At 33.8% G+C, this 60,948-nt stretch overlaps 7 protein-coding genes and 2 non-coding genes across 13 annotated transcripts in view; 4 read left to right on the top strand and 5 right to left on the bottom strand.

The window, feature by feature from the left end:
• The window catches only part of LOC129903961 (aluminum-activated malate transporter 2-like), a 3,864-nt gene extending 930 nt beyond the window's left edge, over positions 1-2,934 (bottom strand). Inside the window, exons 1-5 of the mRNA XM_055979483.1 lie at positions 2,657-2,934; positions 1,906-2,049; positions 1,544-1,816; positions 716-831; positions 439-582 (exon numbers count right to left, since the gene is read on the bottom strand). Of these exons, the coding sequence (XP_055835458.1) occupies positions 439-582; positions 716-831; positions 1,544-1,816; positions 1,906-2,049; positions 2,657-2,918 (939 nt within the window). The 5' untranslated portion in view covers positions 2,919-2,934. The remainder of the gene's footprint in view (positions 1-438; positions 583-715; positions 832-1,543; positions 1,817-1,905; positions 2,050-2,656) is intronic.
• Positions 2,935-11,914: 8,980 nt separating this feature from the next.
• On the top strand, positions 11,915-18,436 carry LOC129903283 (FRIGIDA-like protein 4a). 2 transcript variants are annotated; one of them, XR_008770240.1, is made up of 5 exons: positions 11,915-12,479; positions 14,379-14,755; positions 15,778-15,953; positions 16,874-17,568; positions 18,218-18,436. XR_008770240.1 is itself a non-coding variant. In XM_055978794.1 (4 exons), the coding sequence occupies exons 1-4, from the start codon at positions 12,004-12,006 to the stop codon at positions 17,501-17,503; spliced, it is 1,659 nt and encodes a 552-aa protein (XP_055834769.1). In that variant the 5' UTR covers positions 11,915-12,003; the 3' UTR covers positions 17,504-17,695. The 2 variants fall into 2 exon arrangements, 1 of the variants encoding a protein (XP_055834769.1); XM_055978794.1 differs by lacking the exon at positions 18,218-18,436 and having other exon boundaries at positions 16,874-17,695.
• Positions 17,611-17,740, top strand: LOC129904858 (small nucleolar RNA snoR136). Its single transcript, XR_008770524.1, has one exon. It is a non-coding gene; the product is annotated as a small nucleolar RNA snoR136 (small nucleolar RNA).
• A 720-nt stretch (positions 18,437-19,156) lies between the features above and the next one.
• On the bottom strand, positions 19,157-26,714 carry LOC129903960 (uncharacterized). The gene is made up of 3 exons (XM_055979482.1): positions 26,331-26,714; positions 21,258-21,349; positions 19,157-19,823 (listed from the first exon to the last, which is right to left on the bottom strand). Exons 1-3 carry the CDS (start codon positions 26,481-26,483, stop codon positions 19,415-19,417), a joined length of 654 nt encoding a protein of 217 aa, XP_055835457.1. The 5' UTR covers positions 26,484-26,714; the 3' UTR covers positions 19,157-19,414.
• LOC129904829 (U6 spliceosomal RNA) lies at positions 23,046-23,147 on the bottom strand. Its single transcript, XR_008770500.1, has one exon. It is a non-coding gene; the product is annotated as a U6 spliceosomal RNA (small nuclear RNA).
• Positions 26,715-29,454: 2,740 nt separating the features above from the next.
• LOC129902807 (uncharacterized) lies at positions 29,455-33,471 on the bottom strand. Its single transcript, XM_055978214.1, has 4 exons — positions 33,361-33,471; positions 30,603-30,707; positions 30,121-30,245; positions 29,455-29,971 (listed from the first exon to the last, which is right to left on the bottom strand). The coding sequence occupies exons 2-4, from the start codon at positions 30,682-30,684 to the stop codon at positions 29,738-29,740; spliced, it is 441 nt and encodes a 146-aa protein (XP_055834189.1). The 5' UTR covers positions 30,685-30,707; positions 33,361-33,471; the 3' UTR covers positions 29,455-29,737.
• Positions 33,472-34,806: 1,335 nt separating this feature from the next.
• Positions 34,807-39,942, top strand: LOC129902047 (sulfite exporter TauE/SafE family protein 3-like). The gene is made up of 12 exons (XM_055977063.1): positions 34,807-35,221; positions 36,405-36,564; positions 36,719-36,919; positions 37,002-37,066; positions 37,303-37,333; positions 37,446-37,537; positions 37,616-37,702; positions 37,822-37,872; positions 37,967-38,188; positions 39,031-39,124; positions 39,219-39,359; positions 39,514-39,942. Exons 1-12 carry the CDS (start codon positions 35,006-35,008, stop codon positions 39,597-39,599), a joined length of 1,446 nt encoding a protein of 481 aa, XP_055833038.1. The 5' UTR covers positions 34,807-35,005; the 3' UTR covers positions 39,600-39,942.
• Positions 39,943-43,014: 3,072 nt separating this feature from the next.
• LOC129903280 (transcription factor MYB3R-1-like) lies at positions 43,015-55,855 on the top strand. Of its 4 annotated transcripts, XM_055978791.1 has the most exons (13): positions 43,015-43,300; positions 47,006-47,203; positions 48,086-48,134; positions 49,114-49,171; positions 49,895-49,989; positions 50,282-50,385; positions 50,944-51,072; positions 51,200-52,892; positions 53,829-54,148; positions 54,330-54,444; positions 54,584-54,787; positions 55,383-55,550; positions 55,670-55,855. In XM_055978791.1, exons 2-12 carry the CDS (start codon positions 47,091-47,093, stop codon positions 55,509-55,511), a joined length of 3,009 nt encoding a protein of 1,002 aa, XP_055834766.1. In that variant the 5' UTR covers positions 43,015-43,300; positions 47,006-47,090; the 3' UTR covers positions 55,512-55,550; positions 55,670-55,855. The 4 variants fall into 4 exon arrangements, with proteins under 4 accessions (XP_055834766.1, XP_055834763.1, XP_055834762.1 ...); XM_055978788.1 differs by having other exon boundaries at positions 46,988-47,203; positions 55,383-55,855; XM_055978787.1 differs by having other exon boundaries at positions 55,383-55,855.
• A 268-nt stretch (positions 55,856-56,123) lies between these two features.
• LOC129903281 (8-hydroxygeraniol oxidoreductase-like) lies at positions 56,124-59,972 on the bottom strand. The gene is made up of 7 exons (XM_055978792.1): positions 59,826-59,972; positions 59,593-59,735; positions 59,407-59,444; positions 57,811-58,213; positions 56,971-57,204; positions 56,678-56,836; positions 56,124-56,400 (listed from the first exon to the last, which is right to left on the bottom strand). The coding sequence occupies exons 1-7, from the start codon at positions 59,860-59,862 to the stop codon at positions 56,290-56,292; spliced, it is 1,125 nt and encodes a 374-aa protein (XP_055834767.1). The 5' UTR covers positions 59,863-59,972; the 3' UTR covers positions 56,124-56,289.
• Between the last annotated feature and the right edge of the window lie 976 nt (positions 59,973-60,948).

The raw sequence follows: 60,948 nt of genomic DNA on the forward strand, positions 1-60,948 counted from the left end.
CAAAAAAAAATTATTTTCCTATCTACATACGGTAATTTTTAAAACGAAGGGGGTTCAATTGACCCTCCTTGCACCCCTCTGGCTCCACCCCTGAATGCAATGACTCGAATTATAGGTCACATTGAGAAAACCTTACCATTATTCCAAGACTTCCTTTCACACATACATAAATTAACTTAACATTCCGTTTATGTGAAGCACATTGTTAGTGTATATAAGAAGGGGAGCCTTGGATCAATAAGTTGGCTTTGTGTGACTTATAGATAGCTATAGTTCGAATCATAGAATGAACAATTGATGTTTGTATTAGGATAAGGAGCCTACAGAATACTCTGGCCCCTTGGGGTGTGACTTTTTCTGAACCTTAAATAAATGTGGAATGCTTTGTGCATCGAACTGTTTTTCTTTTATATCGATGTATTAATTTAGTATAATTACCATATTGCAGGAGGTAAGATCTGAGTTTAATGCATTGATGTTAATGGCACATTCACGAACAAGATCTCCAATTTTCAAGTATTGTCCCCATGGATGTCTGTATCTGAATTTTCCATGATGTGGCTCCCATTTTGCAAAATTGACCTATTAAGGACAAAACTGTAATTGTAATTTGCCCTCGAAAATCTAAGTCAAACACTCAATATAACTCTCTAAAATAAGCATTTTTTTAAAATTTGGCCAAATAGTCTATTAGTTTAATTTGTTTCAAACTAACCAGATTTTCTTCACTAGCTTTTGAGTAGATAACACATTTGTATTCCTCTAGAGATATTCTCTCTAGTTCTTCTTCAGACTTGGCATTTAATTTTTTGAAGTATTGAGTTCCATATCCTACAAATTAAGGCAAAAAAAAATCAATAAATAACATATTTAATATAATTTTATAAGTGTTAGAATTACATTATTATATAAAATCATATAACATATAGTATTAGTTACGTTTCGTTGACTCATACACTAACATAGGTAGCTATTGGTACACATAACATTGATTTGATCAACTTCTAACAAGTTTTTAGTACACTCTAAGTGATTATTTTATATATATTAAAAAACTTTAGTCATGTCATTTTGATTTTGACAGGAAGACAACATTTTGGTATTTACCTAGAATGTCACACATCAATTGAGGAAATAAGTTGTTATATCAAATGATGGTTGACTATATTAACTATCGAACTTTGAAATTGATGAGTTAAATTTAAAGTTCATTTTTTTAGATTTATACTAAGGGGTCATTTAATAATTGGTTTAGATGTGAGTTATGTAGATATTAAATTATGTATAAGTAATATTATATTTGACAGCTGATTAAAAGGTAAAATATTCATATATAAAATTAATATGATATTTTGGTTTGTAATTTAAAAACTCGCATAAATAATACATAGATGCTCTCATACCTAATCTCTACAATAGATACACTTGCATAAATCTAATAAGCTACCAAACGACTTCATATTATTGGTTTATGTTAAATCCGTTGTTATACTATATATATGCAGTAGATGTTCAACTCTCAGTGCGTAGGAAAGTAATGTACCTTCAAGGGAAATTCCAAGATCTTCAATATTTGTGGCAATCAAATTGTGAAGATCTTCACCAGCCCAAACTGGATATATGACCACATTAAACACGATCGCGGCCGCGCCTCCGATGAGTATCGTTGTCACTCGGGTAATCGCCTTATCGAGCACCACACGGTCTCGATATCCCGAGACGGAGATCATAGAGAATGTCAGGATGAAAATGAGAATGCCATAGTCATATCTTGCCTTCAATTTTGGTATGAATCTCATAAATGTCGCGATCGCAGCTGTTTTAAGCCCATCGCAAAATTAATATATCGAATTTATATATAAGTTATATATATCGTCAGTAATAATAAAAGGTCAATTTAATTACCTACGGAAAAAACAGATAATCCAAGTATTATTGGTTGCAATTTGTCTGACCCTGAAAAAGTAGCAAGTCTATGAGCTGCAACACCTAATGAACCAGCTAAAAATGTTGCAAGTCCTCTATTAACTCCTTTTCCAAGTGTTGCTCCTACAATAAAATAAAAAAATAAAAAAATAAGACAAAAGTTGAATGATTAATTTATAACCTCTTAAGACAAAAGAAGATATGCATGATAACAATTTTTTCCCACAAAAAGCAAAAAGTTCAATGGTAATTCTATACTACCAGAAAAACAACACTGGAATTAATGACGAACAAATTTTGTAATTAAATAATAAATTTAATGATAGATTAGAGATGGATTATAAAAAAAGTTTTGTTAACTATAGGAGCAATATAGCATCAATTTAATGACGAAGATCATAATTAATTTCAATTTTTTTTATAGTGTATAAACCTACTAACATGAAAGAACACAACCCTTCAAATCATCTTCTATGTATTATTACTATAGCAATAATTCAACGATGAAGTTGATAACTAACTTCAGTCTTTCTATAGTATAACCTACTAACATGAAGGAACAGAAGTAACCTTCAAATCATCTCCCATCTATTATTACTATTATTAAAATATTCAATTATCATACGTGAAATTAATTAATTCGTATGATTCAAATATTAAAAACTTACCAACAGAAAAATCAATCATACTGAAATTAATTAACTCTTATGACTCAGATATAAAAACTTACCAACAGAAAATTCGAAGACGACAACAACAGTCAAAACAGCCCACATTGAAGAAACACCAAATCCTTCGTAATCAAACAATGGTTCAAAATAATAAAACAATGAAACCAATGCAATTGCCAATCCAACTTTTATTGAATGGACTAATTTTCTTGGATCTTCTTTAGCTATTTTCTTCACATTGCTCCCAAATGAACACACTTTATTAGAAGCTTTTGGCAATTTCTTCAAAATCCCAACATTATCTTGATTTTTCATTGCCATTTCTTGAAATTCTCTAAAAAAAATATTGTTTTTTTTTTGGCTCTTCTAATTTGATATTGAAGGTTTTATCATATAGGAAAATGAAGTTGATTTTATTTTGATATATAGAGAGGAAAAGGATAAAATTGGAAATTAATTTTATTTCTATCACTATCAATCAAGCTATTTATTAATGTGTACAACAGAGAAATCACCTGTAAATAGATTGACACGTTTTCACATGAGACCACTTAATAGGTGACAACTTTTAGTACACTTTTTAATTTTGTATTTAGTAAACCATTATTGTTAAGACTATATTTATTATTGTTGTAACTAATCTTATAAAATTATTTCTGGATCTTTCTTGAAACATAATGTTGGATCTTGTATTTGATATTTATTGGTTAAATTAATTCAGATTCATATTATATAAAATTCTTATATAAATTTTTTTATTTTCAATACTCAAATTTGAGATATTTAGCAAATAACTCACTCTTTATTATTATTATTATTATTATTATTATTATTATTATTATTGTTATTATTATTTTGTTTGTTTGTTGGTAAGTTGCAAGTAAGTAAAAAAAAAATAAGTTGTAGTTTACTTGGATTCTTTACTGTACAACTGTGTCTTGGTTGTTTGACTAGGAAGTTGCTTGTTATAACACGATTCTTTTCTTAAAAATAAAATTAAAAAATTAGTTATTTTATATTAATAATTAAGAATCAAAAGAAGATTCAATTAGAAAAGTCTCTATTTTTCATATATTTTTTTTCTACTCAATAATGGTGTATGTTTGATGAAAAAAAGTATTTTTTTATATTTGATGGCTGCAAGTGGGAAATAATATAATTCACAATAATACAAAGTTTTAGGTACTTTTTAGGTACCCTTGTCTTATAAGGTATTTGAGAATATAAGGTATATCACTAGAATTAACTAGGATTTTTAATATAAAAAAAATCTCACTTACAATTTCAATAGAAGAATAATATGTTCAGGAAAAAAAATTGCTGAAGTGTTTAGGATTAGACCAGGAGGGTCTTGAAATGTTTTTTTTCTTCTTATTGAAGTTATTTCACACAAAAAAAAATACTAGCGTAAGAAAGAAGGGAGAGTGTAGTATAAGAGAGTTGTATATTGCATTCAAGAAGGATGAATCACTTCCGAAAAGGAATTATTGATTTTCTCCGAGTCAATTTTGAATCGTAAGTAAGATAATTTTGTACATGACCAAGGTCTCTAGTTCAAGTTCAAGTAAAGATTCAAAATATGAAAAAATAAATACGCACAAAAAAAATAAAAGAAAAATTAACATCCACAATATTATTACATATAAAAATAATGAACTTTTGGTTAAAGGTACCTTTCTTTAATGAATCTTTACACAAAAAGTTGGTTGGTTTCACCATTTTACCTTTTTTTTCTTAATCGGTACATATATATTATTCACAAATTATACACATTTGAATTCAGTGCTTAGTATTCATAGTCGATATACATAGATTATACATTGATTACATACGATTATATATGTTACACATAAGTCATACATATATTATGCATTCACTAAATTTTTTTAATTTAAGTGATTCAGTAATAACTGCTTAGATTAATTTTTCTTTTTTAAAATGATTTGGTATACTTGATTAGTATATTACATATTCTCTTCGTTCCTCCACGGTCAAAAGAACGAGTTCTTAAATTTGAAACATATATTTTCCACATATTTTTTCGATAAAATTTATAGCACGTTTGAAATTGCATAATATAATTTACCTTTTTATTGTGATTTATAAATTATTAAATTAAAGTGAGATTTACTCATTGGGCATCCGAAAAGTAATGATCATGAATTTTCATTTTCAACAAAAAAGGACATAAAAGCTAATTTTCACCAATTAAACAACCACATGGTCCCAAATGTTTTTGTTGTCATCTTGTTCAACGTAGTGAAGAACAAATTGTTTTCTCCTTCTCCTTAGAAAATAAATATCTAAGGATTAATTAGTAGTACTTATATTGTTATTATTATAAAATATTGATGATTATGCATACAACTATAAACTCATCGTCATATAAATTGATTGATTGATTAATTAATTAACGGCGTAATAAGTAATGTGATAAGGAGAATTATAAACTAAGTGTAGCTTATATAAAGTAATGTCACTTCATACAAATTGTTGCAATTTGAAAGTGAAGTATGTGAGTTAGACAGCTTAATATCAATAATGTGGTAGAACGATAAACATTTTTTCTATTATCTCAAGTTCGAATTCTAAAAATAAACAGTAATAAAAATCGATTATATCTGAAGTCTAATTATTCTAATTTATAATATGAATTTGAATTAATCGTGATAATAAACTTGGACATGATTTTAAAAAAAAAAGAGTTGGGAAACTAAAAGCTGATGACAATAGTTGACACTTTTGTCTTTATATTGTTGTATTATATTAAATTTTTGGCAGTCTTAAAAAGTAATTGGACTCTCAATATCTACTAACCATATTTTTCCTGTTCTTTACACAATTTTGTTAGTATTTCTTTTCATTTTGTGTTGTTGAACAATTTCGATTATGTTTATGTGTCTGTATTTATCGTTTTACCAATAAGATTGTGATGATGATATATATGATTTTTTATTTTATTTTTAATTAGAGGTTTTAGATTTGAATTCAGGTTTTTGAGTATGGAAAAAACCCTATTAAGGAGTGTGTTCTCCTTAAATAGCTCTTATGCATGCAACGTGAATTTTTATTAGTCTAATTTTAATGTGGATAACGAATACTAAGTAGAAAAATCAAAAGAAAAAATGTACTTATCATGTCACTTGCATCTCAATACAGTTCTTAAACGTATTTTTTTTTTCTTTTCTTTGTTTAAGCTTTGAAAAATGATAATATGACATGATTTGTGAGTGATCCAACAAAATATTTAAGTTAAATATAACATGAAATCATAATCGATCTATAGACTTGCATGCCAATGTCACAGTTTGAAATACTATTGTTTATAACTTGAAATCATGACGAACCAACATGATATATGAGTAATCTAACAAGACAATCATGTTGATATAACATAAAGTCATAATTGATAGATATGACTTAAAGTCATATTGTTCTATTATGACTTGTGCATGCCATAATTTAATGATCATATTGCTCTATTATGATGGCCACTGATAGATGGCCTTTGACTCTTCGGACGGAGCCGAACACCTACCTTTTCAATTAAGTTCAAGGCGAGGACTCTTTAATTGATGATGCGTTCTGTCGTTAGCAAGCGGTGGCCGACAAAGCCCCTTTCAGGGAAGGAAATGTTGTGGCAGATAGCCTGGCTAATTATGCCATTGATGAGGAGATTTCTGACACTTTTGAGGAGTTCCACCAGCTGCCTGCATGAATGAGGGATTCTTTTCTAACCTAGTTCTTCCACATGAATACGGGCAAGACAAAACCCACTCTGCTGAGTTCGGCTTTCGCGGCTACCTGTTGGAGCAAATGGAAGGAGACGTCGTGCAAGTCGAAGACTTTGACGGGGGAATCCTCAGTAGTGGTGACTCTTTCACTCTTCCACGGACTGTAGGCCCCAAGTAATGTACTAAACTAGGACCCGAGTAGGCGGGTCGAGGTCCCCACTACTCGGAGTATCCTCCACCCAATCGGGTTGCTTTCCTAGATCTCGTCAGTGTTGCCTGTAGGTCATGATGTGCCTTGAGATGGTCGTCTTCTGTCCCCCTTCTTTTTTTATTATATTAGTATTTTCTATTATATTAAATATATTAGTCATTACAGGCATCGGGGTGATCCGCTTCGGGACAACCTCGACCACATGGGGCACTGGTAGTGAATTGATAGCTTGTTGATGCAAGAAATAAGGGCTACTAGTATTTTCGAAAACTGCTGCTAAGATCCAAAGTTACATAGATTTCTAGGCTCCGAGTTCTTTTTGGGGGGGATGGTCTACTGAATTGCTGAAGAAAGAAATGCCCTAGCGCACTCTTTCAAGGGTAGCTGCTTCTAGGCAAACCTCTTGACTGTCTCTGCACCCCTACCTCCTTTATCAATGAGCGGTCATTTAAGGGATAGCCTCAAACTCCATTTATATTCTATTGTCAGTTCCTTGAGAAAGGGTTGTCCCTCTTCTCAATCAATACATTCCAGGCGAAGGTCATAATTTCCAGGAACATTCTATGGTTGCAGGAGCCCGCAGCGGTATATTTTCCCCCTGAAGTCGAGAAAGGCAGGCAAGTCTAGTAAAGTAATCTTAAAATCGGGTTTCACTCCAAAATGAGCTATCATTAATTAGTGATAGGGATGCTCCCTCCAGCATGAGCGAACCCTTTCGAAACTGGTTAAGAATGGGCGTCTAGCGCACAATGGCTTTCTCTCATAGGGGCAAAAAATTTAGAAAATGATAGATTTCCAAAAAAAATTATTAACGACTTGGAGGAGAAGCCGCAATGCTTAGCTTACTAAACTAGCAACAACGGAATTTTGAAACTTGGCACTATTTAAATCAAAAATAACCAGTTTTCAAGAAGGAATCGCCATCACCAGCGGAAGTTGAACCCGGCGATCTCTTCCTCCTGAAGGTGGAAATTCTCGTATTCCCTATGTACATGTTCATGCTGCTCGGATGAGTATTCTCGCCTGTGATGTTAGATCAGAAAGGTGACCACATATCTCTAGATCCGAATCTTTGACTTTGAAATGGGAATAGTCACTTGTGCTTGTAATAATTTAATAAATTTGATTCTCCTTGTTGGCATCTCTTTACCATATAACTTGAAAAAAGATATTTAATTCAGAACATTTTCATTAAATTTAGTCAATTCTACACATATATATCGGCCGCATAAGTATGGGCCTCCTATCTACAACTGGGCTAAAGCCCATTTCTATTAATTTGGTTTGGTTTGATTAGATTTGATTTTAAATTTTAAAAATTGATAATATTTGATTTGATTTAGATTTTACTAAAAATAATCAAATTGAATCGAAAAATTATATATATAAATTTCATAATTATTTATATATTATTCATAAATAAAATATAAATATTTTATAAATTTTTAATTAACTTAAGTCTTTAACTTTATCATTTTCTAATGCCCTTTTTATTAGCACTTAAGAAAACAATTAGTTTTTGGTGTACTCCCAATGTCGTCAATCCAAAGAATGTTTTTGGTGATTCTTCAAGCTTATAAAATGTGATGGAAAAAAAAAAACAGCTAAAAATTCTCTAATTTCTTAAGGAAATCTCCTATGGAGGTTTTTGACAGAATTCACCAAATTTGATTTGTTGATCAATAACATTTTCAATGGGAAAATCCTTTACTGACAAGATAAACACTAAAGGTAAATTCATAGGAAATTAAAATTTTCTGATAGTGAAAAGAGACAAAATCAGTCGAGGAACAACAACATACTCAATATAATCTGACAAAGTGAAGTATTAAAAGAATAATGTGTATGCAACTTTACCTTTTTAATGATGTCGTTGAAGTGATTCTTCCTCTTTCATTAAAAAGGAGAGAACATTTAGATTCCAACTGAGGAAGGATTTAGATGAACTTCTGAATTGACAACTCAAAATTCTACTCAACAATGGTCTTGCAAACAAAGAAAATAGTGTGAAATCACATTTTTTCACACTATTTTCTTTGTCATTTGACATGATTAACTAGTATTGCAAGTTTGATTTTAATTTGCTCTCAAACAAATAATTATTAAAAGAAAAAAATTATCTAATTTGATAAACATTCTTATCATATCTACTAAATCTCATTATACTTTAAAATAGTTACATAATCACTCCTCACATAATAGCTTCCTACCAGATTTTCTCCCATTTCTCTCATTCTCTCTCCTCTATTTTCTCTCATTGGCACCTCTACTCCCTTTTTCTCTCGCTCATATCTTTCCTTCCTCTTTCTCACTCTCTCTCTCCCCTCTTTCTGTTCGGTGGGTATTCACTTTGAGACAATTAATGAATGTATCAATGCATATTTGATATTGTATACATATATTTATGCACGAATACACTAGATATATTGCTTGAGTTTGCTCCAAATACATTATATCTAATACGAAACATTAGGTATTTAATACCATATACACTAGATAAAATTGATTTTATATGCACAGATACATGAAATTGATACCATATTCGCAGATACATGAAATTATGAAACTCAGATACATTGTGAAATACAGATACAAAGAAGAAGAGAGAGGCGAGCAAGAGGGTCAATCTATTTCAAATGCATGTGAATCACATTTTAGATACAACATGTCTAAAACAAATTACACCTAATCTAACTCGTGATTATATAAGATACATGTATCTAAGTCATCATATACACGTATAATCCAAAACAATTAACTGACAGAAAATATAATTTCTAAAACTATTATTTGAGCGAGTAATTAGCACCGGAAAAAGTCCGAAGTCGAAAGAGCAACTTCTTTTTGCAAAAATTTCAAAACGACGATTAATTTTGGTGTGAAACTAAAAGAGCAAAAATGCATTGTGTGGTGCGACTTCTCCTCTGTCAGATAACAGACGTCAGTCCACCGTTTAAAGGATGTCGCACCCTGTGGTGTGACTTATAAGTCGCACCACAGAATGCGATTTCCTTTAAATGGTGGGCCCACACTCCTCTTCCCACTCCCACCATCCCCAACCCCCCAACCCGTTGCCCACCCCAACTATATTAAAATATTTTATAAATATACAATATTGGACAAACTATATAATTAAGTATGTGCATTTATTTGTTACTTATAATAAAGTTAGTAATTAACTCCACATTTGTGGAGGTTTTTAAAATCAATTTGTGACTGTTTACAACCTTCATGATATTATTTTATATTTTTAAAAATTAATTTTTATGAATTTAAAATTGCAACGACAATGATATCAATACTTACATCCTCAAACCTCCGTGACGATCGCCACAAATTTACTTTTCAATTTGTGGAGGTTTTTAAAATCAATTTGTGACTGTTTACAACCTCCATAATATCATTTTTATATTTTAAAAAAATAATTTTTATGAATTTAAAATTGCAACAATAATGATATCAATACTTACATAATCTTATCTATGGAGGCTTATGACCGCCACAAATTATTAATTTTTTTATCAAAAATATAGATATTTAATTTACACCAAGCCTTGTAATAATACTAATTCATTTTAATTTTATTTAAACACGTTTTTACTTAATGCATCCTGCATGTTCTCCTAATGAAAAGTGAAGTTAATTACTAACTTTATAAGTAACAAATAAATGCACATACTTAATCAATATATTTTGTCCAATATTATATATTTGTAAAATATTTTAATATAATTGGGGAGTGGGCAACGGGTGGGGGTTGGGGATGGGGTGGGGGTGGGGGTGTGAGTGGGAAGAGGCGTGTGTGCCCACCGTTTAAAGAAAGTCACACCCTATGGTGCAACTTCCTTTAAATGGTGGATTGACGTCCGTTATCTGACAGAGGAGAAGTCGCACCACAGGGTGCGTTTTTGCTCCTTTAGTTTCATACCAAAATTAATCATTTTTTTAGAATTTTATAAGAAAATAATTGCCCTTTCAGCTCTAGACTCAGTGATTATGGGCCTTATTTCAATTAAACATAGGAAAAATTATTGAACTAGGCAAAATTATTAACTTATTTATATAGAATAACTATAGTTTAAAAATATTATATATAAAAAAACTATATGTTGTTTTTATAGCAAAATATTTGATTTTAATTATAATCCTAAAATACATCATATTTTTCCTCCCCCTCAACTACACTCTCTCTCCTCAACCCCATCCGTGTTTCTACATCAAATTAAATTTATCATCATTCCAAGTTATACTAATATATTTATATTCCAAACTTAATTGCATTTAATAAAGTCATTTTGTATTACAAACCAATTTATATTCTAATTTTTTTTCTTGTATTACAACCTTACGTGTATTCATAATACATTTTTTTATATTCCAGCTTTACACTTTATATTTCAAAATAGCTTGTATAAAAAGTTCATTTGCGTTACAAACTAATCTATATCCTCAACTAACTTGTATTATAAGATTATTTGTATTATAAATACCTTATTTGTATCAAAGATTTATTTGTATCCCAAATTTACTTGTATTCTAAAATTATTTTGTATCCCAAATTTATTTATATTATATATATATATATATATATATATATATTAATTTTGTCTCAATTTGTATTCTATTCTTATTTTGCATTACATTCTTAGTTCAATTACAGAAGTGTATTCACCACCAAAGCATTAAAATTATATCCAAATTCAACTTTATATAATGTACAATTTTGTATCCGAATTTTTGAACATACCTATTAACAAGGAATCCCAATTAAAAAAATTCAATATACAATTCGAATGATATACCAAAATTGTATTCACAACTTATTCGACATATAAATCTCACAATTTTGTATTCAAAATTATTTCTATTTACACAAATAAATGATGAATAACAAAGATCTAACTATGATTGAAATACAAATTAGACTATTTTTGGAGGGGAAGCAGGGAGTCATTTTCTGAATAATTTTGGTTTGTATAACAACTGTGATATCTCCAAACGAGCCTCATTTTGTAAGAGTATGGTGGAAGAGCGATGATGAACTACTCCAATTTTTCTTATTAGATGTATCCATGTTTTTTAATTTTTTAGAAAAATAAAAGAAGAAAATTGATGAATTTTTGAATTTTATGGAGGATGGGAGATAATAAAGAATCTAGAGTCCTATATAATGAGAGGGAGTAAATTAAGGAAGATTATTAAATATAATTCTTAATTTACTAGTATTTTTTTCGAGAAAAATACAAAATTTAAAGACATACCAAATAAAAGTATAATTATATTTTACGAATATTGAAAGTATAGCTGAGGAATTGCTAAAGTTTTAATATTTATAAAAATTTGCCTTAAAACATATTTGAAGGTCCAATAACCAGAAGAACTCTTGTGTTGGCTCACTGAAATCTTAATCTTCTTTCTCCCAGAAAGTGTCAGTGCAAAACCTCCATTTTTGTAATTGTCAATGGCGGCAGATACTGCAACGAACCTTGAACCAATACGTACCTTCTTCAACAACCTCGAAGCTCGACAAACCCTACTGACCACCGTAACCGACCTCAACAAAACCCTAACCACTCACTTCACCAACATAGACAACGCCCTCTGTTTGAAATCGGAAACACTCGACAATCATGTAAAAAATTTGAAGGAGAAGACGGAAGATGCCTTACTGAAGATTCAGAATCGAGAGAATGGCCTTCCCGAACGGGAATCGAGCATGGCTGCTCGAATCGTGGAGATGAAGGATGATGCTATCTCTGAGATTGAGAGTTTGAGGGATTTAGACGAGAAAAAAAGTTTGTCTGAAGTGTTGAAGAGTTACTGTAAGAGAATGGATGCTAGAGGCCTTGTTAGATTTATTCAGACAAAGAGAAAGGAACCGGCGGGTTTGAGGATGGAGATTGCTACTGCACTCGAAAGCTCTGTGGATCCAATGAGGTTTGTTTCTTTTACATGATTCTATGATGTATTTTGCTTAACATTCTGTTTGGAGGGTTGTATTGTATTGTATTGTATCTTATCCTAGTGTATTGCTTCAATGAATACAATGTTTGGATAGATTGTATCATTCTTAGTCGTTACCTAATGTCACACATCTATAATTTGAACGTTAAAACCTATTAGAAAAAACAGATTATTGGGTAGAGTTACCTTAAAAGGTAGGTTTAAACGATAAAAGATTATTCTTAAATATAATAAGTAAAGACAAAATGAGAAAAAAAAAATTAAGCTAATGACGCGATAACACCAAATTGGTTGTTACACAAAATGAGATTTTTTGTCGTTACCTAACGATAGATTTAACGATACAATACAATAATTTAAATAACAACTAAAAGAAATATTGTATTTAAACTAACAATACAATACAATGGGTAACAACCATCCAAACAAGGCGTAAGGGGATAATATTTCAAACTAATACTCTTTAAATCAAAGATCAATAAAAAGTTGGTAAGTAATGGGAGATATTTTCAGCAACCTATAATGCCCATGATTTTTTTTTTAAAAAAAGTGTAACCATTTCATTCTAGAATCTAACAGTGATTCTTGCTTCAGATTTTGGTTTAGCCTTTCCATTCTTGTACCGAGCTAAGCAGTGAAATGGCATTTAAAGAACTAAAGGGATCAACCACTTTATTACATAATGGTAACATGTCTCATAAATCATAAACCAAAAAGATTGTAATTTTTAACTTTCAAAGTGCTTGACATAAATTTTAAGCCCATCCTACTGTATTCCAAGACATAAAGCGGAAGCTTATATTCCTGTCAGCACATTTACATAAGCTTCTCCACTCCATCTAAGGTATCAGGAAAAAGGCTAATGCATATGTATCAAATAGAATTGTCAAATGGTCACTTTAAGGTTATTCCCTATTGTTTCCATATTAATCCTAGGGACTTAATTGAGCCTATAATCAGGGTTGGGTTGTCTTTGAATTTTTGGGCCCACATACATATAGACTATGCCTGAAAGATTGCACCGACTACTTATATGATGAATTAGCATCTGCATTCACACACTTATTTTCAGTACTAGCAGTTACTTTTTTATGATGTGGTCAAAAAAGTGGCAGTAGGACAAAGGCAATTGTTAATAGCAATTTTCAATTAAATATCAAGAAAGGAATTATGGCGGTGAATAAAAATCACTAGACTGTGAAAGGAGTTCTATTAAATAAAGAGTAATAGTTTGTCGTACACTCATTTGCCAAAAAAAAGAAGAAGTTTGTTGTAGACTCTCTAGATATGGGTGTGCCTCAAGAAGGAGCTCCAGATACAAAAAGGTAGAAATAAACCAATTCACAGTTCTAAAATTATGTTGCATCTTCAACACAAACATGTTCCCCACAAGGCAATGCAATTTTTGCAAATGAGCCAATGAATGTGTTTAACATAAAGGGATGAGCTAAACAACAGTGATCTGGATTAATAGCTTTTGGTTGCTCGACTCTCAGTTGTTGGAATAGTCTATGGAAGTCATCCATTTGTCTTTTTGTCTAATAGAAGTCTTGAGGAACTTTCCTCTTTATCCTTTGACGTAAAATATTTATTTTCTTGGAGAAGTAATTAAAACCAAACACCTAGAAGACTTTCTCCCTACTGTATTAACTCTTTCCTTGGCTTTCACAGTTATGCATCTTTATAGGGTTTATATGTTTGTTTTTTTGTTCTTTTTTGGGGGTTGGATGACGGGGACGGAAACAGGTTTGGTCAGAATCAGAGTTATCACTGCATATGTCAAAGCAAAGTAGAGACTTCGAAGCTCATATTGTATGTGAGGTGTTTTTGGTCATCTTATTATTATCATTCTTTTTGCTGGCTTTCCTTCAGGTTGATCTTGGATGCAGCAGAGGAGTTTGTGGGGATGAAGGTAGAGAAGAAGGCGATACTGGCAGATAGGAGGTGGGCTTGTGATATGTTAATTCAGTCATTTGTGCCAGTTGTGGAAGGGGGTTATGGTGCAGGGAGGAGTTTGAAGGAGAGGGCGGCAAGGGTGTTGGAGAAATGGAAGGGAGTTTTGGGTGGTGGGGACAGGAGCAGTGGAGTTTGCGCTGCTGAAGCAACAATGTTTTTGCAGTTGGTTATAGCATTTGCGCTAAAAGAGAGGTTTGAGGAGGATTTCCTAAGGAAGCTGGTGGTGGAGTTTGCTAACAGAAAAGATATGCCAAAGCTTGCGGTTTCCTTTGGATTTGGAAACAAAATAGGAGGTGGGTTCTCTAATGAACTACTTAAGTTGCTATTTATCTGTGGAATTGATGTCATGGAAAACTTTGATTTCCAATATCCGCCATATAGGCATTGCAAAATTTGGATATAGTTGGCTAGATAAACTTAAACTGGATTGCTGCTGTAAGATGTAATATTTGGTTTAAGATATTTTTCTTACCTTGCTCTGGAAAATATTCAAATTGGAAACGGATCTGTGAAGTGTTCTGCTAGCAAATGGAATATATAATGCGGATGTTTTACCCTATATTTTAAGGTTTTCTACTGTTTGGTATAGTTCTTGTATTCGGGCTTTTTTGTGTCCAAATATAAATCAAATTACTGCTTTATAAAAAATATATGTGTTGCCTGACACTTGCAATTTACTTTTAAACTATGCTGTGCTTGAAGATTTTCTTGATTCTAATCTGCAGTTGTCGGCATAAAATATGAGCACAGAAAGTGAATTCTACTCCAATTGACTTTCTGTTTGCATTAGTGTTGTTGACAGAAAATACTGAATTAGAAAAAAAATTAGAATATGATTAGATCTGAATTTCATCACTTTGAATCTGTAAATTATTAAACAGTGTCTGAATTTGTGTGGTGGAAAAGATGTACTCCGTCTGTCCCAATTTATATGGCATACTTTCCTTTTTTTAGTCAGTGCCAAAAAGAATGACACATTTCCTTATTTGGCAAATATTTAATAACATTATCAACATTTTACCCATGTTGGGTCCCACTTATTTGGCAAGAAGTCTGCAAAAGTGTCCTCTTCTGTTTAAAAACTCATTTATTTCAAGGGTGGTTTTGTAACATTGCAAAGTCTTTCCATATTTCTTAAACTCCATGCTCAGTCAAACTACATCAAACAAATTAGACGGAGAGAGTAATATTTTTTAGGACCTGTGTAAGGTTGAAATCAGAAGTTGGCTGATCCAGCTATTTGCTTGGGCCATGAGCATATTTAACTTGCATTCGTTACAATAGGGAATGACTATGTTTTCTTATCTTTGATCAGATATTATTGAAGAGCTTGTGAAGATCGGCAAAGAGGTTGAAGCAGTTTATTTTGCTACAGAGTCTGGATTATCAGAGAGATACCCTCCACTCTCACTTCTTAAGTTATCTCTCAGGAACTGCCGAAGAAATGCTAATAACATATCAAAGAAGGGAAAATTTAGTTCAGCTGCAGTGGTGCGTATATTTCTCTGTCCAGCCCCTCTTTTCTTTGTCACTGTGGTTGCCTGTCTGTTTTCATTTTTTTAATTCTTTTTTTGCCTGGATGACAAATCGTTATACAAACATATTATTGTTCTTCGTAGATCAGAGAGGAGTGAATCCCCTGCATTCAAGGAAAGGAGAAAGAATTCTCTGTTCATTTCCTTTCTCTGTATTTTTTATTCCTTCTTAATTTTAAACTAAATCAGTTGCTGGAAGATTACATATTAATTTGATGACTTATAGAAGTAACTAATGTCATTCTTTTAATCGTTATGGAGGACATAATGTGTAGGTTATGGATGTCCAATTGAACGGGGGACGAACTTAAGGGGATAGGGGGGACGAAACACTAGGGGGACAAAAACAGCCGTTGACAACACCTACTTTTTTAACTTTGGGGACTAGGCTGGCACCGTGATTGGACCGGTCCGGACACATGGCCCAAATGATGACCTGTCCCATCCGCTAAACCCGTCAAACCCTATCGAACTGGTACCGGGCCAGTCCGGAACATCCCCGGCACACTGAACACACCCTTAGTGTAGGTGTTGCATAAACATTTTTTAAAAGCGAACCTGCCTGTGTTATTTTAGAGCGAAGTATGGGGAAAGACAGTCATCTATGACAGACTATAATTTCCATAAAAAATAAAACAGTATATTTTGTCGGCAAATCTTAAAAGGAGGAGGGCGTGCAGATTAAAAACCCGTAGACTTTAAGCACCACCTCAAAATTGTCCAAGTACGTTCTGCTGTAAATCCTTTGTGAGATACTCAGTTATTCCTGCACCTACTTTATGAATCTGTTCTAGTGTTCTTTATTGCTATTGTAAATGTTCCCTCTATTTTTTATATATTTGTTTCAGTATTCGATAAGAGTGACTTGTTTCTCAGGACAAAGCTAACAGCATAGAGTTGGAAGCTACTAAGGCTTTAATAAAATGTGTGGAAGATCATAAGCTTGAATCAGAATTTTCTTTGGAAGGACTGAAAAAACGGGTGACTGAGTTGGAGCAGGCCAAAGCAAAAAAGAAAATGGGCACAACTTCTATGAACAAGCCTTCAAAAAAGCGAGGTCGTGGAGGTGGCACTGGCAAGGCCAGTGACCCGTCCACCTCTCGGCTTAAATCTGGAAGATTGTCAAATGCCTCTCCTTCTTTCCGCTCCAGGAATCCTCCTCAATCACATCAGGTTCCACCAGCTAGATATACAGAAGCGAGTGTATATGAGGCACCTGGCACGTTCTCATATGCTCCAGCTTATAGTGGGACTCGCACCAAAAGTTCGGTTGCACTTCCTACACAATATGGATATGCACTTCAAGAAGCTGGAGCTTATAGCGGTACTCACACCCAAAGTCCAAGTATACTTGCTCCACAATATGGATATGCACTTCAAGAAGCTGGAGTTAGTGGTGTGCGGAGTTATCATGGATCATATGGAGGGGAAACTGGTTATAGTGCATATGATTATACTGTCGCTGCTACGGCGCCTTCATACCCACCTTCATACCCCCCACAGTAGTACTGATTACTCAAAAAGAATCCAGATGACATTTGTAGCTGCAGTTTCTGTTTCATACATGGAAGGTATAATTTAACATGTGTGTCCACAGTTTTTGACTTTCTGCTATGCTTTGCGTAATTGTCTTTTGCGCCACACTTTTTGTTCTGCATCTTTACAAGTAAAGCTATAAAGATTGTTCCTCTCGCTATCCTTTGCTCCTTTTGTGGTGTATTTGGACGTTGGGGAACTATATTATTAACTTCATTTTGCAGAAGTAGGTTTATGTCAGTTGCCTTGTTAATTGGTAAGTAGGTGTTAATAAGCAGATTTTTGTACTCAGTTTACTTCTCTGATGTCATGAACAAAAAGATATCGGTTTTGAACATGAATAAATTAAACAATAGTGTAATGCAACAAAAATGATATTTTCTTCCAAATGTGTTTTAAAACATGATGGTCTCTGCGTTAGATTATGATGCTTCACTATCTGGTTGGTAAATTCATTTGTTTTTGAGTGACACCTTCCGTTGAAGCCAGAGCGAGTGTGATGCTCTCTCTCACTCTATCTATCTATCTATCTATCTATCTATATATATATATATATATATATCTGTCCATTTACCCTTTAACTTTGTTGGTTGTGGAGAACTTTGGGGCGTCTACATATTATAGTTTTCTTTTCTGTATAAAGTTTGTTACTGCAATTCTTTATGAAGTAAATTATCCCTGCAGGTGCAAGTTCTGAAAATTTTGGTGAGCGGAAGGAAGTGTTACAGATGGATGTCGATTCACTTTTTTCTGTAGCATGTTTTAGGGTGTACCTTTAATGTGAAAACTATGTATAGTTTAGTGAGTATTGTAGTGATTCATTTCAACTTTTAAGTCTGTAAAACCGTCTTACTTTGTTATTCTACATTATGAAGAAAATGAAATCAGTAAAAGTTTTTTCAATTTGCAATGTCTCAAATATAATTGAGAAGCGGTTTTACAAAGGTTGATTGTTGAATGTTCAAATTATTTTCTATGTTCAAATTAATAGTAGTAGTAGTACATTTCTAAATGTTAATTTAATAAATGTACTACGACTACTTATGATCTCCTTATTTTTCGTCCTTCAGTTTAAGTTTCTCTACTTTAAATTTAATTGAATAATACCAATTCAGAATTGTACTATTGAATTGAACTACGGAATTAGTTTTTATGATTAGTAATAGAAACGATACAATAACAATTACTTAGGAAATTGTTACTTGCAATTTGTATATGAATTTCTGGCCAATGTTTGTGTTAATGTTGGATGTTGACATGAAGTAGAACTAAATATGTTGAAAAGAGTATTTCGATTGAAAGAGCACAAGCATTATTTATGTAGACACAGACACAATTGAATAGAAATCTGACAACACATTTTGGAAAAAAGAATACAACCCCCCTTATGGGTTCCCTTATCTTTTTCTTTGCCATTAAAAGACCAAAGAAGCCATGGTCTGTATTCAGCCATGCAAATATAACATTAACAAAGTCAAAAGACAACAGATTTCAGTGCTTGATAGCAATCGAATTCAATTTCTCAATAAAAAGGAAATTTGTCATCACAATTCAATTGTCTTTCTCAAAATTAACCCCAAATGTCAAATATGAGGCAGGAGCAAAGGGGGTGGGGGTGGGGGGAACTATGGAAAACAGTATCAATCAAAATGTGCAGTGGATACAGATCGGTCCATCATAGCTATGTTAAGCTTCAATCGATAATAGTGTAGCTTGACAAAGTGCTATCACTTTTACTGAATCAAACTACCAATTTCCAAATTGACTCTCTCCAAGATTCCTGTAAATACTTCGCATGTCTTTTAACATGTCTCTATACCTAATATCACTATTCCCAATTATCAAAGAGAAGGGAATGCATATTCCTAGTTTAATAAGGAATCATCTACCTTGTTCCTTTTGTTCCTTAAAGCGCACAATGCTTTTCAACCATTGCTTCCATGCAGCATCTTCCTGCTGCTCAATCCAAGAAAGGAAGGAGCTATCCAGCAAGCAGAAGAAATTGACATAAAGGAGCTGATATCTAACTGGTATATAGCGGAAGTTGGCCACCTGGACAATAGGCCATATACCTCCCTCTAGTATTAAGGCCGGAAGAAAGTCTCTCTTCACACCTTCCATAACTTGAGCAGTATTTTTGCCAGTGGAGTAGCCCATATATGTGAAAAAGACAAGTAAATCCAGGGGCCCAAAGATTATACCATCAATTGCTACTTTGGTAGCAACAAACCGCAGGGATTTAGGTTGCATTTGAAGTCGCAGTCTTATGAAGCGATCCAACCCTTCATACCTAAACAGATAATATAGTGAGATCCATTCACCCCAAACATTACAGAAGTAAAAATTATCTGCAGTCTTTTCAATTATAACTCAAGAATGTTACTTTCACTTGTCACAACATAACAGTAATCTATTGAAAACAAAAAATGCTCTAGCACATCAAAAATGTAGTTCCTAGTGCACATCGTAACAAAGCATAACAGCACTCTCCAGCGATATAATTCCAATAAATCCTCTTTATTCAGTTAGTGTATTGTCAGTAAAGCTTTTATCACCACAAGTTCAAGTGCTTACGCCTGTATGTTCTACTACTAACAAACCAGTGAAATTTTACTTGGCAGGAAATCCGATATCAGGAAAACAATGTGTCTCAGTCTGACCCTAATTTAACAAACTAATGACATTTTATTTGGCAGGAGAATCCAAAAACAGGAAAAGATTTAGTCTCAGTCTGACTCTGATTTGGATTATGTTATGCCAAGTCTTCAAATAAATTAAGTCAGACACACTAAAGGCCTCACTTAATAAAGGGAAGAACAGGGCACAAGTCTGAGTACTTGTTAAATCTATGAGCATCCAGAGATTAAGATAGAATTCAATCCTCAAGGACTGCATAGATTGAGAGCACTTTAAACAAAAACTTCAGTATTTATCCATTTAATGTTCAAACTGGATCCAAATCCACTACATTCTACTTCAATGAAGTGACATAAATCAATAGATTAGACATTTCAATCATGGTCCTTAAAGAGAGGAAATGAAGATATATCCAACAAGCCACAATAACAACAATACCCAGTGAAATCCAACAAGTGAGGTCTGGGGAGGGTAGAATGTACGCAAACCTTAGCACTACCTCGTGGAGGTAGAAAGGTTGTTTCCGAACATTTTATCAGATGCCAAGATAAGAAATCTATCCAACATTCTTATTTAAAATAAGGTTCAATCGTAGCAACACATATAAGATCCAAAATAAGAATACATCCCCCTGTGGCATTACTAACTACATTTGAAAGGTAATGCGGATTTAGCAAGAACAACAACAAATTGTTGAACAAAATATAAAGCAGCAAGTATGAAATTGACCTCACAATTACTAGTTAGTTACTGAGGTTCCAATATATAAAGATTCTAGATTGATATTGATTCACCATTTCACATCAATGCTCCATTTTGAGAAATCCCAAGAGGAAAGTTGTGAAAGCCAAAAGGTCCAGTAAATTTTCAGACTACATTAATTACTTATTTGATAAAGGAAACAAGTATATTCTTATTACAGAGAACATTTTGATAACTGTGACATAACAATGCCAGTATGCCTGACAGCCCCTTGAAAAGAAATGAATCCCAAGAAGTAAGTCATCAAAGACAAAAACAAGGTCACTCCGTGAAGTGTGGCAAACCAATGACCTAAGCAGAAGCAAATGAATAAAGAAAGGTCTACCAGAAGTGGCCAACGGGTCCAACAAATGCAAAGCCGAACAAGCTTGTTGTGGCAACTCGTCTCCAATTGATTGCAAATTCTTTATGCTCACCCTGCAGTTAAGAAGAATTAACATTTCCCAAAAAATAATATCATAGGCAGTCCAAAAGGGCTAACACAGCTATTACATGAAATCAGACTGCCTAAATTTTTAAAGAGGAGATTCATGCAAACAACTTCAGTACAACTAAAATAGAAAGGAATCAGGTTTGTCCAGAGTTCAGCAATCACAAGAACTAACAAAGATTGTAGCAAAAGACAAAAAGAGCGTATTGAAGGCAAGCCTTCCCTCTTTGACTTTGACAAGCAAAAAAAAAAAGGGGCAGCCCGGTGCACTAAAGCTCCCGCTATGCGCGGGGTCCGGGGAAGGGCCTGACCACAAGGGTCTATTGTACGCAGCCTTGCCTTGCATTTCTGCCAGAGGCTGTTTCCAAGGCTTGAACCCGTGACCTCCTGGTCACATGGCAGCAACTTTACCAGTTATTATACTCCCTCTGTTTCATATGTCTTAGTTACTATTTGGATAATCAAAGGATATTTTCTTTGACCATAAATTTTTTCATATACTTACTAAATACTTTTGAATAGTTAACTATTGTGACTTATAGAACTTTTTATGTAATTTCTAAATATGTAAGTTTTATTTCAGAAAAGTTGAAGATTCTACGTCCGAATTCTCACCGAACATTAGTTAATTTGACCCTCGTACTCCGAATCAAGCCAAACAAATTGATACAGAGGGAGTAGTTGTGTATCAGTAACACAAGAAAAAACACTCGGTCCTTCTTTTTGTTCCTTTTCTGTTAATGGAAACAGAAACACTCAAACCACTTAACTAACGTACATAATAAGCTAATTCTGAATCAGCATTGCACTCCTCAGCAAAACTCAGAGTTGTAAAGTGGGATTGAGCCCTTGAAGATAGGTGTTATTTATACTAGCTGCTTTGTCTTGCTAAGGCGGAGCTCCAGTGCACACGCCAAAAGATAAGGTGTGCGTCGCAACAAAAATCATCCCATTATTGCTTTTTTACAAAAGAAAATTAGGTTAAATCACGAAGCTTGTACGCCCTGTTTTGAAAACGGCAAAACCAAACAACAAAATATAGCAGCAAAGTGTTTTATTGTTACATAAATAAAACACTCTTGAGTGTTTGGCTTGGACATCCCCAGAAGGGACAACAAAACTAATAGTAAACTCTAAATTAGAAACTTAAAATTGTATCGTTGTATGTGAATCCAAGTTTACAATGGTTTCAAGTTTAGTTAACATGGGTTCACCTTATATATAGTTAAACTTAGAATTGTATCGTTGTATGTGAATCCGAATTTACAAAGGTTTTAAGTTTATTGACATCGGTTTCACCTTATATATATATTTAACTTAATTGTAGTTTTTCAATCCACTGAATGTTGTTTGTTTTACAGTTATATTCTGTAAATTCTTCCAAAACCGTTGTTCTTCAGTAAAGCTGACGATCAAGAAGTACCCTTATAAACATTCTTTATGGGAGGGCCAAAAACAATGAATGTGGATACCACCAGTTTTTTTTTATTTACGAGTTGAACAACAATGAAGTTCTCCTGAATAATACCTTTGACAAATTAAACTTCAGAAATTCCTATCAATAATTCACATACATTTCCACTCAATAAAACAAGGAACATAGAAGAAATTAAATGTTTTGCCTCGTCAATATTTATCCTGAAGGGGACCTAGTCAATATTTTCTTTTGAACTTTTTTTGAAGAGAAATGTATCTATGAGCAAAATTTGGACCGAGAACTTGTGAAGGGGTTATCTTAATCTTCTCTATATAGTTCCAATTTTATCAGATGTCCCCGGAGGGAATTTCCTTCTGAACTTTCTCAAAAGTATTTTTTGTCGTTCTTTATTAGATAATGAGAGTGACAGCTCACGGTTGATATCCATTTGATTTTGAAGGTTCTAAATCCAGTGAGGAGCCTTAGCTTAAGGAAGAAAAGTTACCGAGAGAAAAAAGAACAGGTAATAGCAAGTTCCTGAGTTTGAATTTGAAGCTAGAAAATGTGGTCAAATTTGAAGTTTGAGTATTGAGGTTTGTTGAGAACCATTTGAACACTTCACTTGAATCATTTGGTGTTGAAAGACAATCCAAATTTGAGTTTAAAATTTGAATTCTGTTGAAGAACATTGAGGAACTTGAGCTGAACCTTGAAATTCAAATCTTAATTTCATTGATTGTAAGTGTTCGGGTGTGATTGAAACTATTTTCTAAATACCTGAGGGAACTTGAATCTTAAGTTTGAGCTTGATCGGAGTTGGTTACAGTTATTTGAGTTCGAAGATTTGTTTCTGGATAAAAGAACTTGAAATAAGTTCCTTGATTTAGATTCAAAAGTAGTGTAAGAATTGAGTCAGTGTTGAAGAAACTCATGATATTGATTGGGATTAACTAAATCTAGAGTTTGGAAGTGCTTGGAGTTGATTTGAACAAGTTTGGATCAAATTTTAATCGATTCGAGACGAAGAAGACAAGTTGAAATTCCCAGGTTCGTGCCTTTGTGGAGCAAATCAACTCCACGTTTAAATGTTAGAGCCAAACAGAATTTTGATCCAATTGGTGAGTCATATGATGAAACTCGAAATAGTGATAGAGCGTAGACTTTGGAACACAGCAAGAGTGAAAGAGAACCAATTAGTGATAGAGCAGACTTAGGAACACAGCAAGAGTGAGAGAACCAATTTGGATTTAAGTTTGGTAGATCAACAATGGAGGCTATTCGTACTAAGAAGAATGAAGGAAATCTATCGCTAAGTTTATTGATCTAGAGAAAGCATATGATAGAGTACCACGCAAGGTCCTTTTGGTGGGTAATGAAGAAGAAAGGAATCCATATTAGTACATAAATGTCATAAAGGACATGTATGAAGGAGCTGCCACTAGTGTGAAAATAATGGTAGGTGATACAGAGGAGTTTCCCATAGTAGTGGGCTTACACCAGGAATTGGCATTGAGTCCATACTTGTTTACCCTAATTATGGACGAACTAACCAACAAAATACAAGAGGAGGTCCCATTATATATGCTATTTGCTGATGATATTGTGCTAATTGACGAAACTAGCAAGGGTGTCAACCAAAAGATTGAACTATGGAGAAGCACGTTAGAGAGTAAGAAATTTTGGGTAAGTAGAAATCTGATTGAATACATGCATTGCAGCTTTAGTTAGCATGAGAGGAGAGAAGTGGAGATGGGATTGCAATGTCAAAAAGCAAATAGTTTAGATATCAAGGCTCGTTTCAAGAGAATGGAATGATAGATGAAGATGTTACTCATACGATTAAAATTGGACTGTTGAAATGGAGAAGTACTACCGAGGTGTTATATGATAGAAGGATACCTACCAAAGTGAAAGATAAGTTTTATAGAATAACTATAAAACCGGCTATGTTATATGGTAGTGAATGCTGAGTTGTTAAAGTCCAACATATCCACAAGATGAGTGTTGCAGAGAATAAGATCTGGATGCTAAGATTGATGTACGGTCATATCATATCAGATTAGATAAGATTATAAATGACCATATTCGCCTTAAGGTGCAAGTGGCACAAATTGAGGATAAAATGCAAGAAGGTTGCTTGAGATGGTTTGGACATGTTTTGAGTCAACCTATAGACACACCGGTCCATAGGTGTGAAACTATGATGCATGAAGCTGTTAAAAGGGGGTGGGGTGGACCTGAAATTACATGGAAGAAAGTGGTCTCAAGACTTGCAATTGCTTGGTATCAATACAAACTAAAAGCTAAAGCACAATGAAAATAAAAAGATCCATATAGGTGATAACTACTAGTTGAGGATAGGTTTTAGACTCGTATGGAACTTTTATTATTATAATTCTTATTATTAGAATTATCTATATATATTTTTAATGTATTATTTCTATTTTATTTCTTTTACTATGATGATGATGATCTGCCATGAGCTTAAATGACGAAAACATGAGACCCCAGCTTATTTGGAACTGAGGCGTAGTTGTTGTTGCTCTTATGCTTCCTTTTATTCAAATTAGAGTTATTTGTGTGGCTCATCCTGGTTTGAGATGCACGGAGATGAGACTTGATGCTCAAGTTTTTTAAGTTGAGTTGGCTGCATTCTTAGGTCTTTCTACAGTGACAAATAGGAAAAGGATTAGTAACTAATTTTTAATCCAAAAAACAATAAGACTTACAATGAGCTCAATGCTCATTCATTGTACAACCATTGTGCTGATAAGCTGTTTTCAGCTTTTTTGAATGTTTGGTTAGCCAACTTAAAGCCATTTTGTGCTTAAAATAAGCCCAAAAAAATAATTGAGTTTGGTTGGCTTAGCTTATCTAAAACAGCTTAAAAGCTGAAAACAACTTATAAGCCAAAATAAAATAAAATTGGGCTACCCCAACTTTTTTTTTTTGGGGGGGGACTTATAAGCTACTTTTAGCTTATACGCTGTTTTAAATAAGTTAAGCCAAACAGGCACTAAACTCTCCCATTATTGTAGTACTATGACAACGACAACTATGAGCGGAGAAGGATTTTATTACTAATTAAGGTGTGGGAAATGTGACAAAATGAAAACACCATGCCTCGGGCAGAACAAACTCAAAGTTTAGCACTTACAAAGATTTCCATAAACGCCTTAAGGAATGAGATAAACACAAGGAAAGTAAAATTATTTAGCCCCATCACCTTATCCTTCCCCTCTCTTCCTCCTCCAACCAACAAAAAAATTGTAGCAATATGCTAGGAGGCTCCAGAATATACAAAGTTTCATTTAAATAAGTGATTATTAGGCTTATCCTGGGATAACTTATTCCCACCAAACGACGGGAGAGCAGGTGAGATCTAAACAACCTCCTGAGACTATTTAGCCCAACTATGTGTTGTTCTCAACCAAATCATGTAAAAATTTAGATTTATTGGAAATGTGAATGGTATGTTGTTGGAAAACCCTAAAATGCGTAATTGACAATGAAAATAACCGAATGTGTGAAGAAAAAAAATAGGAACTTACAGGAAGAAGATGATGGTTTTTCTTGGCAGTAAAATGAGTGACGGCTTGAGCAGATACGTCGCCGAGACCCCAAATAAGTCCGGAGCTGATGACCTGAGTCTTTACCGGATGTACTGCCAAACAATTTTGGTACCATCTCCATATCCGCAACATGTATAATAATACAAATACAAACCTAACACACACACACACACACACACAATGCGCTTAGCTTGCTCTACAAGGATTCAATATTGATAATGGCTGCTAATTCGGCCTTCTTTTTGACCCTTTTTGACGAAATCAATCCAAATGGAAAGTTTTCCTTTTCTTTTCTTTTTTTGTTCCCTATGAACCAACCCTTTCTCCCCCTTTCTTCTCACGCAATTAATACGGACTTGTTATTAGTCCATCCGTTCCTTTTTATTTATCAATTTTGTACGATTGTTAAAAAAAAATAAAAAAATAGAAGGGTTGTTTTTTTTAATACTACTTCCTCCGTATTATGTTAGTTGATAATTTTTTCATTCAACATAGTGCTAAGATAATTTTACAAATAAATGTGAATGTTTTCAAAATAAATTAATTGTAAAGATAATATAGAAAAAAATTAATTAATATTTTTTTGATTTAATAAGGTAAACAATTAATGTAGATAATTATTTTTAATATAATAATCAATTAATATGAAACGAATAGAGTATAATCCTTATTAATTTTTAATTTTTATTTATTTACATGCCTACTAATTCTAAAATAATTAATGTTAAAAGTAAAATTGAAAAAAATAATTTTTTTTAATTATTTAAATTAATAATTATTAAATCTAAAAAAAAAAAGGAGAGAGAGTATCTTTTTATAATTTTTAATGCTATAAATCGCTTTACTTTTTCGCTTTTGACAATGCCACATCAATATTTTGAGAATTTATAAGGTGCTTGTCACAACATTATTATTATTTTAAATATAGTTAACTACACTTGTGATGTTTTCGGACTTTCATACAATTTTTATATGGAAAAATTACTTAATTAAATGTATTTTAAAAAAATGTTTATTATTTTTAAATATATTTTTATTTTATTACTATTTTTAACAATTACTAATAATACTTTAATTAAATAAGACATTATATACATTTTTTTATTTGGGGAAAAGGAAAAACGAGTCATTATCTCTCTCTTTCTCTTAGGGTTTTTTCTTCATTTTTTGGCTCTCTCTCTTTCTCTTCTCTTAGGGCTTCTCTTCATTTTTCTGGCTCTCTCCGTTTCTCTTCTCTTAGGGCTTTTCTTCATTTTTCTGGCTCTCTCTGTTTCTCTTCTCTTAGGACTTCTCTTCATTTTTCTGGCTCTCTCTGTTTCTCTTCTCTTAGGGCTTCCTCATTCTTTCCTTATTCTTTCATCTTTTTGTTTGTTTCAAACGGAATTCGTAAGTTTTAGGTGCACAATTGTAATGGAAGGTTAGAAATCTCCTAGAAGAAGCCTATGAATTCGAATTGTTAATTCAACCGGTGGTGGTGAAGTGAATAGCGGTCCTACTTTTAGTTTGGAAATTTCTGCAAACCAATCTCCAGAAGAAGTTGGTGGTGAGGTTAATCAAAATTTTCAAGCAATGCATGTGAAGAAAAAGGGCGGTAGAAGTAAGAAAAAACCACTGAGTTGAGTTATAAATCTAAATCGAAAAGAAAACGAGTTGATATTGCATCGACATCTAAGAAAGTTGTTGACAATGATGATGATTTTCAGGATTTACCTCCTCAATTTCAGTCTGAAATTGAGACCTACATTTGCTAAGGAGAAGAATCTAAAAACTCGAAATCGATTGTGCAAAAATACGGTTCTACCGAAGAGTCTATATCCGGTATGTTATTCTACCAATACATTACCACCAATACATTATTTAACTGATAGCATTTTCAATTTGTTTGTGTAATACATTTTAGTTCAAATTGAAAATGGATCAATTAAATAATGTGTTGATAGAATGACATACCGGATATAGACTCTTCGGTAGAACCGTATTTTTGCACAATCGATTTTGAGTTTTTAGATTTTTCTCCTTAGCAAATGTAGGTCTCAATTTCAGACTGAAATTGAGGAGGTAAATCCTCAAAATCATCATCACTGTCAACAACTTTATTAGATATCGATGCAATATCAACTCGTTTTCTTTTCGATTTAGATTTATAACTCAACTCAGTGGTTTTTTCTTACTTCTACCGCCCTTTTTCTTCACATGCATTGCTTGAAAATTTTGATTAACCTCACCATCAACTTCTTCTGGAGATTGGTTTGCAGAAATTCCCAAACTAAAAGTAGGACCGCTATTCACTTCACCACCACCGGGTGAATTAACAATTCGAATTCATAGGCTTCTTCTAGGAGATTTCTGACCTTCCATTACAATTGTGCACCTAAAACTTACGAATTCCGTCTGAAACAAACAAAAAGATGAAGGAATAAGGAAAGAATGAAGAAGTCCTAAGAGAAGAGAAACGGAGAGAGCCACAAAAAAGTGTATATAATGTCTTTTTTAATTAAAGTATTATTAGTAATTGTTAAAAATGGTAATAAAATAAAAGTATGTTTAAAAATGGTAAATATTTTTTAAAACACATTCAATTAAGTAATTTTTCCATATAAAAAAGAGTACTACACAAATTCAATCAAACCCAAATTATTTATCTTGATTGGATCCATAACCCAAATTATTTACCCAATTGCCCCCTTATTCTATTCACTGAACCACTGCTTCTTCATCCTGATATCATAGGAGTATATATGTACTCTGATGGTATTAAACAATAATTGACCAGTCTTTTCACTGAGACACTATCTGTTATATATATACTCTTATATATATCAAGGAGTAACTGAGAAGCACTGCTTCTTCCTGTTTGATACATTAGAGTATATATATACTCCGATGGTATCAAATAGTAAACGCGAATTAGCGGTTAAAAATAGGAGGGGTGTGAAAGTAAGGGGTTAACCGCTTGTAAATAGTTCCTTTTCAGGGTACAAGTGCTCTTTTCCCTATAAAAAATGTGGAAGACTATACATCCTAAACATGGTCTAAACTCTACTATAATGGTACCAAATCTTAGAGTTAGATCAGCCAAATCCAATACAATTACAAGGTGGACTTCCAAACATGCCCTTATTATTCCTTTCTTTTTGTTTTTCATTTAGCAGAACACATGGCCAAAATAACTTGTTTTGATTCCAAACAAGTGCACGTCATTCTGAAAGAACACATGACTCAATGGAAATATGAAATAGAGAACACAAGGCAAAAATAACTTTGTTTCATTAGCTTTAATCTAGAGGGGGGAGAAGATGTATAATCTAAGCTGGATTCTGAAATGATCTCAGATCGTTTTCGTTATTATACTCATGCCCCATGAATCACCCAACGGTCGAGAAACTTTAAGTTGCTGTGTTGAGCTCAGGAGCTGCAGTACTCGAGTAAACTGGGTGAAGTACATGGCCATCCTTGGGCTCAACATGAACCCACTTGCGCCCACTCAGTTTGTGGCGCTCAAACTTTACACAACCTTCTTTCAGAGCATAAAGTGTGTGATCTTTCCCTATTCCAACGTAGTTTCCAGGATGGAATCTGGTTCCCCTTTGACGAACGATAATATTTCCAGGTATCACCCTCTGAATCCAAAAATCGGTGTTAGAATACAAACACTGAAGAGCACAAGGAATTGCCTTGAAGGCATGCATGATGCACAATGGTTTTATTAAAATTTCTTTCAATGACATAATTCCATCATCTCCATGTCATCAACGAAGAGAATCCTTACCTCTCCACCAAATTTCTTCACCCCTAGATTCTTTGGTTTTGAATCACGGCCATTCTTTGTGGATCCTGCTGTCTTTTTCGTAGCCCAACGCTTAAACATCAAGCCCAATCCATCCCCAGATACATCTGAAATTTTCACAAGCAAAACACAGATCAGAAAATTCAAAGCTTGTTAGTGGCATTTGTTTCAGCTTTTGCACAAACTTTTTGTTTGATGGATTCTTTTTTTTTTTTTTTTTTGATGAAGTAATTGATTCCATTGATGGCATCCAGTAGATGCAGAAAATGAAGAGTACAAAGTGCTTAGAAATATAAGTCAGCTCCCTGCAGAGAATAAGATCTAAAAGTTCTTTGTTTAGTAAGATTTTATTTAAAAACTAAAACAATTCTTTCAAACTTGGTTTTTGTGAAAACTGAAACAAATGCTATCTTCATCTATTTTGAAAGCCAACGCTTCATGAAAGAGCACAATGAAATACATACCACTAGTGGCACTATAAGTAGGTGTTCTTGATACCAGATCTCTGATATTTAACCTCCTAAATAATGATGTTGCAGTGTTCATGCTGTCATTCACCAAGCCCGACACTGAAGAAAACAAATAGTAATGTATGTTAGAGATGAGAACACTTTGCCGATGCATCAACTTCAAGATATGCAACTAATAAATAGTTGTATTTGGCCCACACAGAATAAAGTATGATCCCCAACAATAGTAAATTAAGCATACAACAAAGGAAAACAGTTGCATTCCTGCACTTTTGCTCTCCTCCCCTTTCGCCAAGCTCCTTGGTGCATTAGGTTAAAACGTATGTTTATCTTTGTGGTCTCTCAAAGATTCTTCAGTCACTTTACTCCTCAACCACCTTTATTCTAATTCAGATCAAGCTTCAAAAACCTTATTCTAGAACCTAAGAAGCATAATACCACTCAAGCACTTCACAGATCTGATACTAGTCAACACACACTATAAACCAGATGCCTACGGGTCCCCCTCTTTTGTTTAAAGAATTTCTCCCATGATACGACCCTAACAAGAAAAGTGGGCAGCATCTACAGGTAGTAATAGCGCAAGAACAATCAATATTGAGTTGCACAACATTATTTCTTACGTTTTCCATCCCCTGGAGGAGTATATATTTATTTTTTTGATCTGGTAAACGGTTTCATTAATCACAGGTCCAAAATCGGCTGTATACAAGAAGTATACCAAAAAGTAAAATTACAATGGTTTTCTACAAGAGACACTCAATCCTCTATACGACCCGGAACTACATGGGTGCCCCAAAATAAATAAGGAGTATATATACACACAGTAACACAAGAGTTCAAAATGTAAAGCACCCTTGGGTGGGGCCTAGTGGTCAATGAAGTGGGTTGAGAATTATAAGGTCTCATGTTCAAATCCTAGCAGAGACAAAAACACTAGATGATTTTGTCTCATATTTCCTAATCTTGGTGGACAGAGTTACCTAGTAATTGTTGTTGATTGGAAGCGGTAAATATCCCGTGGAATTAGTTGAGGCGCGCGCAAGATGGACGAGATACCACGGTCTTCAAATAAAAAAGATTCAAAACATATAGGGAAGATAATATAGTTGCAAGTGATAAAATAAATACTAGAATCAGATAGACTGCTATTTGTTTGAGTCTATCACAATACTCCCCCGGCAAACTAAAAGGGCATTTCGCACATTCAGCTTGTCATGTAGACACTGAAATCTAGATGAAGGCAGTGGCTTGGTTAGCATATTAGCAAGTTGGTCAGAGGATGAGATGAATTAGACTGAGAGATCTTTAAAAGCAACTTCATCTCGTTCAAAGAGAAAATCGATCTTGATACGTTTTTTCCGTGAATGGAATCCCAATATTAGTAACTAATAAATAGCTGTATTTGGCCCGCAGAGATAAAGTATGAACCCCAACAATAGTAAATTAAGCATACAACAAGGTAAACCGGCTGAATTCCCATAATACCAAGGGTAGTGTTTCATCGGTAAGGAATAAGGTCTTATTTAATTATTTATTTATTTATTTGATAAGATAAAGATTTCAGTAAGGGATGAGATTAAAAGACTCATGATCAACTGATCCTGTTGAACCCAATGATCAAAGTTGGGTTTGAGGAAGAAGAATTTGGCGTTGGAATGAGGGAAGTAGAGGGAGAGGAATTTGTGGAAGTTGATATGTTGGATGTTTGACCAGGAGAAGGCTCTGATACCATAGTAGAGCAAGAAGAATCAATATTGAGCTGCACAAAATTGTTTTCCCTAAGGAATATATATACACACAGTAAACAAGAGTTCAAAATGTGTAGGAAGATAATATAGTTACAAGTGATAAAATCCCAGATTCGAATAGACTGCTATTTCTGTGACCGTGAATCTATCCTAATAGAGAGGAGTGACTGATGAAGCATTCCACAAGTCTTAAAGATAATCATGGTAGACAATTATGCATTACCAGAAATACTAACCATCATGTTCTCCAACATACTAAACAGGACAACACAACCCATCTGGATGAACTGATTAGGATTTCAAGGATATTTTAGATTGGTTAATATTGAAATAGCTAATATTTCCGATGGCCAAAAATCCAAATTGGTTGCTCAATAAATAGAAGGATTTGGTACTTGATTCGAAACATACAACTATGTCTCAAAGGACTAAAAACTCACAATATGAGGATAAGGAATTCCATATTTTGTCCCAAATCATTTCCGTATTAACGTTTTACAACAACACAAAAAAATGATTACTAATAAAAATACTCAAACATAGATTGATGCAACTTTGAGCCAGCCATTATCGAATAGGCTGAAATAACAGCTCATATCCTAGTCACTGAAGAACCATCAGAGTTCTCAGAAATTGATTACTACTAAAAACAGATTAATGCACCTCAAAATTCACATCTTCGTACTGACAGTTAAATAAATATGAATACACTCAGATCCAAGGGATTCAGTTTTCAGAGTACTCATACAGTTAGACTATTTTAGCCTGACCGTCAACCTACCACAACACTCCTCATTCATCGCAGCATGGAACCAGCTATACTTTGCATCGGAGAAATTAAAGCACAAAGAACAATACAAATTGAAGTTTACGCTTTTTCTATGCATGGAGAGTATTGCAATTCAATTTACAATTCAGAGCTTATTATCGGGAAAACAAATAGATTAGGGTTTTTGCCTCGTGAGAGAAAAATGTAGACAGCAAGAAACAGAGGAACTTACCGATCGATTAACTGGAGAAAGAGACGGAGAGGAGGAGGAAGTTCGCCGGCGGCGGAGAGTGGTCTGAACGCGCCGATTTCAAATTGGAGCTGATATCACTCCGTATTTGGATCCGTATAAGTTATAACCCACTATTAGCATATGGGCTTTGAGTTTGAAATCCATTGGGCCTGTCTTAATTATCAGGCCCAAAAGTTTTTTTCCTTGGCCTTGTTTCAAATATATACAATAAAGTAGTGAATTAGTTTACAATAAACATAATTATGTTTTATTTACATAAAAAATAGCCAAAAGTCTTAGTAAATACACACTGATTATAAAAGGGCAGTTCGGTGTACTTAAACTCCCGCTATGCACAAGATCCGGAAAAGGGCACTGACTATACAATATAATTTTTCAAAATTCATAGAAAATATACGCTTACTATATAATATAGCTTACCTATACGTTAGTTATACGTTGACTATACATTATGATACACTCAAAAATTTGAATATAGCTTAAATATTTATGAAATATACACTGACTATACATGAAGTATACATTGACTATTCAATCTCGGTCAACTAAAAATCACATCTAAACAGTCCCAAATTTTAGATATGAAAATCCTATCAATGTTTCGAGTTTTTTTGATATATAATTGGTTCGACACTATCCACGTTTATAGTACATTAATTTTTTTAAAAAAGAGAGAGAAGAAGGAAGAGGAGAAGAAGAATGAGAAGACGAAGAAGATGATGAAAAAGTACTGTAAAAGAAGAAGGAGGATGATGAAGAAGAAAATTGGCCAAAATGTCCACTTTTTGTAATACATCATTTATTTTTTTAAGTGGGCTATTTTTGTGTAAGAAAATTTAACCTAATGAACATTTTATTTAATTTGCCTTTTTTTCTTTTTTGCAAAATATTTATAACCAAATTTGCCTTTCTTCGTACCAAATTATATGCAAGGCACTCACAAACCTTGTTGTTTCATGCATTTGTTAAGCTTCAATTTTTTGTCACATTTTTAGGCTCTTTTTCTTCATATCATATATATTCATTCATGCATTCCAAATGTGAGACTCAAAAAGACCAAAGATCCACCCTTTTCTACTCGATTTCTCCTTCACCCTTTTTCTTCATTTTCTCCTATATTTTCTCCCTTCACACAATTTCCATATATCTTCTTTCTTTAAAGAAACCATCTTTATACTTCACTTTCTCTTTGGTTGTAACATTCCACTTGCCAAGTAAAAATAAAAAAAGATATTGTTTTAACATACATTTTTTTTCTTTTCAATCTTGAACTTGTTAGAAGATAAAGAAAGGTACATACTGTGTGTAGTGTTTGAAAGGGTGAAAAAGGGAGTTTTTTTTTTGGTTTTTTGGCTTTTTGGGATTTTGAGAAAAGATGTAGTCTTGAAATTGTTAGAAGACAAAGAAAGATACATACTCTGTGTGTAGTGTTGAAAAGGGGAGTTTCTTGATTCTTTTGCTTTTTTGGGATTTTTTTTTTGAGAAAAGCAATCTTGAATTTGTCAGAAGATAAAGAAAGGCGCATACTGTGTGTGTAGTGTTTGAAAAGGTGAAAAAGGGAGTTTCTTGATTTTTTTGCTTCTTTTTTTTGTTGTTGTTGAAAAAGGTGTAATCTTTGTTTGGAATGGCGGGTTTTGGAGGAAAATTGAAGATTTTGTGGCCAGTGTTTTCGATTTCATGGAGTTTTCTTTTAGCTGCTATTTTTGTATCAGCAGAAAGAAGTTTGAAGCAGGAAGCTATTGACCAAAATGCAGCTGAACTTTCAGATGCAGATTACCTTTCAGCTGTTGTCAACTTCTTATGGAAGCCTAATGAATCTGGTTACCAACATGTTTGGCCGGTAAAATTTCTAAATTATTGGTTTGATTTTTCATGTTGATTTTCAAATTGTTGGGACTGTCTTAACTTGGATTAAGTTAGAGCCTATGTTGCATGGACTCTCGAAAAATAAAAATACACTACTTTTGGAAGATCCGACAAGTACCGACAAATTTTTGAAAAGTCCGAGCAACATAGGTTAGAACTACCATTAGTTTTTCATGAGTGATTAGTTTATTGAGGATAGGAATGAAACAGGTTACAAATGAATTTGCATTTAAGGCATTGTTGTTGTTGTGCATATTTGTTTGATCAGCAATACTGATTAATAGGTAGCAGTTGGTGATTGTAAGTGAACTCATTTTAATGGATTAGGTGGTCCATTAATTGATCAAATTAAATCTGGATTCTGGAAAAGATAAGATTTATGTTCGAGCTACTAGAGAGTGAATGTAACCCTTAACCAAGAGGTCAAAATATTACCTGTATGCATGAAAGGGGGACACTTGGTCATTTTTTCCATGCATATTTAGAGGCAATGTTTTCTTCATTTCCCTTTATTTCAGAAGCAATGGAACATGCATGTCATGATGTGTGCTTACTTACTATTCGACATCAAAAAGATAAAGAGTAGCTTGGATGTTCAATTAGAAATGAACAAAATTAGAAGGAGGAACCCAAGGAATGGACATGTTCCAAAAAGTTATGTAAATTTTCCATTTGAGAGTTATACATAGCAGAGTGCTACCGATCTCCAGGGAGAATCTGTGCTATGATTGGGCTGTTGAACTCATGCAATATGTGTCGTATGGTGTGCCTCATATGGACTAGCACTTTAAACTTATAACCACCTTGAGCTCTGTTGATATTTTCATTTCTCACATTTTTGCTTTATGCTGTTGACTATGTGGGTTGTCATTGCAGGCAGGGGCGGACCTTCAGGGAGTTCATCCGAACCCCCTTCGTTAAAAAATTACACTGTATATATAAGATAAAATTTTTAATTTATGTGTGTATATTTAACATTGAACCCCCTGAGCATAAGCCAAAGGACTAGCTCAGTGGCAAATGGGGTTCAATATTTCGCCTTAGCTTGTCTCAGCTCGCGAGTTCGAATCCGAATAAGCACATTTTTTTCCTGATTAGCGTGTTTAATTTTTTTTGAACCTCCTTCATAAAATTCCTGGGTCCGCCACTGATTGCAGGATATGAAATTTGGATGGAAAATTGTTCTTGGTTCCATAATTGGATTCTTGGGTGCAGCATTTGGGAGTGTAGGTGGTGTTGGTGGTGGTGGCATATTCGTACCCATGCTTAGTCTTATCGTCGGATTTGATCCGAAATCATCTACAGCAATTTCAAAATGTAAGATCAGCGACAATTTTGCATGACCATTTGGAAATTCATTTTCATGACTCGAATGTAGTAGTAGCAGGTCCTAATTTATGAACCATCATCTTCTGTTATGAACTTTTTTCTCCTGGTTAAGACAATTATCACTTCTATTTCCGGTTGACAGGTATGATCATGGGAGCTGCTGTCTCTACTGTTTACTATAACTTAAAGCTCAGGCATCCCACAATTGCCATGCCTATTATCGATTATGACTTGGCTGTGCTCATCCAGCCAATGCTGATGCTTGGCATTAGTATTGGAGTTACTTTCAATGTGATATTTGCAGATTGGATGGTTACGGTTCTGCTAATTGTTCTCTTCCTTAGTAAAGCATCTCTCATAATATGGCATTGGTGTTTTTTAAGTTATTACTCCTACAAGACTTAGATCGTAAATGATTTTTGCAGGCACGTCAACCAAGGCCTTTCTAAGAGGGGTTGAGACATGGAAGAAAGAAACTATTGTGAAGAAGGTTATCACCTTTATATTCTTGGAAGTTTCCTGTTTATGCGATACAGTTCTACTTTGTGTTCTTTTATAGCATGTTAGAATCTTTAATGCTTTTATTGGTTCATTCTTCTGCATTATAACACATGAAGTTAATATTAGAGATTATTTATCGAGTTAGATTCTAGCAAGACGGTGTTAAATAAGTCATGGTAGTGAAGTGTTGGGTTTTTCTAATCATCTGTTTTTTTGTTACTTCAGGAGGCTGCGGCTAAACTTTTAGGAACAAATGGTAGGTTTGGCAAATGAATTTTCTATTATATGGAGAGTTTAGAGGGAATTTCATCTCAATTTTCCTTCTTGTGGAGATTATAGTCTTTCTTTGTTGCATTACATTATGCCAGGCACGGGTGATGACGCAGAATACAAGCTCCTTCCTGGCGGTCCAGCCAATGGTGGTACTGAAAAGGATGCCAGGGGTGCGGCTGAACCACAGGTGACTTATCCTAACTCTTGAAAGGAGAATTATGTTTCTCCTGATTTTATAACACTCTAAAAAGCCATGTTATTTTAGGTCCCTTTCATGGAGAACGTTTGCTGGAAGGAATTTGGACTTCTCAGTTTTGTTTGGGTTGCATTTCTAGCACTGCAAATTGGAAAGGTTTTCATTGCTTATCTTTTTGGCTTTGTTCCGGTGTATAGGGGTGATGCTGTTGAATTTATCAATTTTCGGGTTAGTGTTAATCTGTAAACTCACTGGCCTTTGTATGTTTGAACTAGAATTACACATCTACTTGCTCGGCATGGTACTGGGTGGTGAATTTGTTGCAGGTTTGTATTTGGTTATCTCGAATTATGTTGAAGCAAACTTCTAAGACACAAAGTAATTCTAACAATCTCTATGAACTCGTTTAATGTCCTGCAGATCCCAGTTTCTGTTGGGGTATCTTCATATGAAGCTATTAGCCTGTACAAGGGATGGAGAAAGATTCAATCCAAGGGAGATGATGGCACCAATTTCCGAGTGATGCAACTGATTGCTTATTGCTGCTTTGGAATACTAGCTGGTATGGTTGGTGGACTTCTTGGTCTTGGCGGAGGATTTATCATGGGACCACTGTTTTTGGAGCTGGGTGTCCCTCCTCAGGTTAGTTTGTGTGCCAATGTGGCGTGACCAGCGATACATTTTTAGTTCTTCTTCATAAGTTGACATGAAAAAATGTCATTGACCTGTGGTTTGGTTTTCGTGCTTACGTTTTACTGAGCTTTAAGTATACCTCATAATCTTCACAATCTTCTGAAGTATGGTGTTTGAATTCGTTCTTTTTGTAAGGTAACTAGTTTCATTAATATTGAAAAAAGCTCCAGTTTACAAGAGATATATCAAAAAGTTGATTATCTATATGAAAACATGATTATCTACGAAAGACACCAGATCATCTACACAATAGGAATCTCCAGGGTGCGCGAAAAAGCAATCAAAGACAATAGGCTATTCCTCAAATGTACAAAAATCATTTTCAATCCCTCAAACGATCTACTATTTCTATCCCTCCATACGACCCACATAAAAGCTCTAACTTCTTGAATTCATTTCTTGACAATAGTTAATGTTCACTTATCCAGTATGATACAGGTGGCATTTATTTACCGTCTTTCTCTGGCATCATATGTCAATCATTCTCCAGTTCTTCTATTGCTCCACTTTCCTCTATACTTGTGTATGTGCATAAACATTATGTTGAGTGACTATTTCTTTTCATGTTTGTAAGTTTTTGTGTTTCTCAGTGGTTTTCGTTTTCAAAATAAATTATCTATTATAGAAATGATTTGTTGGGGTATATTGTCTTAGCATCGGAAGTGGGGAGGGCATGAATCTTTTCAGCTAAATAGACGACGTGCTTTTAACTTGTACAATCTAAAGGAGTCATGGAGGAAAAATATTTCAAATTCACATCTCTGTTAATTTGTATCATATCTCTTACTTAGGTCTCAAGTGCCACAGCTACTTTTGCGATGATGTTCTCCTCATCAATGTCCGTGGTGGAGTATTACCTTCTAAAGCGTTTCCCAGTTCCTTATGGTATGTGCCATTCCCTTCAAGTTGGTGAACATAAAACAGATTTGTTCGGTCTCATTCATGATAATGCAGAATTGACAATTGTATCTTCTTACAGCTCTCTACTTTGTTGCTGTGGCAACTATTGCTGCTTTCGTTGGGCAACATGTCGTGAGGAGGTTGATATTTGTATTAGGACGAGCGTCACTTATCATCTTCATCCTTGCCTTCACAATTTTCGTGAGTGCAATATCACTAGGTGAGTATCTGGTTTTCCCTTATTATGCTTAGAGGTAGTAACTAATTCATCATCACCTAAGACATTTCTACGTCCTTCCTACTCGATAAATCATTTTGTCTACATTTTGTCTTCGCGTCTGAATAGCTATTCATTTGCTTCTTCATTTTGACAGGTGGAGTCGGGATCTCAAATATGATTGGGAAGATTCAGCGCGATGAATACATGGGATTCGAGAACCTTTGCAAGTATGCAATTTAATTATAAGTTAGTCTCCAAGAAATGGTGTGAAAGAAACTGGTCCAAAGTCTGGTTCCATTATACATTAGCTATAGACCAATAGTGATTTTACAGTTAGAGATTTCTGCTCTAGAGTAAAATATAGGAAATTAAGAAGTAGAAATCTTTTTGTTTAGGATTTTTTGGTCATTTTTCCCTTGTCCATTTTTTCCCCTCTTTTTTTTTCTCTTTTTATGCTTCCAACAATTGAAATAAGTTGATTTTTATTTTTGGCATAGTGAGAGCTTATTCATTCATTTCTCAATTTAGCAGAACTTTTTCATGAAGTGTATAATATAACTAAAGGTACTTCTATTGCTCAAAACACAATGACTATACATGGAAAAAAATGAGACGGTTTCACCCTGTGTTGGCCAGACCCTTAAACATGTCGTCGAGTATGTGTCAAATTCTTCAAAAATAGTGGATGTTTGTGTCAAATTCTTCAAAAATAGTGGATGTTTAAAGCATCTGACAAGTGTGCGACAATATTTTACAAAGGATATGGAATGCCAAAATGAAGCCTAGAAATGAGATAAATCATCTATCCTATAATGATACAATTCTTTTTTACTAGTGTATTTTTCATACCAAACACACTCATCGCCAAAAAATTCCCAAAATGTGCTTTCCCGGAAAGTCCAAATTTGTATTTTTGTTGTTTAGCGATTGAAGTTTTGTTGCGTCAAATCCAAACTCTCGCCAAAGCTCCATCAATAATGTTCATATTACAGCTAATTAACGTACTCAGTGTATATCTCACAAGTAAAAACTCGGATAATAGAATGTATGCAAAGATTTCTCCCCCACCTCCCCCTTCTTTGAAGAATGGCCATATTAATACATAAATTGACCCCTAAACTTGGCTTCAAATTTTAAGTATGACCTCCAACTTTTATTATGCACAAATAGACACTTTAACTATTCATTTCTAAAACAAAAAAAACACGTGAATCCAACAATCAAAATGCGTGATATGCAAACGCTCCCACGTGGATTTTTGAGCCACTCAGTGACTGCAACGTAATTAAAAAATTTACACGTATTTTATAATTAAAAAAAAAGAAATTAAAGAAAATGGGATTTTGATTTGGAAAATAAAGATATATATATATATAAGGGATTCATTAAGGGTAAAATTATCATTTTCGCTTCTTTTTTTTGCTTTTGTGGGCCTCAAAAATTACATTTGACGCGCTTGAATTGCGTCTCGATCACGTGTTTTGAAAGGTTGGATTCACGTGTTTTTTTGTTTAAGAAATGGATAGTTAAAGTGCCTATTTGTGGACTGTGAAGATTTGGAGGTCATACTTAAAATTTAAAGCCAAGTTTAGAGGCCAATTTATGTATTATAACACTCGAAGATTGTGGTATATTTACACATTTGACCATAAAAAGTAGAAATAGTTTTTGAAAAAAAAAAAACTTGACAAAAAGTGTTAGGCCCCTCTTCTTTGCAAAAAAGCTTCTGAATTATTATCACATCAGTAGGCGCAGAAAGCCATACAACTTGTCAATTTTTGACAAATATTTTGGCAAAAAATTCAAATGCCCAAAAACTAGAATTGGCCAAATTCTATTTTTTGAAAACTTTTTTTAAAAATGACATTAAACTTGGCTTCAAATTTTATGTTGAACCAAGCCTAACAGACAAGTAGGCACTTTAACTATTTCATGCTTAAATAAAAAACACTCGAGTCCTGCAGCCTAAAGAGTGTAAGCAAACGTTGTGATGTGGATTTATTAGCCATTCAATGACTGCCAACTAATTTACACGTAGATTTTAAAATTTAAAAATAAAATAGAATTATATACAAGGGTAAGGATAGGGTGAAAGACTTAGAAATATTTTTACCTTTTCACTCACTATTTTCTCAAAATCGCAAACCCTAACTATAATTTCTTCGCTAATCAAAGAAAAATTTATTCAAGATTTGTGCTTTCAGTTGATATTCTTGGATGTTTGCCTTTTCTTCTTCATCAATTTAGTGCAGGTACGATTAATTTTGTCCTTTTGAAAATTTATTATTGATAGATTGCAGAATTTTTTTGAGATCATGACTATAAATTCGTTCCTTTTTACAGGTTTGGTCATATGGTCATCTTCATTATAACTCTTTTTCCACAATGACAAAAAAAATTAGAAGCCATTTCCATTAAAAAAGATCAGAAATGGGTGGAAAAAAAAAGAGCAAAAAAAACTTGAGTATAGAATTAGAAAGAAGAGAAAAAAATGGGATTTTGATTTGAATAAATAAAGGATATATATAAAAGGGATTCATTAAGGGTATAAGTGTCAATTCAACATTTTTTTTTACTGTTGTTGGCCTCGAATTTTATTCCGGACGCATGCGAATTGAGTGCCTTACACGCGTTTTGCCAGGTAGGATTCGAGTGTTTTTTTGTTTAAGTGTGGAATAGTTAAAATGCTACTTGTGCATTATGAAAGTTCAAGATCCCCCTTAATCACCTCAAGAGATTTTTAGGCAGAATTGGCATAATTATTACCGTGAGGATTGAACTGTAACTTAAAATTTGAAGTCAAATTTAAGGTCCTATTTATGTATTATGCCTTTATAAAAATACCCCAACCATTTATTAAGCTCAACTTGACAAGGTTAAGAAACACACCATATACCGTATTTCTGTTTATGATGTGTTTGTTGTCATTTGACTCTCAAATATGTAATCATAAAGTTCCATAGAATTTGTTAAAAGTAAGGTAAATATCAAAGTTGAATGCTCCTTTATAAGCAGGCCGTAGCTTATAATTGATGAGTATACTTTTTATTATGGAACAAGTTCATTATAAAATGATAAAAAAATATTGAAAGCACTCCTAAACTCGGTGATTAGTTTCATTCTAGAATTATTGACAATCTTAAAAATACCTTTTTACTTGGCTAACTGAACCTAAATACACCCTCGATTTTGTAACATGAGTGAAATATACCCCTAAATCCTCGCAAAGTTTAGGAGTATTTTCAACACTTCTCTCGACTTTCTACAAGAGTTTGAGATCACTTGCTATCTCATGTGGCAGATCGGAGATGTATCTAAGTTTAGTTAGTCAAGTAGAGTGGTGTTTTTAAGCTAGTCAATAGTTTGGGGACGAAACTAATAATTTGCGTCAAGTTCATGATGTTTTCATTACTTCTATCTTTTGTGTATTTTTGATAGTTTTTAGAACTTATGGATATAAATCATATTTTCAAAAGCTATTACCAAACACATGGTCAAACTTCACTTAAGAAATGACTTGCCAAAAATATTTAAAAATCTAGTGTCAAATACTAGTTTAAACAATTAAGAAATGATTTTTTTTTATTTAAACCAAAAAAGAAGAAGTGGAACCGGTAGAAGCAGGTAGCAAGTAGAAACTTACCGTTAAGACTTCAAAATTTTGAAAAGTTTCCAAAAATAGATACAATCAAACGGCTGAGACAATCTCAACTAATAATTTACCGGCAACCGGTTAATCATAGGGTTTTTCAATCTTCATCATCATTCTCTTTCACAATTTGAATACATAAGTGCCCCTCACCCACCCACCCTCTCACACCCCATCCCATCCCACCCTACCCCCAAATTCTTCAGAATTTGCAGATCTTGCTGAGTTCATCACACCATTGATTTCTTGGAATTTCAGTCTGATTTGGTTGAATGCTGGGAAGCTCATTTCTGTAAGTACAACTTTTCTGAATCTTTTTAAAAATCTTGATGTTTTAGTTTGAATTGTTATTGATGATTTCTTGAATTGTTGAAAAAAAAATCAAATCTTGAATGGGTTTCATATAAAAATTGCATCTTGAAGCCTAATTTGATTTGATGATCGTACCTGGAATTAAAGAAAACCCAGTGAAATGATCTGATTTTCTGTTGATCGGACAAAATTTTATGTTTTTGTTCATTTAGCTAATGTCACTTGATCCGAGGGTCTTTCGGAAACAGGCAGAGGTAAGAGTTTGCGTACAGTTCATCCTCTCGAGACCCTACTTTGTGTGATTTCAGTGGGTACGTTGTTATTGTTCATTTAGTTTGAATTGTTATTGATGATTTCTTGAATTGTTGAAAAAAAAATCAAATCTTGAATGGGTTTCATATAAAAATTGCTTCTTGAAGCCTAATTTGATTTGATGATCCTACCTGGAATTAAAGAATACCCAGTGAAATGCTCTGATTTTAGTTTGATTTAATTTGTTTTTTCAGTATGGCTTTTCTGTTGATCGGTTAAAATTTTATGCTTTTGTTCATTTAGCTGAGTTTTTTTTCGGAAACAGCCTCCCCCAAAACCTTACTTTGTGGGATTTCACTCGGTATGTTGTTATTGTTGTTAATGTCTCCCTCTGAATGTTATAATTTCACTTTCCCATCAACTGAAATCAATCCATTAACTTAATACTCCATTCGGAATTAGTTATCTGGAATATCTGATTCAGGGGTATTCACAAAGAGATCAAGACATCAAAATACTGTCTTTCTCAAAGATGAAGTGATCAAGTAGAGTTGTTTTTCCTAAAGATCAACTCGAAATATCAAAGTGTTGCTGCTCCTAGCGATCAAAGACATCGCAAGGAGGTCCGAATCATTCTGGTTCGAGAAATACGCTACTAACGACCCTCGAGAAAATTCAGAGAGAAGAATCAAGGGAGGAACAAAATTGTACTCACAATTTATTAATCTCGAACTAGTTTTGGGGTCTCTATTCAGGTCCATTTCATGCCCTTTTAGGCTTCAACTTACCACAATCATCTCTCCTCTAAACTAAAAAATGGATACAAATGTTTTTGGAAGATTGGTGGTTTTGATAACAGTATAAGTTCTTCATTTTTTTAGCTTTGAGCTATGGCTTTGTTTTGGTGTAGTAGTGGCATATGCAAGTAAGGTTTTAAATTTATTATTAGGACAGAGAAAAGGATGAAGTGTCAATATTAGTTGGGATTGCAAAGAGAATATTACTTAGTCAATGGGGAAATTTAATAACTCACTTAATTTTTTTATTTAGGTCCATTAAACTTCAATGTTGGCCATTTTATTGATCCCAACTTCCCAAGTAAGATTTCTAGGTGTTCAGTATGAACTTCATAATGTCCCTTTCTAAGTTGCAAGGTGATGCTAGCTGGCTGAGACGATTTTTATTCTGATTTTGCATTTCTAGGAAAGAAACACATGATGGACGACATTTAAGTTACAAAGTTAAGATACTTCGATAACATAGAAAACACCACGACAGCAATGCCAATTACGCCTCAATCTCAAGCTAGTTAAGGCCACCTATGGGAATGCTAACTTTCTATATAGCTTCATTTCGGATCCATTTCGTTCCTATGTTCAGTAATTTGAGTTTTTAAACAAGATGTTCTCTACAATTTCTGTTGACATATAAATATCTAAATAAACTAAAGAAGACTCCTAGAAGCTAGTAGGTCTAAAGTAAGTATACCATTATGGCTAAATCTTTATCTAACTAATTGTATCGCTTATAAAGATACGTTCCTTGTTTTCTTTTTTTCACTAAGTCTGCATCGATTCAAGATATTGTTGGTCTTTTAAGACAACTTTCTCCCCTGTGATTTCGGTCAACTTGGTCTCTTTTAACATCTTTGAGTCATCATGGTTTCACACATAAGGATTGGTTTAGACCCTACATAGGACATGGACCATTACAAGTGACTTTTTCTCATTGTGTTTACTTGGACTCATGGAAGGGGGAATGGAGGACGAAAAACATTATGTTACCTTATAGATGCAGACTTTGGAGTAATAACATTAAGGGATAGGAAGTAGGGGCGGGCATGGGGTATTGAAAACTTCACTTCGGTAATTTCGGTACTAGCCAGGACTTGTGGAGGTGGAGGTTGAGAAGTGATTAAAATCATATTAACACAAAGCTTTTTGTGAGAGAGGAGTCAGTATTCCACTTGTTTCAGTTTGGATTCCTAGGTCGCCAGGTGTAATTCGTCATTTGGTTGGTTGTGAAGAGAGTGATTCAGACATTGAAAACTTAAGTAAGAGAAAGACTACATATGTTAGACTAGCTTTATATGCAGATGTTTAAACAAGTATGACATATGTTGCATTTTCGGGTGGCTATACGTATGTGGTGGATTGTATTAAATGACATGCTACATAGTTGTGTCAAGTAGAGAAGATGCTGGGGTAGGACATTGCCCCGTTGCCGACATGTGAATCCTGTGAGAGGAGAGAAATGGCAGATTTTTTCTGGGGATAAAACCTATTTCTCTTAGTTAGTTTTCGGTGCACCCATGAGGCTCTACTTTTGTGAAAGATTTGGTGTCATTTGTAAAGAAGCATATTTTTGTGTAGGTTCTCTACTTTGTGGCTGACCCATTGTATGCTGGAGTTATTCCACATTAATAAAAATTATACCTTATCGAGAAAACACCTCGTTGCAGATATAAAATAGATAAATAATTACCAGTTCTAACAATTTAAAACTTTTAAATGAGGAAAAAAGGATTATTTAGAGAAACATTCTGGACCATGAAAAGAAGGTTTAGTAAAGGGATGGTCAAACAAACAAATTAATTCAAACTATTCTGCAGTCAAGCTTCAATTGACGGTTTCAAATTGTTTATCAACTAATTCTTCTTTTTTGGTGTCCTAGATCAAATATGTCTGCTCATTTGGTTTTTTAACACACTAATGCTCAGATGATTCAGAATTTTTGCTAAATTCTATACAACTGACTTGTGCCTTGTATTTTGCATTTATGCAAATTTTATCCACATGGTACTGTGATACAGGACGCATAGTTTCTTGCTTGGTGTTACCTAAGAAGTCTTTGTGCACCCTGCATTTAGATGTAGAGACCGGAGATTAAGTAGTTTTCCTAGTTAACTTTGACTTTTTGTTGTAATTTATGAGAGTTCATTTTAAAAATTTAACTAGTACTTAGAGGATGCTAATTTTCTCCAAAATGTTCTTGTATTTGATATATTCTGCCATATATTTTTCAACTATGCAAATTTGAGGTAAAAATGTTTACACATTTACGTTACGGAGGCTAACAGTATCTTTTGGATTTACTTCTTTATTTCGAGCAAAAATCCATTGCATAGACTACTTTTTTGGTGCTAGGAATACAGATTTTCCTTGTTTTGTTTAAATTTGAGCAGTAATCCAGGTTACTCATTCTAAAAATTAGCTCGTATTGAATCCATTATAATGCTTGAATCTGCTATATCTGGTTGATTCATGGCACAGCAGATTTGATATATTAATTGATGGGATAATAAATAAATATTCCCTCTCATTTTTTCCCCTAGGAAATTCTTTAGATGTTATTATTCCATGCTTTTCAAATCAGCTTCACTGCAGCCATCACATTATCTGTTGTGCTTTAACAGTTCATTATATTTTGTCAGAAGATCAGATAGTATCTCTTACATCATAGGGGGTGACACATAATGTACTTGGGAAGACATTTTGTAGAGAATTTTCGACCTTTGGATGTTGGATTATCTAGATCTGCCTTTGTCTCAAGCAACCATGGAAAGTGATGAAACAAGCAAGTCTCCTTCAGATGACATCAGTAGTCTGCAAAGCATTCCGCCTTTGCATGGGTAATTCTCAAAGACTGCATCATCTCATCCCTTGTGTCATTTTTTCTTGGGGTTTCATTTTGTGCTTTTGTATTTCCCTTGTTGAAATTTTCTTCTTATTTACACAAACCCTTAATCTGGTCGTACATTCATGTCTTATAAGATGAAAAGGATGTTGATCTGAGATCGAGTTGGATTTGATCAAGTCACATTGGCTTTCTTTGACTTATCCTAGATAGTTAGAAATCATAGATGCATCAAAAAGAGTAGGTGAAGATGGAGGAGAAGAAGCAGTAATAAGATTGTTGGATTATTTCTTTAACATATAGTAAGACATAATATAATATCTATGCTTTTCAATGACAAAAATAGCTGTCTAATGCTCAAACCATTAGTCTGCCTGGTGCATCCTCGTCGGGATTACATGGAAAAGAATATATGAGATCTGGTCAGGTTTGGTCAAGTTACATTTGATTCTTTAGCTTTAACTATGTAGCTAGTGGGTATAAATATAAAAACTGCATGGAAGCAAGTAGAATAACAGTGAGGAGAAGAAATAATGACAAGTTTGCCATGTCACACCAATAATAAATGTGAAGAGAAGACATTATCTATAGTTTTCAATGACAAAAATAACCTCTTAATGTTCAATTTAAGGAACTAGGTATAGTAGTCTCTTTCCTTCCCACAATATGGCCCCATGCTCACCTTATCCTTACTTTAAGGGTCAAATTAACTTTGTTCTGTACTTTCCAGAAATCGGATCGAATTGAAAGCTGATACTTGATTGTAAGCTTTGAAAGGACTATCATAGTCACATCCTTTATGTTATCATTTTGAACTTCAGAAAAGCTCAGTCAAACAGCTTGTTGGATTTTTTATTACTTCCTGTTAATGTTTCAGGAGGACAAGTGGTCCTAAGAGACGTTCCAGACAGTGGACTCCCGAGGAGGTAAGAAGGCATTTCCTAATGATTTAGAAACATATGCATGAGTTTCAAGGTTTTCTTTTGGTTTTATGTTCTTTTGATCTTTTACCCCTTCCCGTAGCCTCTTTATAGCTCATATGTGATGTTGGAATGGGTGGCACGCTCCCCAAGGTTCCGGTTGAGTTTTGAGGTGGTTTGGCCGTTTTTGAGGCTCAAGGGCGGTTTTCATGGTTTTACTCATGTTTTAAGATAATGGTCATGAATCCCATGTTTAACTTCTTGTTTTGGGTAATTGGGGCGTTGTTTTTACCCCACCTTTATATGTATAGTGTTATATGTTGTGTTAAGGATTCAAATAATTTAGCTCTATCTGTTTTTTGGGGGAGGATGGTGATTCATTCCTAGTATGGAAATTCAGAGCGCCATGACAATGTTAACATGGCATGAACTCTGGTAGCCAATTAAAACTACCTGTCTGTACCTTCGAGGAGAAGACACTTAATTATGCTTCAAACGGAAGTTCAGAATTTTTCTTGCGTAAAATGATTTGTGCGATAGGTTAGTCTATAAATCTATTGCAATTTTCTTCTGTTTGTTTCATAGTTATAACAGCATTTTAAGTTTGTATTGGAACTGTTTCACAGACAAGGAGTATTGGGTCATTTTTAGTTCTTTTCTGCCTTCCATTAGTGATCTCAATCAATGTAGACCAAGGCCCAACAAACATGCTGGCAAATGTAACTGCAAAGTCATGGATTTAGTATAATGGAGAAGTCATTAGGTAGAAAAATTGTATACAAGCTCATCTTAGTAGGGGTTTTTAATGTATTAGTTCTGGATTTCTCTTCTAACACCCAAGTCTGTACTCTTCATTCTTTTGAAGTTAGTTTCTCTATAAATTTTTAATGTGGTGAAGTACTTGTCAGAGACAATGCAATATTTTACGTTTACGTTTTAAATCTTTTATGTTGTACTGAAGTGTAAAATTCTTATCTCCTTTCAGGATGAAATATTGCGCCAAGCTGTCCAACAGTTTAAGGGGAAAAGCTGGAAAAAAATTGGTAAAAACGTTGTTCCTCTTTAACCTAGTATGTCTTACACTCTAAGGGGTATATTGCTCATACTTTTAGCAAGACCTAGAGCTTTCTAAACTGGGTGATAGAGGGACTAAAACTTGTATGATTCTTGTTATGTTTATTTAACTCTTCAATATATAACCAAAATTATCTCAGAATTGCTTGTAAAGAGAAAAGCTGGTCATAGTTCTAGAGTGAAATAGTGATTTTTCTTTTGATTTGTCTATGCTTCTTTTTCGACTTACCCAAGTTATCTCTCTCTTTCTTTTCTGTAAGTATCATCCCAAAAACAATGCCTCCTTTCCTGGGAGTGAAATTCCATCTTTGCTTTGGAGGATTTCCACTTTCCCTATAACAGTACTTTTTTCGTTTCTACACATTTAGCTAGTCATAATTTTCATTATCGTTAATAGAAAATTGCTGCAAGGTCATCTCTCCTGACACCATATACGGATGAAGTTACTGAATAGGGCAAGAAATGCGCTACTCTTGTGGAGAAACATTTTTCTGGATGAAGTGTTTCTTCAAGGCATTAAAGTCTTCCTTATAGAACTTGTATGATTTGTTTGAATTGGTTAACCTACAACCGAAGGTGAAGACCTTTGACACACCCAACGATTACAGCATATATCTATTTGACAAACACTCACCCAACTATTAAAGATGATAAATGGTAAGCGCTTACCAAATCCAAGTTTTAACTTGCAGCGGAATGCTTTAAAGATCGGACAGATGTTCAATGCTTGCATAGGTGGCAGAAAGTTCTTGATCCCGAACTTGTCAAGGGTTCATGGTCTAAGGAGGTAAAAATGTGTATTCCTATTGGCCTGTTTGAATCATATCTTAGTACTCCTTTTGTCCCTTTTAATTATAGAAAATGACGACTCGTATTACTTTTCATGTAGTTTCCAAATACATAAGTTTTATTTTCAGAAAATGTGAACTCATTGTCAGAATTGAGAATGATAATCAGATGTTTTGACCATCGGTATCCACAAACTATCATTATATTTGGGACAGAGGAAGTACAATTCTTGAGAACTTGTCATCCATGTCCTTATATTAGCTAATTTAACTCTTTCAACTTACGCGCAGGAGGATGATAAGTTAATCGAATTAGTTAACATACATGGCCCCAAAAAATGGTCCACCATTGCACAAGAGTTAGCAGGACGTATTGGAAAGCAATGTCGGGAAAGGTAAGCATGGCAAATTGTTGTTTATATACATAATTCAATGTATTTTTTTCTTCGGCTATGATAGAGTTCCAAAGTTTTCAGAATATATTAAGCAAGTGAGATGTCAAGACCTGCAGTTTGTGGGGTTCCAACTTCCTAGTTTGAATAAGATTTTTTCATTCCTAGCTGCTCTTTTAACATCACAAGCTCACTTTATGCAGCCTTCCCTGCAAGGAACTTAGATTTTTCAAGTATATGTTAGATGTTTGCTCCTCAGCTTATGACTCAACCAGTCTCTTAAACTTAAAGATATGCATGCTTGATGGCATGAGATGCTGGAGGCAGATAACTACTGCCACTTTCTGTAGAAGAATTTGTTATTTCATATATTATCCGGAATTATAACATAGTAACATGTATCCTTTGGCTTAATAGGACTTTTGTAGTGTCACATTTCTTCTAGTTCCTCTGATTCATTAACATTGAGGTTGCAAATCACTCCTCAAAGAATAAGCTTTTAATTCATCCACCTTATATGACTAAGAATGTTATAATAATTATTATGAGAGATCTTTTCAGATGGCACAATCATCTGAATCCTGCAATAAATAAAGAAGCTTGGACGCAAGAGGAGGAATTGACTCTAATTCATGCCCATGATGCTTATGGAAACAAGTGGGCAGAGTTATCAAAATATTTGCCCGGAAGGTATTTTGAGGTGTTACTTTCATGCCGATAAGAGCTTGATTCCATCTTGACTTTCTTTCGAGTTCTTATTCTCAGTGTTCTTTCAAAGTTATATTTGACATGTGAAAATTCTTATGGCTAATTTCAGGTCAGACAATGCAATAAAAAATCACTGGCATAGTTCTGTCAAAAAGAAACGGGACTCATATATGGCATCAGGTTTACTTGCACAGTTCCCTGCTCTGCCTAATGTCAACCATCAGAACCAATCAATCCCTTCTTCTTCTATGAATTTGCAACAAACTAGTGAAGATGAAAGTGTTCACAAAGAAGGAGCAGAAGTGGAGGAAGTTACAGAATGCAGTCGAGGTTCAACTTTTGCTGGCTGTCCCCAGTCTACAAGTGACATGGGCAACACCTTTGTGCATATAAGAGAGAATGGCACGATGTCGGAGGAATTAATCCGTAAAAAGGACGCAAGCTCCAGTGCAGCACCATGCCCTAGGAACTATACCCCAGCTTTTCAAGATGTTTCTTGTTCAATGCTAAAAGTTCCCAGTGAACTTGTTGAATCCAACTCCCTTGAGCAGCATACGTTCTCACATGACTGGGGCAATTCTTCAGGGAATGATTGGCAGTTTAATATGGATGACTTTCAGGAGTTTTTTCAGGAATCTTCACGACATTACATGCACTGTTTGAATGGCAATGAAAACCATGACATAGTAACCTATCCATTGCAAACTGCAATGGGATCTGGAGAAACTTCTAATGCAGAAAACATAGTTGAGGGTCCATATAATCCCAATGAAATGTTTGATGGTTGCAGGATCGTATACCCTGAGGTAGGGATTCCTCAATGCTCTCTATCCGAAACCGGAGTTAATGGCAGTGGTGAACCTGCAGATTCTTTAATTTACCAATCATCAAACTATCAGATCCCTGAATCAGGAAATATGGCTCCACAAAACTGCAATGCTTTAAGTTTTGATGATTTTGAAGCTTCAACCCATCAGCAATTTTCTGTTCCTTCACACTTTTTGTCTGAGGATAGATCACTTGTGTTTGGTATTGCTTCAGATCAGTTCCATTATCCTCCGCTTGAGAACCCAGTTCAAGAGTCCTTCACCAGTAGATGTGATGGTTTTATATGTCCAAGTGAGTTTGGCAGTCCTTCCAATGACAATGGCATAGGCAATGCCGTCCTGAAAGATCGGCCTGATCATACAAAAGATTCCCCAAGGCTAGAAGAACAGAAAGATGAAGGAGCTCTATGCTATGAGCCTCCTCGCTTTCCAAGCTTGGATGCACCTTTCTTCTATTGTGATCTTAAGCAATCTGGTTCAGATACACAGCAAGAGTACAGCCCTCTTGGCATCCGCCAGTTGATGACTTCTGTGGACTGCTTTACTCCATTAAGGTTGTGGGACTCACCATCAAGAGATGATAGTCCAGATGCTATCTTGAAAAGTGCTGCCAAAACTTTCACTGGGACTCCTTCTATATTAAAGAAGCGACAGCGTCACTTGGTGACGCCTTTATCAGAAAAGAGATGCGAGAAAAAGCTTGAAAGTGATCTCAATCAGGAATCATTCTCTAATATGGTTACAGAATTTCCCCGAGTAGATGACATGTTTGATGAGTCGGCAAATGAAAAAGCATCTACTGAAGACAAAGAAAATCTACATCCATCCTCAGAAGACGGAAGAAAGGAGACGGGTGATGGAGTAACTGGACTTTCATGCATTGGAAATTCAGAGAGGCAATTAGATGGCGATGGTGCTCACTACCATAAAGAGCCCCATAGTGAATGTGCTGGAGCCAATGATGAAATGGAAAAGGTGAGTTATAATTTGTCATTAAATTTTTCTTCTCTGGCTTCACTCTTTTTGTTTTTGAGAATGGGATGACGTGTGCCAGTATAGGACTTCCATTCCAGATTGTATTTTTTGTAAAGAAATATATCCTTACAAGTTTCACTAATGGAATACTAAGTAGGTGCTTGGGCATGAAATGGTTGATATTTGAAAAAAAAATTAGTAGTAGTATTTGAAAAGTAGTATTTGAAGTTAAGTTGAAAGAGGGTTTTTGGTAGCATTATCTGTAAAGCTTTCGTTATTTGCTTTCCAAATCACTTCGAATTTGTTAGCCTTATCTGACTTCTTTTTATGCTTTTTTGAGCCGAGGGTCTCTCGGAAACAGCCGTCCTACCTCGGTAGGAGTAAGGTCTGCGTACACTTTACCCTCCCCAGATCCCACGGTGTGGGATTCCACTAGGTTGTTGTTGTTGTTGTTGTTGTTGTTGTTGAAAGAGGGTATTTGGAAGTTGAAGTTGTATTTGGACTTGAAAACAAAATTGAAGTTCCATTATTGAACTTGAAAAACTCTATAATCTATTTCTCAAACTTCAAATTCCATATTTCAAGTCGATAAATAAACACTTATTTAGAATAATCTAATATTTTTTCAAATTTTTAAAACCAATGTATGGACAAACAGGGCCTAAATCTTTCAGAGTGAGTGGAGTCTCTATTTACTAAACGGAGCTTTCCACTGTCTGCATTTTCTTTGTTACAGATAGTATTAGGGTGCTGGACAATTTGATATCCATCACTTCCGTTTCTGCTATTTTGCATTTCTGTCAAAGTCAATCTTAATTTCTAATGTGGTTCAGGCAACTTTGCTCTCAGCTGATTTGAACCGTGTGGTTTACACAATAAACCATTAAACTTAATTGGGCTTAGATACAACTTTTGAGTTCTCATTCCTGTTATCAGGTAAAACAGCCTCCTGGAGTTCTGGTTGAGCTTAGCTCAAATGACATGCTATTCTCTCCCGATCGTTTCTTGATCAAGCATGATAGAGCTACAAGTCTAAGTATTAAAGCTTTAGGTAACCAGTATGCTAGACGACTTGAAGCTGCATCATCAAATCAAGCTACTATTTCATCCTCGTCTGTTGTTTGCTCTCCTGACATACTTGGGAAGTGTCGAAGCAGTGTCGTCATAGCTACATCAATGCAATCTACTACATCAACTGCAGTGGAGAATACAACCAAAAATTCTGAAAATGGATTTGGTGCTGATACTTCAAACATGTAAGATTACTGCAATGTTTTGTTCCTTTGCTTTCTATCCTTCTCTTTTTTTTCTTACTTATCTCCCACAAATTTGTACCTGTTGGTCGGTCCATATACTTAATGATTAGTTTAAAAGGAGTTTTGCTACACATTCGTTTCTTATGATCCATTTACCTAATTAATGGTTTACGCTTTACAGATTTGGAGAGACACCTTTTAAAAGGAGTATTGAATCTCCTTCAGCATGGAAATCTCCATGGTTCATGAGTTCTGTTCTTTCTAGCCCAAGATATGACAGAGAACTTACATTTGAGGTATATACATTATGTGTTCTACTCGGTGACTTAATTATCTTTGTGTTCGGTGCTCCTTTTTTCGTTTTTGTCGATAATGGTGCATTTCTGTGCTCATGTTATAATGCTTTGATTTGTTTGTTTTTCCTTTATTTGGTAGGATCTTGCGCTTTTTATGAGCCCGGGTGATAGAAGCTATGATGCTATTGGGTTAATGAAGCAATTAAGTGAGCAGACTGCACCTTCAATTGCGGATGCCCGTCAGATCTTGGGAAGTGAAACTCCAGAAACAATCCTGTCGGAAAGGAATTCCAAGAAACAAAAAGCAGATGAAAATTGTGCCCTTCTGGCTTCAAATGCTATGGTATGTGTGGTCCCTTTGTCAACATGATTACAAACTTTTTTTGCGAAATGATCTATCCTATACATATGTTATTTTCAAATACAGTTGCCCTGCAGTTTTTTGTTTAAAACATTTCTTTTCGTCATTTCTCTCTAGTCTTTTATATCCTATGCTAATTTTTGGCATGTTTCAAACAATAAGCTTGCAGTTTTCACTTGAAAACACTTACTTTCCTCTTTTTGTTTCTACTCTTATATTGAAATAAACTACATTGCTCATTAGAACGAAATAATCGATGAGACTATATAAATTGTCATTTTTCAAGTAACATCCGTTTTACTTTGGAGTAGAATGTGGAAAAAGACGGTGCTTTCTGTAAGTTATAGCTTAGGAACACACTTTCTTCTGTAGCCTCACATAGTCTCTAGTGTAGTAATAATTTCTGTCGAATGTCACTCCGAACTCGTCCAAAGTTTGGCTTTGCTTAAAAATATCCCTGCCCGAAATTTACAGAAGCAGAATGACAAAAAATAACCGGAATCTGCTTATCTGGTTACATATCTTTCCACATCCATGGTCATTTGTTGATTTTCCTACTGTGTTGGTTCCTCTGCAGAGTGAGAGACGCACACTTGATTTCAGTGAATGTGGAACACCGGGAAAGGGAAAAGAGACGACTACCAAATTTGGCAGCAACAATAGCGTTTCAAGTCCTTCCTCCTACCTGTTGAAATGTTGCAGATAGCAAGTCCTTTTAGGATAGACAAGTTTTCTTCCCTCAAAGGTACTTGTTTGTCGGAACATATTAGATTCTATTCATTCATTAAGCGTAATGCTTCATTCCCCATTGCTAAATGCGGAAGCCAATGGTACATTCCATCTTCTTTGAGCTTCATTTTGCAGGAAGCATGCTAGTTGTAAAAAGGGGAGAATAGAAAGCTGTGTAGATTCTTTTTTTCTAAACTAGTAATCTTAAAGAAGACTTCTTTAAGTTGGTGACATTATGAGCTTTTGTAGTTCACATAGTGGACAAAGTGGACAAAAACTGGGTAGCAATTTAAGAGTAAGTTCAACTTGTTTGAGACTAAAGCGTTGTTGTTATTGTTGTTGTTATGTCTCTGATATGTTGAAACTTATTCACACTCGTTGATTGCATTTGCACTCGTTTACAGCAATCAATTGAAAATCTCTCATAATCTGTTTGGAGCAAAAACATCAGATCCTTGACATGTTTGTGACCTTCGATTGCTAGAAAATCTGCACGTTTGTTTCCCTCTCTTGATATGTACGAAATTCGCCTTGTTGGCTTGACACAAGTGTTTTCTTCTCCCTTTCCATATACATTGTTGTACTTGAATTGAAATCTTTAACACCATCTTAAAATAGTATTACTATGAATGACAGAGAACAATACAAGCTTGATTATGTTCCACACTTCATAACTTCATATCCTTATTGCTGAATTTTTATATTGTTACATAGAAGGAAAAAAGAAACTATATAGTAAGGCATATTTGATTAGCTCAGAACTTGATAAGGACCTTCACACAATTTGGTTCTTTCAAGTACTCAAATGCCTTGTTTATATCATTGAATGAAACTTCATGAGTCAATAATTCATCTAGTTTGATCTCCTGCATGAATTAACCCAAAAACCGAGTGAATAGTGAGTCAGTCATAAGCCATTATTGATTTGGATAGGTACGACCAATTCATTCTGACTAGAAAAATAGAAAATTTTTCATTCTTGTTTTCTTGTTTTGAATATATCATTATTGATTAGTATTGAGACGTATATATCAAAAGCCATGTGTTAGATACATCAAAGGTAAGGTATTTTTTTGAAATATCCAACACGAGTATGACAATATGTTTAAAAAGTCCGAGCAAACATTTACCGAAATAATGTACCTTGCTAATGCATTTGTCAATTATAGATGGAAGATCTGTGTGAGTTCTAATGCCACCATAGATTGATCCCTTGAGTGTTCTACCAAACATGAGAGGGACATAACTCATTTGCCAATCTAACACAAGTCCAGCTCCAAGCACTATCACTGTTCCATAACCCTAATATGTTTTTTCAAGTCACACACAAAAAAAAAACATCTATTTAATAAAGTAATTACTAAAAAAGGGATATAAAAAAGAGTCTTTTTTATGTAATTTGTAATGATTTATTTTTTATTTTTAGAAAAACATACCATTCTAGTTGATTGAATGGCTTCATTGATGGTGAGCTGAGGCACATCTGTACACTCAAAGAAGTAGTCAACACCAAGTCCACCAGTGGCATCTTTAATTAATTCTGAAATTGATTTTTCAGAAATATTTATAAAATCAGTAATCCCATAAAACTTTGCTTTTTCACTTTTCATTTCATGAATATCCATCCCAATTATTTTGGCTGCTTCTTTTTGTCTTGCTCCTTCTACTACCTGTATTTTAAAAGGCAAAATTGAAAAGTGATCAGTAATTGTTATTTTTATCATATTAGATAATAGAAAATCAACAAATATATATGTAGACGTAAAATTCATAAATAATTATTTTTTAGTTTTTATTTTGTGTGAAATTTTAGAAAATTCATGTGCAATGATAACTGAATCGACCAATCAGCAATCTTAAATATACCGATAACATTCACAAAATATATAGCTAATTTTTTGCCTCCATAGTTGAAAAATAGCCACCGTTAAAAAATATAAAATTTCACATGTGAAACTTTTTAAAAAAAATTGTACAATAATAGCTGAACTAATCAATGAACAACCTTATTCACAAAATATATAGCTAATTTTTGCCCTCATAATTGAAAAATAACCACCATCGTAAAATATTAAATATCACATATGAAACTTTAGAAAATTCATGTATAGTAATAACTGAATTGATCAATGAACCACGTTGAAATGATAAAATTCACAAAATGTATAACTAATTTTTCCCATAATTGCAAAATAGCTACAATCATAAAATATCAAATTTCACATGTAATTAATTAAAAATGACCAGTAAACGTTATTTCTATTGAATGTACTTACACCAAGTCCAACACCTCCAAGACCAAGAACAGCAACAATTGATCCCTTTTCAATGTTAACATCTTTCCATGTTGCTCCAAAACCAGTTGTAAATGCACAACATAAGAAAGGAACATGTTCAATTGGTAACCTAGGATCAACCTTAATGACATAGTTTTCATCAAGAACTATGTACTCTGATAATGTAGAGCAACTAACATGGTGATAAATTTTTTGACCATTAATGGACATTCTTGATGTTCCATCCAACAATAATCCACTAAAATTTAAAGGGTATTTGTGGCATAAATTGGATTTTTTGGACTTGCAATTGGGGCAATCTCCACATTCCCCCAAGAAATGTGGCATTACTATGTCTCCTTCTTTCAATTCTTTTACCCTTTCGCCCACACTTTCTATCACGCTGCGAAAAAAAAATAAAAGAACAATTTCATATAAGAAATATAAACAAGAAAATTAGATTTTTTAAATAAATATAATTATGATATCTAAAAAAAGGTAAAACACACCTTGTGTAATTTCACGTCCACCAAGGGCTATGATCATTTTCTTATACTCAAAAATGGTGGAAAGTACTAAATTAAAACTACTAGAAATGTCTCTTATTCTCATATGATAGCATTATATACACAGAATCAGATTCAAGATTTAAATGTTATAATTCAATCTTCAAAAAATTTAGTATTGAACTGATTGTATTTTTAGAATTTTTAAGTTCAAATATATATTATTTATTGGAATTTCAATAATCCTTTATATGTTACATTACGGAAAAGGGCCAAAAATACTCTTGAACTATAGAAAAAAGTTTTAAAATACCATTCATTCATCTTTTGATCTAAAAATACCCTTCTACTCATCTTTTGATCTAAAAATACTCTTTCATCCATTTTTTTGGCTCACTATAACCCTTGAAACTAACAATCCTCTTTTTACTTTTTAAAAATATTTATCATGTATCATTTTCTTATTGGATGAAATAAAAATCTCACTTCCACTAAACTTTTTCATAATTTATCTAAACCAAAAACAATATACCTCTTCAAGACCCCAATTTTTTTTAAAAAAAATATCTAATAGTTTTTAATTGCTATAGCTTTTTCTTCTTATTTTATTTTTAAATTTGTTTTGGGATCATGAAGGATATAACTAAAAAATATATCCTTCTTCATGATTCCAAAACAATTTTAACAAAAACAATAAGAAGAAAAAGCTATAGCAATAAAAAAACTATTAGATTTTTAAAAAAAAAATTGGGGTCTTGAAGAGGTATATTGTTTTTGGCTTAGATAAATTATGAAAAAAAATTAGTGAAAGTAGATTTTTATTTCATCCAATAAGAAAATGACACATGATAATTTTTTAAAAAAAATAAAAAGAGGATTGTTAGTTTCAAGAATTATAGTAAGACAGAAATATGGATAAAAGGGTATTTTTAGCATAAAAGACGGATGGAGGATATTTTTAAATCTTTTCCTATAGTTCAGGAATATTTTTGGCCTTTTCCGTTTACATTAAAAGTATATATGAATGCGATGTTAATATGGCATGCTGTAATATTGCATTTGCCTCTAAAAGAAATTTGATTATTCTTACCCAACTCCTTCATGTCCAGGAATGCGAGGGAACAAAGGCTGAGAATCATCAATAAGACAATTATTAGCTACGAAATTTATCGCTAAGTAATTAAATTTGTAGTTATCGATCATTAAATAAAATTAATGAAGGATTTTTGTTATTTAGTTACAAAAGTTGTAATTCCAAAGAAAATTTCATACATACCTTTGGAAAACCATTGCAACAAAGAACATCAGTACCACATAAACTGGCATAAATCATTTTAATCCTAACTTCTGTTGATTTTGGTGGATCCACTTCTATCTCTTCTATTTTCAATTCCTCTCCCGACTTCCATACTATTGCACCTATATTAATTTAACGAAATTTCTGACTTCATCCTTTAAAATTATTATATTGACCAGGCCGTCGTAAGTATATAGAAAGAAAAATCTTACCTTTACATGTAATGACTTTGTGGTTGCTTGAATTCATGATGGTGAAGTAGAAAACGAGATATAATAATATGGAAAAGATAAAAAAAATTCAAGCAATGATACATATAAAAAAAAAATGTCGCTTCTTTGTAAAGAGAGAAGAACAAGTTATTCACGTTATAAAGTTGGAAATTTTATATTTTGACATGTAAAAAATATAATTTTGTAAATAATTTACCATATTTATTTCTATGTTAATAATTGTACCACAATACAATAAATCCATCTGCATCAAAGGATCCACCTTGTCGCTCATATCTTAGCTACTATAGTATAAAATTTTGATACAATTTCTATATATTAATTATACACTGAACTAATTCCATCACGAAATGTTACTCAATTATTGCTGTTTTATTATTTGTCATTATTAATTACCATCAGTTGTTATTATTATAGTAATTAGCTAGTTCAAGTAGTAGTGAGACTGAACTTTTGTTATTTCATATATGAGGTAATTCACTTTTATTTAGAAAATGCTAAAAAGAAAATTTGCATTGTGTTTTAAGTTTTGCAAATTCAACTCATATTAGGCCATAAGAAACATACATTGTTTTGAGAACTCTCAAGTATTACTAGTAATTGTTATAGTACTACATCATTCTTAGAAGTCTCAAGAAATCATTTAGAAGAAATTAAACGCACCGAAAAAGAATGTCGTTGTGTGGGGATGTGATTCGTCAAGCTGGGGCAAAGAAAGTTATCTGATCGTACCAGATTACGAATGTGAAGGCCTCTTCGATCCTTCGAAAGGAGGATTGAATTATTATTTTTTTAATAGAAAAAAGGTGTGGTCTTGGTGAGGCGCAATTAAATTCGAAAAATATGTGAATACTATTGTTGCACTGCACTATCATTCATATGGTATAGGACCCCCTTGACATCTTGCAAAAATAAATAACGTAGTATAAACACTTGGAGGGAGGAAGTCCATATATCTTATTTTGTTTTTATGCAGAAGATATCATAATAATAATAATAATAATAATTAATATGTGTCACTGTTATTTACGGTAAAATATGGAGAAGTGATTATACAAAATATGACATAATTATAACTTATCGAGAATATGCATGATTCCAG

The sequence above is a fragment of the Solanum dulcamara genome, chromosome 9, assembly GCF_947179165.1.
Source record: "Solanum dulcamara chromosome 9, daSolDulc1.2, whole genome shotgun sequence".
Classification (NCBI taxonomy): domain Eukaryota; kingdom Viridiplantae; phylum Streptophyta; class Magnoliopsida; order Solanales; family Solanaceae; genus Solanum; species Solanum dulcamara.

Coding starts and splice junctions, on each gene's coding strand:
- LOC129903281 (XM_055978792.1), bottom strand. CDS start 59,862: ATGAATTCAAGCAACCACAAAGTCATTACATGTAAAG. Junction 59,445..59,592: donor GTTGCAATGGTTTTCCAAAG/GTATGTATGAAA, acceptor GATGATTCTCAG/CCTTTGTTCCCTCGCATTCC. Junction 57,205..57,810: donor TTGGAGGTGTTGGACTTGGT/GTAAGTACATTC, acceptor TTTAAAATACAG/GTAGTAGAAGGAGCAAGACA.
- LOC129902047 (XM_055977063.1), top strand. CDS start 35,006: ATGGCGGGTTTTGGAGGAAAATTGAAGATTTTGTGGCCAGTGTTTTCG. Junction 37,334..37,445: donor TAAACTTTTAGGAACAAATG/GTAGGTTTGGCA, acceptor ACATTATGCCAG/GCACGGGTGATGACGCAGAA. Junction 39,360..39,513: donor CGTGAGTGCAATATCACTAG/GTGAGTATCTGG, acceptor TCATTTTGACAG/GTGGAGTCGGGATCTCAAAT.
- LOC129903960 (XM_055979482.1), bottom strand. CDS start 26,483: ATGTTGCGGATATGGAGATGGTACCAAAATTGTTTGGCAGTACATCCG. Junction 21,350..26,330: donor AAAACCATCATCTTCTTCCT/GTAAGTTCCTAT, acceptor TCTTAACTGCAG/GGTGAGCATAAAGAATTTGC. Junction 19,824..21,257: donor GGACCCGTTGGCCACTTCTG/GTAGACCTTTCT, acceptor TTATCTGTTTAG/GTATGAAGGGTTGGATCGCT.
- LOC129903280 (XM_055978788.1), top strand. CDS start 47,091: ATGTTGGATTATCTAGATCTGCCTTTGTCTCAAGCAACCATGGAAAGT. Junction 47,204..48,085: donor AGCATTCCGCCTTTGCATGG/GTAATTCTCAAA, acceptor TTAATGTTTCAG/GAGGACAAGTGGTCCTAAGA. Junction 54,149..54,329: donor GGTGCTGATACTTCAAACAT/GTAAGATTACTG, acceptor TACGCTTTACAG/ATTTGGAGAGACACCTTTTA.
- LOC129903283 (XM_055978794.1), top strand. CDS start 12,004: ATGGCGGCAGATACTGCAACGAACCTTGAACCAATACGTACCTTCTTC. Junction 12,480..14,378: donor AGCTCTGTGGATCCAATGAG/GTTTGTTTCTTT, acceptor GCTTTCCTTCAG/GTTGATCTTGGATGCAGCAG. Junction 14,756..15,777: donor ATTTGGAAACAAAATAGGAG/GTGGGTTCTCTA, acceptor ATCTTTGATCAG/ATATTATTGAAGAGCTTGTG.
- LOC129902807 (XM_055978214.1), bottom strand. CDS start 30,684: ATGAACACTGCAACATCATTATTTAGGAGGTTAAATATCAGAGATCTG. Junction 30,246..30,602: donor TACTTATAGTGCCACTAGTG/GTATGTATTTCA, acceptor TGAAAATTTCAG/ATGTATCTGGGGATGGATTG. Junction 29,972..30,120: donor TGAAGAAATTTGGTGGAGAG/GTAAGGATTCTC, acceptor TTTTGGATTCAG/AGGGTGATACCTGGAAATAT.